At 36.1% G+C, this 72,089-nt stretch overlaps 4 protein-coding genes across 7 annotated transcripts; 1 reads left to right on the top strand and 3 right to left on the bottom strand.

Moving 5' to 3' along the window:
- Nucleotides 1–33,819: 33,819 nt before the first annotated feature.
- LOC104113856 (probable protein phosphatase 2C 55) lies at nt 33,820–34,833 on the top strand. Its single transcript, XM_009624168.3, has one exon. It carries the CDS (start codon nt 33,820–33,822, stop codon nt 34,831–34,833), a length of 1,014 nt encoding a protein of 337 aa, XP_009622463.1.
- Nucleotides 34,834–35,389: 556 nt separating this feature from the next.
- On the bottom strand, nt 35,390–39,313 carry LOC104113851 (nucleolar GTP-binding protein 1-like). Of its 2 annotated transcripts, none has more exons than XM_009624161.4 (3): nt 39,175–39,313; nt 36,039–38,100; nt 35,390–35,812 (listed from the first exon to the last, which is right to left on the bottom strand). In XM_009624161.4, the coding sequence occupies exon 2, from the start codon at nt 38,088–38,090 to the stop codon at nt 36,048–36,050; it is 2,043 nt and encodes a 680-aa protein (XP_009622456.1). In that variant the 5' UTR covers nt 38,091–38,100; nt 39,175–39,313; the 3' UTR covers nt 35,390–35,812; nt 36,039–36,047. The 2 variants fall into 2 exon arrangements, with proteins under 2 accessions (XP_009622456.1, XP_009622455.1); XM_009624160.4 differs by having other exon boundaries at nt 39,107–39,271.
- A 1,827-nt stretch (nt 39,314–41,140) lies between these two features.
- On the bottom strand, nt 41,141–45,886 carry LOC104113852 (pentatricopeptide repeat-containing protein ELI1, chloroplastic). Of its 2 annotated transcripts, none has more exons than XM_018776884.3 (2): nt 45,763–45,886; nt 41,141–43,326 (listed from the first exon to the last, which is right to left on the bottom strand). In XM_018776884.3, the coding sequence occupies exon 2, from the start codon at nt 43,206–43,208 to the stop codon at nt 41,322–41,324; it is 1,887 nt and encodes a 628-aa protein (XP_018632400.1). In that variant the 5' UTR covers nt 43,209–43,326; nt 45,763–45,886; the 3' UTR covers nt 41,141–41,321. The 2 variants fall into 2 exon arrangements, with proteins under 2 accessions (XP_018632400.1, XP_009622457.1); XM_009624162.4 differs by lacking the exon at nt 45,763–45,886 and adding an exon at nt 44,473–44,788.
- A 29-nt stretch (nt 45,887–45,915) lies between these two features.
- LOC104113854 (uncharacterized) lies at nt 45,916–57,367 on the bottom strand. Of its 2 annotated transcripts, none has more exons than XM_009624163.4 (10): nt 57,073–57,367; nt 55,555–55,942; nt 54,746–54,946; nt 54,350–54,592; nt 53,767–53,833; nt 53,472–53,666; nt 51,819–51,910; nt 47,536–47,718; nt 47,319–47,455; nt 45,916–46,438 (listed from the first exon to the last, which is right to left on the bottom strand). In XM_009624163.4, the coding sequence occupies exons 1-10, from the start codon at nt 57,207–57,209 to the stop codon at nt 46,219–46,221; spliced, it is 1,863 nt and encodes a 620-aa protein (XP_009622458.1). In that variant the 5' UTR covers nt 57,210–57,367; the 3' UTR covers nt 45,916–46,218. The 2 variants fall into 2 exon arrangements, with proteins under 2 accessions (XP_009622458.1, XP_009622459.1); XM_009624164.4 differs by having other exon boundaries at nt 53,472–53,624.
- Between the last annotated feature and the right edge of the window lie 14,722 nt (nt 57,368–72,089).

The following is a 72,089-nucleotide window of genomic DNA, read 5'->3' as shown; positions in this document are numbered from 1 at the left end:
AACAAAATTAAATACAAGGAAGAGAAGATTTTAGAGTTAAAGAGATAAATGTAAACGAAATATTTTTAAAAAGAAACAAGGTTAGACAAAAAGTGCAACCCGAGTCCATTACAAGAAGGGGGCTCATTGGGCGATGAAAAGGACTAATTTCATCAAATATAGAATTCACGCTTTACAGGATTTACTGAGTAGATAAATGAAATAAAAGAATTTTGAATACTGAAATAAATAAAAAAGAAAAATCTTCTCCAATTTTAGACCATAACCTAGAAATATTAATATGAAGACGAAGATTAAGAGACTCAATTTAAATTATATAAAGAAAAACTGTATATACTAGCAACTTTCTGAACGTTAATTTATTTTTCAGACTCTTGTGTGCATCTCACACAAAACTTACATTGTTGATCGAATCATAACTGAAGCTTAAACATTCTACTCAACAGTTATAACATCTTACACATTCTTCATGAATTTGTTCAAGACTTCTAAACATATTTGAGATTCTTAGTTATAAACTACTCCAGTATTACCTTGAAAACCTATAATTGAAACGTACTGTGTTTTTGAAAATTCAAGAGGAATAAATGCGTAAGGATTGAAAACAAGCTACTTAACAATATTTTTGGAAGTTCAAAATAAATTTTTAGTTATACTTTTATGATAATGAAAATAACGTCGTAAAATTTGACCGTCTTAACTATGCAATTGGGCCCGGGCGTAGCTCGGGCTAATCGTACTAGTAAGAATACAAGCATGAATAAAATATTGGATTACAAAAATAACCTTTTAATATTAAGCATAATAACTCACAATAAAAGAACATAATCGGAATTATAGACATTAGCCATGTAATCCTATTTGTTTTAGGACATAATACTACATGTTATGAATCCTACATGATTACCTGTAGGAATCTTATTAGTATAATCCTATTAGCCTTGTAATCCTATTACTTTTAGAATATACTTTTTAAAAAATTACTATTACTAATTTAATTTGAAACTGTGTTGTATTATCCAAATCCATATAGAAACAGGAGAGCCTATATTATTATAAAAGCACGAATATAATATTGATAGACCAAAATATCCCTAAAATATTAAACAGAAAAACTCGTAGGGAAATGACATAGATGTAATAACTTATTTTTTTCGACTACAATAACTTCTATGTTAATTTTTTTAATATTTAAGATTTTTAAATCAATACAATCTTGTCTATTTAATTCTTATTAAAAATATGTAGGAAGGTTTAATAAAGTCAATTTCATACGAATACCTCGTATTGGTAATAAATTACCACTTTATAATATTCAATACCAAAAACAAAAAAGTAATGCTAAACAGACTGCATAAAGCGTTGAAATTGAGAAAATAATTCACATAATAATATATTATTATATTATATTTGAACTGCTTTCCTACTCAAATAATTTTTTTTTAATTAATTTTTTGTGTAATATAGAAAAATATATCAAGTTATTAAAGAACAACTAAGAAATTTTTTAAGAATATAAATATGTGAGAAAAGAAAGAAAAATGTTAGTAAGAGCTAATACCACTAATGATTTTGCAAGCATAAAGATCTAAAAGTGGAATGTCATCGATCTTTTTACTCTTTGAAAATAAAATTTATGGTGAATAAAATTATAATCACGGTTATATATTCAAAAATGAGATGAACTAATATTAAGAATCTAAATCAACAGAAAATAAATTATATTTTATGTTAAGACTAAATAATTAAATCTTTCAATTAATTATTTAGCAAGAGAATCCAATTAAATTATTTTTTAAATTCATCATATGAGTAAAATTATTTTTCAAATTGAAAAAATATATAATAATAAGAAGGCAATACAAGTGTTACGAGTAAAATTATTTTTCAAATTAAAAAAAAAATATTAAGAAGGCCATACAAATGTTTGAGAAAACACAATCAAAGAAAAAAATATTATGGCTAAAGTGTTTAGCCACGCAAATTTTCATGTTTAGCGACGATGTACTTCGTAGCTGTATATGCATAATATTGTAGTGCATCAATAAGAATAATCTTTCAACACTATATTTAAAAAATCTATCCTCGTATAGCGAGATTATCCTTTATAGATGCCTCTAGCAGAATCGAAATAATATTCCTATGTCATGCATTACTTGCAAATGTCATATGATCAAGAGGCATGATATTGTTAGCAATAAGAACAAGTGGTGTACCAGCAACGATTTTGTTATGAGGTCGTACAACTCACTTTAGATTTGATATACCTTTTCAAATAAATGAAATAACCATCAGAAATATATCAAATCAGATCAATAGTACTAAATTTATAGGGAAAGCAAAAGTGATAATATGTGATGAAGTGTTTTTGGCTAAGCGTCAAACGATCGAAACAATCGCCCAAAGTTTTAGAGATATATTCGATATAGATGAACCGTTTGGTAGAAAAGTAGGAGTAATAGTTTGGAAGGTGATTTTTGTCAAGTACGATCAATAGTTCCAAAAATGACCAAAGCAAAAACTGTAAAAGCTAGCTTGCCAAAATTATACTTATGACCTCAAATGAAAAATATTCAAATGACAAGAAATATAAAAGTAAGAAAAGATCCAACATGCAGTGACTTCTTTCTTCGTGTCGGAAACGAAGAAGAGATTCCAATAAAAGATAATTTGGTTCTTCTATAACACTTGGTTATCAACCCCAATGGTAATAGTAGTGCATTTAATAAGGAAAATATTTTCATCATTAGATTAAAACACATTTTGTGCAAATTACATGATAGAAATTAAAGAGATATCTTAGCTAGCAGAAATGAATATGTTGATCAACTAAATAAAAGGTTGATTGCTAAGTTTTATGGTAAAACTAAAATATTTTTCAATTTTGACTCAACCGAAGATGATACCAACAATAACTACCAAGAAGAATACTTAAATACTTTAATACCAATTGGCTTTCTACCGTACATGTTTGTTGTCAAGTTCATTATTTCTTACGTATGTTAATGTCACCATATATATAATAGATTAAGTTAAAATTTATCTTCTATTGCACATAGGTTTATGCCCGTCATGTTACTAAAAACTTAGATTCGCTAAATACCTTTTGTAATAGTATACATATGGTATATAGAAGTTTTGAAAATAACCTCATACATGTATAACTTATGATACTGGTCAATATGCTTCTAAATATGTGTTTATCCCCGAATTCAACTTTCGTCTTCCAAACTAAAGAATATCCTTTTAAATTTGTATGAAAATAATTTTCAGTATGTTTATGTTTTGTAGTTATAATAAATAAAGTACAAGGACAAATATCCTAAATATTGAACTATATTTACCACAATAGTAACCAAAGCATTAGAAGGAAACATGTACAAAAAAATTATTATCTATAAAGAAGTGTTCGCTAAGATATCATCACCTTAGATATAATTAAACTACAATACTTAATTATCTACTTAACATGACTAAAATTGATCATTTATTTAATTAAATTTTATTATTTTTTCATATAAATAAATATTTAAACCATCATGTGTCATTATTAACTTGTAACGCACGTTTATAGATATTAGTTACTTAAAGTAGGCGTTTACATTTCGTTTTGGTTTTACAATTTTTTAGTGCATATGTGCTTTAACAGAAAATCAGTGAAAATTTTCCAATACCTCGAAAAATAGGGAGATTTAGATTTATAATTTACATATTATTTTAGTCATGATGTGAGTTTTTAAAAGATATCAATGAAAAATAACGTAGAAAATTTTATAGGAATATTGTTTTATTATGAAACCACAATGAGTGAGCTCCTTGTTTTTACCTTCTTCTTTATAAAACCTAATTAGAGGGATAATCATGTTCCTTATCTTGTTCTATATTAGCAAAAATTGAATATTTACAAGAATTTAGATAGGCCAAATAGGTGTACGACTCCTTAAACTTGGCTCCAGTTTCCATTTTGACACCTTAACTTAGCTCTTTTCCTATTGAACACTTTGACTGTACTTTGGACTATACCATTTAAACACAATGCATGACCAGACTGTAAAAACTTAAGTGCGTGTTTTTAAACGCTTCCCACGTGGAATAGCATACCAATAATAGTCTGACACGTGTTTATTTATCCAAGTCGGATAAAAAACTCCATTTTTACCTTATCCACATACCTCGCCTAACTTAATCGATCTTCCACCCAAAATTCCCTTTCTTTAGCCTAATAAACTACATTGAGACCGATTTCCGGTGGAATTTTCATGATTTTGAGTTAGATTCAACTGTCCGTCAACTATTACTAATATGGATAATCGTTTGCTTCTTTTGACCATGGTGGTAAGTGGAGTTGGTCGTGACTGAAGTTTTGAGGGTCTAGACATGTCTGCAGACGAATATATTCTTGTTGATTTTTACCATGGTGGACATATTGTCAAGGATCCTGTCCCAAGATATATAGGAGAGAGGGGTGAGGATGGTCACATGATAGACAAGGACCACTTTTCTCTTTTTGAGCTTCTGTCCTACACAAAGGATATGGGTTATGCTGAGGTAGATGGTTTTTTATTTAATTAATCCTAAATCTAATGACTTTGTCTTGATTGAAAATGATGAACAACTGTATAAAATAGTTTGTCACCTTAATCAACTTGATTATTTAGATTTATATATTAAGCATGTAGTTAATGAGCCTGTGTTGCTTGATGAGACTGTCACATGTGGCCTTTTATGTGGGCCAGAAGTTGTTGAACCAAGTGAAAATACATTAAATAAAGAGGCTAGGGCAACATCTACTATTCTAGAAGATATAAATGTCCAAGAAAGTGCTGCAAATAACACATCTGTGCCTGAGGAAAATCTTGCTCATGTTGGCGTTGCAGGTGAGAATTTACAAGGGGCTGAAGAAACAACAAACATAGATGCTAGTTTGGCATTAGATCTGTCAAGTAGTGAGTTTGAATTAGATAACATTCCTGATGAAGATGATAGTGATGTGAATGAAGAGCACACTTCACTAAGGCATGAAAGAAGAAAGAAGAAAAACCAGAAGAAAGAAAGAAAGAAACCTACTCCAACTAAAGAGATTATTCTAGGAGAAGCTGGAATAGATAAAAGCTTTGAGGATATTGGCAGACCATCTAAGGAGGACATGTTTGCTGGAAAATTAGGAGGGGATGAAGACTACTACACCAGTTCTGATATTGAAAGTGATGATAGCACAGATGAGTTAGATATTTTAGCTGAACGAGGTATTGACTTACCTCATAGAAGGAGATGTAAAAAGGTAAGGTTTGACCCTCACTGTTACCTTGCTATTTTTGAGCTTGGTATGGTATTTAAAAATACTGTAGAGTTTAGAAAAGCAGTAGCCTCATATGTTGTGGAGAACAAAGTGCAACTAATAATTAGGCCTATGCCACATTCATATTCCGGACCACCTGCTTCTGCTAGACTATCAGTGCCATTATCAGTGCCGGCTTCATCTACATATCCTCAGACTGTGCTGCGAGTCTCCCAAACATTGGCGAGTCTCAACAACTAGATGCATGCAGCTACTATAAAGCTGACTAATATATCCAGTGCTGTTGCAGCACAGTCCGCAGCCCCAGTAGAGCCACAGGTACCTCCGTCAGTGGAGGAAATATTGGAGAAGATTCAGGAGAACCAGAAGAACATTATTGATACTCTGGCGACGCACGGGAAGGTCATTGAGGATTTGGGCAAACATGTCAACAAGATGCGTAGATCCCACGCATCAAAGAAGTCAGTAAAGAAGCTGAGCAAAGAGGTTGCAAAGATTGCATCTGCCGGAGATCTTCCATTGGACTTGCTTATGGAGCAGACAGTCCCAGCACCAGAGGCAGCAGCCGGCCAGTCTGAGGAGTCGGTTGTGACTGCACACACTGCTGAGGAGATGATACAGATGCTCAGCAACCCAGTTGTCCCTCAGCCAGGAGATGATGACATACAATTAGAGGAGACAGAGGGTGTTGATGATCCCATGCAGACTGAGACCTCATAGGGAATTCTCTTGACTCTCTACCCCTTCCATGTTCCTATTTTTATTAAGCATTGGGGACCATGCTTATTTTTCATTTGGGGGTGTCTATTTTGATTAACTGACATTTGACATTTGGCATATAATAATTGTGATACTATTTTTCTTTCATTCTTATTTTTTCTTTGGTATGTATATATTCTCCCCATTTGATGTAGATATTCACTTCCCTTATGTATATATTCATTAGACTTCGGTTTGTATATTCATTTATCTCGCTTCCCGTAGTTTACTTCATAGCTTCTTTAGTTGCTTTTCCTTAGTAGTATAACTTCTTATTTACTTTAGTAGCTTCTTTTTAATTTGTTAGCTTCTTTTTACGTTTTGAGTGAACAATAAGCCTTTGATTTTCTTAATGCCACGGTTCTTTCCAAAGGTGAATTTTGTGTGAACCGGGTGGCTCTTCCCGACGATGGATGGCGTGACAACCTTCTTAAGGGATTGAGTCCGTTTTCTTTTATGTTTTGATAAAATATAGTAGTAATGAATAAAAGTGTCTCGAGCATGCTTCACTTGGTACCAACACATTTACCTCTGACCTTATGGTTAAAAACAGAAAAGGACAAGAATGAATGTCATGATCAAGAAAGAGCGATGTTACGTCTCTCTAGTTCTCCCGAGGAAGAAGAAAAAGACTCAAAGAGTCTAGAGAAAGTATGAGCCGAAAAGAGAAAATGGAGTGCTTAAGGAAAGATGAAACCATTCTATTCCAACAAATCCTATCTTGGTCTAAAATCCTTCATTACATCCCGCAAAAGCCCTACATGATTTCAAGTTGAGTGAGCTTATATTAGTGGTGATTTACATGAGGGGCCAGCTTATGGTACTTAGAACCAGACTGGTGGCATTCTTTTGAGAGAGATGAGCGAACTTTTCACAATCCTTGTATTGAGTGATATATTCTAAAGTGATATGTGCTAATGAAGAGTAGAGGAGGAGGAGTTTGGGATCTACAATGACCTACGCGAAAGAACGAGCATCCTTGATGAATAGAGTGAACTCTTGATGCTCTAGTGTCACATTATAAAATCATTACATTGTTGATAATTCATATATGTTGTGGGTAATTGTTGGTCCCAATAGATGTGTGATTGATTCACCTTAGGCCACATTTTCTAGTGGAAGTGGGAATTGTCATATTTGCTTGAGGACAAGTTGGTAAGTGGGGATTTTGACCAATTATTTGCTCTCTTTTACTTTCGATTAAGCTCAAAAATGCTTAAAGGCATTCCCGGAAACTAACAAAATGTGCTTACTTGCAGGAATATTGGGACACGAGCCAAAGAAGTAAAAATCAACTCATAAATGAGTCAAAACTGATCAAGAACCAAAACAGGGCAAAAAGGCAAGCAGTGCGGCCGCAGAGGGGAGATTCAGAGAATAGTTTTTGGGCCAGCTAAAGGCATGCGGACCGCACCGAAATTGTGCGTTCGCAGGAGGTCAAGTGCGACTGCATTCATTATTATGCGGTCCGCAAAGTTGAAGAATCAGAGAACTGTGTCAAGTCCAAAAAGCAAGGAGTGCGGACCACAACAGTTTTGTGCAGTTGCATAATCATAAGTGAGGCCGCACCCTTTTTTATGCGGACCGCAGAAGCCCCCAAGTTCCCAAGAATGCGAACCGCATGATAATTGTGCGGCCGCAGTAGCTCATTGTGTGGACACCTTCGTAGGGAAATTTTTGTCAGATATTTTCAGCTTAATATAAATAGAACTTTTTGTCATTTTTAGGTCAATTTGAGTTTTCAGAAGAGCACCTAAGTCATTTTATTTGCTATTTTAAGGATTTTTGAACTAGATTAACATTTGTACATTAGATTTTCTTTCCCTAATCAATTAATATGCATTCTATCTTAATTTCTTCTTTGATTTATGTACTTTTTATGAGTAGCTAAATCTTTAGCTAGGGTTGTGACCCAACCCTAGTGTGGGTATTTGATGGGTGTTTAATTTAGGGCTTGTTTTTTATTGGGTTAGTAATATTTAGCCTTGTTCATGATTGAACCCTAGAATCAATGGTTGCAAACATTGATTCATGCCTATTTGACTTAGCCTCTACTTGAGAAAGAGAGACTAAGTCTAGAAAACCTTGGCTAACAAGAAATTGGGGTGAACTCAAGAAATTGATAGCCCCAATTAAAGGGTTAAACCTAGAGATAGTAATACCCGACTTGAATTAATATCATTTGTATTGTGCAAATACCCAATTGGGCTTGAGAAAGCCAAATTTGGTAAAATCACTCAAACTACCGAGAGGTATAGAGTGAGTACCCGGATGTAATTGCTACATCACGACCTCAACTAATCAAATTTTCTTGGAGTATACAACCCATTAGATAACCACCTAGGTAGAAGTCTCGACCCTAGACACTTTTAATCATTTGAAAAACTAAAAACCAAAAATATTATCCTTAGTTTTATACTTGCAAACAATAGAGTAAAGTAGAAGTAGAACACCAATCAAGTTTGTGGAAGTGTAATTGGAGTCAAAACTTACAATTAACTTAGATATACACCTAATCTTATATTATAACTCCGTGTGAATTCGATCCCGACCTTCGTTGGGTTTATTATTGCATCGACCGCCTCACTACTAAATTGTGGTGTGGGTTTGGCCTAGATCACTTGTACTTATATTTTCGATTTTTCGTTCCTGGTCGACGTAATTATATTTCCAATTTTTTGTTCCCGATCGACGTGGCAGTCATTGTTGCCGTATCCTCATATCATTCCCCCATCCCCGTGTTCGAATGCGAATTAGAACACTGGAAGTCTTGTATCTTTGAAGATTCCTCTAATACAGTGCTAGATAATACTTGACTTGGTAACACACTTTACTTCCCCTTAGAAATTTATGCTATTGAGCGAACGAGCTATCTAACAACCCTCTAGTGGTTTGTGCTCGTGTATGATCAGATAGCCTTTGCTCAATAGCAAACTTAACTTCCCGGTGGGAATTTGCTATAGATCAAAAGATTATCTAACCATCCCAAGTGGATCTCTTCTTGTGTGCCTTGCTATTAAAGGTCTTATTGTTGTTGTCTTCGCCATATGCTTTCTATCGCTGCCTCGTTATAAACCTTGCCAGAAAAACTCAATTAGGACAAAACTGAACGAAGGGAAAAAGAGTGCAACACATACTTTCTGTTCGGATAATGTTCATCAGCAATAATATCTTTTGAGGTGTGCCACGTTCCAATTCCTGGGAAACTTCTCTCCATTTTGGTTTTCCAACTCGTATGAACCTTTTACGGTGATAGCTGAAACTCGGTAGGGAGCTTCCCACGTTGGACCTAGCTTCCCCGCGTTGAGCTTCCGGGTATTGTTAGTTACTTTCCTTAAGACCAAGTCACCTACATTGAAATAACGGAGGTTGGCTCTTCGATTATAATACCGCTCCGTTCTTTGCTTTTGAGCTACCATTCTTACATATGCCAATTCTCTGCGTTCATCGAGCAGTTCCAAGTTGACAAGCATTGCTTCGTTGTTCGATTCCTCTTTTGACTAGAAGTATCTAAAGGTCGGTTCCCCTACTTCCACAGGGATTAAAGCTTCTGCACCGTACACAAGGGAAAAAGTGGTTTCCCCTGTGCTCGACTTGGCCATAGTTCGGAATGCCCATAGAACTTCGGGCAATTCCTCAGGCCAATTTCCTTTAGCCGCTTCCAATCTTTTCTTGAGGCTTTGAATAACTACTTTATTCGTCGACTCCGCTTGACCGTTTGCGCTAGGATGATAAGGGAAAGATGTGATCCTCTTTATTTTAAAATCATGGAGGAACTTTATAACTTTTGCGCCGAAATATTGTGGCACATTGTCGCATGTTGTCTCTTTTGGTATTCCGAACCCGTAAATTATATTTTCCCAGAAGAAGTCCACCACTTCGCGTTCTCTTATTTTCTGATAAGGGCCTGCTTCCACCCACTTAGAAAAATAGTCAGTTAAAATTAAAAAAAATCTTACCTTTCCGGGAGCCGGTGGTAATGGTCCGACGATGTCCATTCCCCATTTCATGAACGGCCACTGAAATAAGACAGAATATAAGGGTCCTACCGGTTGATGCACTAGTGGCGCATAACGTTGACACTTATCACATTTTAGCATGAAGTCCTTGGCGTCTCGTTCCATACGGGCACAGTAAAATCCTGCCCTTATCAACCTCAACACCAAAGAATCTGCGCCCGAATGGTTACCGCATATCCCTTTGTGAACCTCTCTCATGACATAGTTAGTTTTGGATGCTCCTAAGCATGGGGCAGCGGGCCCTGAAAAGATTTTCTATACAATTTCCCTCCCTTGAAGCTATATCGCGTTGTTTTGGCGCACAGCGCCCGGGATATTTTTGGGGTCTTTAGGTAGCTTCCCATGTTCAAGATAATCGATAATTCCATTCCTCCCGTCCCATAATAGACTAGTTGAGTTAACCTCGTAGTGACCGTCTGTATCCATGACTGAGTTCATCAATTGTACTACCGACCCGAAATCTGATCCTTTTATTTCTGTTGATAATCCTAAGTTTGCCAATGCGTCTACTTCTACGTTTTCTTCCCTTGGGATATGAGTAATTGACCACTCTCGGAGTCACGCCAGCAAAGCTTGAACCTTTATCACGTATTATTGCATGCACTCCTCTTTGGTCTCGAAGACCCCGTAGACCTGATTTACCACCAGTTATGAGTGGCATTTGATTTTGATGACCTCAAAGTCAAGTCCTTGGGCCAACTCGAGTCCTGTAATCAAAGCTTCATACTCTGCTTCATTGTTAGTTAAGTGGACCGTCCTGGTGGCTTGCCTCACGGTTACCCCTGAAGGCGTGATTAAGACTATACCGAGCCCGGATCCTTTCATGTTGGATGCTTCATCTGTAAATAAGGTCTAAACCCCTGATGTAGATTCTGACATCATCATTGCTTCCTTGGTTGCCTGAGGCAATAATCCCGAACTAAAATCGGCCAAAAAGTCAGCTAAGACTTGCGATTTAATTGCAGTCCTCGGCTTATATTCTATGTCGAACTCACTCATTTGCACGCCCCATTTGGCCAATTTACCCGAGAGCTCGGGTTTATGGAGGATGTTCCGCAAAGGGGAAGTAGATACCACGGCTATCAGGTGGCATTGGAAATAAGGCCTTAGCTTTCGAGCGGCGACTACGAGAGTTAAGGCCAGTTTTTTCATATGTGGGTAACGAGTTTCTGTTCCCGTTAAAACTTTACTAACATAATAAATAGGAGATTGCGTACCTTCATCTTCTCAAACTAACACTGCACTTACCGCAACTTCTGAGACCCCGAGGTAAACCAATAACGCTTCCACTTCTTTTGGTTTTGAAAGCACTAGAGGGCTTGACAAGTACTTATTTAAATACCTCAAAGCCTGCTGGCACTCCGGGGGTCATTCGAAATTATTTTTCTTTTTCAGAAGTGCAAAGAAACGATGACACTTTTCTCACGATCGGGAAATGAATCTACTCAAAGCTACAAATCTCTCCATAAGCCTTTGGACTTCCTTCACGCTTGTCAGTTGGTCTAAGATATCCTCTATGGCCTTGATCTTATCGGGGTTTACTTCAATCCCCCTTTTGTAATACCAGAAATCCCAAAAACTTACCAGAGCTAACCCCGAACGTGCATTTCTCGGGGTTAAGCTTCATATTATGCTTCTTTAGAATGTCGAAAGCCTCTTGCAGATGTTTAAGATGATCACATGCATTTGAAGACTTAACGAGCATATCGTCTATATAAACTTCCACAGTTTTTCCTATATGATTTTCAAATATTTTGTTCACGAGCCATTATTAAGTGGCTCGGCATTTTCAACCTGAAGGGCATCACATTGTAACAATATATACCAAAACTCGTTATAAATGAAGTTTTTTCCTAATCTTTCGGGTTCATCTTAATTTGGTTGTACCCGGAATAAGCATCGAGGAAACTCATTAACTCGTGCCCGGTTGTGGCATCAATCATTTGATCGATGTTTGGAAGTGGGAACGAGTATTTCGGGCACGCCTTATTAAGATCTTTATAATCTATGCACATGCAAAACTTATTGTACTTTTTAGGAACTACCACTACATTAGCTAGCCGGTCTGGATATCTTACCTCCCGAATCGAACCTATATTAAGTAAGCGGGTTACCTCTTCTTTGACGAATTTATTCTTGGCTTCGGCGATCAAGCGCTTCTTTTGTCTTACCAGGGGTATGTTAGGATCCAAGTTTAACTTGTGTACGACTACCTTTGTCGGGATACCTGTCATATTCTCATGCAAGCATATGAATTTGCGTTAAATTTAAGTAATTTAAAGAAGTCAGACCTGAGTTTCGGGTGCAGTCCTCTCCCCAGGTGGAATTTCCTTTCTAGGAATTCCTCGAACTATGCTACTTGCTCCAGCTCTTCCATTGCGGACTTCATCGCATCGGTCTCTTTTGGAACTTGGAAATATCTCGGCACCTGATTATCTTCCTACGCCTGGCTAATTTCATCTAGTTCAGGAGTAGGTGTCGGGCCCTGTAATTGCTATGCCGCATGTTCCCTTTCTTTGCTACTGGAGACCGAAATTGCATTCATATCCCTTGTCGCTAATTAGTCACCCCGTATCTGCTTAATTCCCTCGGGTGTTGGAAACTTGAGCAATTGTTGGTATGTTGATGGTACATCTTTCATCTCGTGCAACCATGGTCTTCCCAGAATGATGTTGTATCCCATATCACCATATACCACTTCGATAAGAGTTGTTTTCATTACTCCTTCAGCGTTTGTGAGTAATAAAGTTTCTCCCTAAGTTGTCACATTTGAGAGGTTGAATCCGGCGACAAGCTTTGTGACCGAAATAATGTTTTCGATGAGTTTAGCTTGCTCCAATACTCTCCATTGTATGATATTAGCCGAACTCCCTGGATCCACTAAAACACGTTTAATCTTAAAATCTAGCACATTTAAAGAAATTACCAATGTGTCGTTATGTGGTAGCATAAATCCATCTGCGACCTCCTCCGTAAAAGTGATATCGTCTTCCCGAAGCCTTTTGCTATGCGTTATTGATACTTCCGTCTTCTGTACTACTGAAAAGGTGACCCCGTTAATCTCGTTCCCTCCGAAGATTATGTTGATTGTTTGACGCGGGGGATCTTCTCTCGCTTTCAAGGGCTCTGCATTGTCTCGGTTACGACCATAATTCTTCTTAGCTCGGTCACTCAAGAATTCTCTGAGGTGACCATTCTTTAGTAACGTTGCCACTTCCTCCCGGAGATGTCGACAGTCCCCTGTCCGGTGGACATTCGTCTCGTGGTATCATACCACAAGTTGGGATCCCTCTAATTAGAATCAGATCTCATCGGTATTGAGAATCGTGCATCTTTGATGTTTCTCATGGTCGATACCAATTCCACTATAGTGACGTTGAAGTTATATTCTGATAATTTGGGGTAGGAAGGATCCTGTGATCCTGCCACTTTTTTATCCTGTAGTGATTGATTATTCCGACTGCGATCGATCCTCATGTCGATCGCGAACCTGTCCGCTTTTTGAAAACCTCTACTATGACTTTTAATTCGTTCGTAAGTCAAGAACCGGCCCCTCGAATACCGCATGTACGCATCATAATCATCCTTTGATTTTTCCTTATTCTTTTCACGTCCTTTGGTCGTTGATGGAAAACCAACCTGATCATCTCCGATCCTTATTTTTTATTCATACCGGTTGTGGATGTCCGCCCAGGTCATTGCTTGAAACTCGAGTAGGCTCTCTTATAATTTCCGGGAAGTGTCTGAACTCCTCGGATTCAATCCTTTGGTGAACACCTCAGCCGCCCATTCATCTGGGACATCCTGGAGCATCATTCTCTCCTTTTGGAATCGGGTAATGAACTCGCGTAGCAGCGCGGACTCTCCTTGTGCTATCATGAATATGTCGGCCTTTCAGGCCTGTACTTTTCTTACCCCGGCATGAGCCTTGATGAAAGAATCCGCAAATATTTCGAAGGAATCTATGGAATGTTCAGGTAACAACGAATACCACGTCCCCTCGTGAGAGTTTTTCCAAATTTCTTCAGCAGCACATATTCAATTTCGTGAGGAGCTAAATCATTCCCTTTTATCAATGTTGTATAGGTGGCAATATGCTACTTGACGTCTGAAGTTCCATCATACTTTTACATTTCAGGCATTTTGAACCGCTTCGGGATTAACTCTAGTGCCGCACTTGGCTTGTATGGCAATTGAGTATACTTTTTCATGTCTGGGCCTTTCAGCACTGGTGGTGCTCTCGGGATCTGGTCCATGCAGACGTTTACTTCTCTCATGAACCGTAAAAGTTCATTCTTGAAAGAATCATTCACGTTATTGTTGAGACCGAATTTGTTCTCCCTGCCCCATCCGAGCCAATTTCACCCCTAGGAGTGTTGTTGTCGATCCTTCACGTTGTTTGATTCGTGGGAATCCCGGGAGGGATCGGATCTCGTCTGTTTGCATTATTTGAAGCTCCCGACAATGCTTGCTTCAACTCTGTCATAACTTTATCTTGTCGCGTTATAGTTGAATTTATACGTAGTTTTTAGATAAGTGAATTAATTTGATCCTGAAATAAATAAATAATTGAAGAGTTACGCAATACTTAGCCATAAGATATAGACGAAACAACTGAAGCAAAAAAAATCCGGGAGTAAGGTTTTCGGGCACAACAACAAAAGAATCGAGAAATCAAAAGATAAAATTGGAATGAGCTTTGTATAAAATATAGTATAAGTTTGCGAGAAAATTTCTTTTTTTACAATGACAACTGAGCTCACTATTTATAGCTATGAAGAAAGTCCTAGGGTCGTGTATTTCTTTAATGTCAATTATGAGGTGCATTTATGAAGATGTAACGGTGAACATAAATGTCAAATTCCTTGTAACGGATAACTGCTCTTAATGCTATGAATATTCTCTATTGAATGCTATCGGAAAAAGAGCATTTATCACATCTTTATGAGCATTATTCTTCCCGGTAACAAACGAAACAGTTGTCTTCAGTTTTCAGTCGTCTCCCTGTTTTGGGCTCCACGTATCCCTTTCTCAGACGGCCACATGTCATAACATATTTTAACATATACAGTATATCTTACTTATATGACTAGGAACTTTTGGAAACTTTAATTTGCAAAGTTATTAAAAGATTAAACATTCGTCTATTATTCTAAGTTAAGCCAAAATCTTTCTAACGACTTAGGTTGGCGACAATGAACGGAGGTGGAGGGGAATTTTGTTCATATTCAACTACTCTACCTGTTAAGAAAAACACTTATTTTCTAGACTATAGAACTAAGCAGAGAAAGTATATATTTTTAATTTCGAGTTTATGTCTTGTGTTTATAAATAGCTTTAGGTCAATGGTTAGAAAAATTGCAAGACAGAAACAGTATTTTTTTTATTTACACTGAGAGGAGAACATGAATAGATGGATTCATCAATGAGCTATTAAGTTATAAAACCAACTTTAGCAATTACAATTGAACTTTCGTTTTTTGATTTCATCTATATAATTTTATTCTACAACGAAAGAGTAAAACTTTTATCTGTTTTTTTAAATACTTAATAGATGGCAAAAGAGATTTTTTTTTTGTTTTTAAAAAAAAAAAACTAGCTAACTTTGGTCCCCTATTTCCCTTTACGATGAGAGAAGCAATCTTGCTCCTTTATGGAGGATTGACATTCAAGCCATACTTTTGTTTCGCACTCTTTTTTAAACGCACCTTTTTCTTTTCTAGGGTTTCCCAATAATTTTCTCTTTTTTTCTTGTTTTTTTAGTCCTTAGCAAGTGTTTGGGATAGTTTTTTATACAGTAGACTAATATAGAGGTTAAATTAAATAAAAATACTTACGAGTCGCTTGTATCTGAAATATTAATAATCATGTAAAAGACGACCTCGACCAACATATAATTATAGCCAACAATATTGTATAATGCAACATATGCACCACTGCCAGGCTGAGAAAGAATATATTTTAGCAAATCGGATTGACGACCACGAAGGTCATCTTCCGCCAACAAAGATTATGATGGAAAGATTGTATGGATAAAAAATTATTTCTAATATGATTAAACTATGTTAGTATTAATGAGGCATTCACAGACGGTCATGTGTCATCAATACTATTTCAAAAGAGATCTGCCCTCACCAATACTATTTCAAAAGAGATCTGCCCAAGGTCGAAGTGGTTCCAGAAATGATGAAGGTCTCGGTCGACGAATCAGCAAGGATCAAGGTAGAAAAGTCGTCGTAGATCAAGGTCGAAGTCGAACATCCTAGATAGAGTTATAACGGCTAGTTTCAAGATAGGACACTAAAGAAAATATTTTAGTGGATATTATCTTCACTAATACTATTAGAATTTCTAGGAATATGTTCCCTATAAACAGAAAGAGACACAATAATAGGGGACATGGGATATTCATTTGTAAGAAAACACGTTGACTTTATAGAGAGAATCTGATCATATTACAAGCATACAAAAATAATTTTTTTTTACTAAGATTCTTATCTAACTTTTTCACTTGATCCAAGAACAACCTAAGTATTCTAAAGCTCATAAATCATTCTTCATTGTCACAAAGAATATTTACGGATCTTACCCCTTTTCGGGCGACTCACACATTTTTATTTACTTAAATATCATTTATTGTCATTCATTACTATTTAATGCTATCTTCCATTTGTTTGAATCATTGAATATTGTTATTAGTGCTCACATTCACTACCATTCGGTCAATATACATATTATCTGTCATAAAACCGGTAACCTTATCTTTTTGATATTATTATTAGTCAAGATTGACTCTTCTTTACTTAAATCTAATTAGTTGAACCCAAATCTATATTTTGGGTCAAATAGAAATAAGTATTTTTATATTATTAACCAAACGTATTAGTTTGGAGCCTTGGATATGAAATAATTTTTGTTACATACGTTTTATCCAAATATAAAACTTTTCGACGTGAATATAAATTAATCGTAACTCGATACAAATATGAACACTACGGTAGAAACAACAACAAGAAGGAAAAAAATAAAATAAAGGCCACCGCGCTGGAATTGGATAGGAGGTAAAGCTGCGACTGTGTCTAATAAAATTCAGCACAATAAAGAGAAGGAAAACCCCCACAAATTTTGGGCATCAAACCCTAAGGAAAGACTTTAGTTTTACAAGTACCAGAATTTGTAATTTGTTTAATAGTAATAGTACTGGTTGAAAAAAATAATACTCCAAGTAGTACTGGTTACACAAATTGACAAACAGAAAGAAAGAATTCAACCAAACTCAGAATTGGCAGTGCACTCAGAATTGGGCTAAATCTTCTAAGGAAAATCTAATCATCTTTCAGAAGATCTTTGCCAGTCTTTTCCTGGTAATTAGTATAGTATCTTTCTTGTCTGCGTCATATTTCACTATCACCTCTCTTTCTATCTTTCCACTTTTTCCCAAGTACAACGCTCTATATTTTAATTTACATGTCACTTCTATTGTTTCTTCATTTCGATAAGTTTCAACATATATTTTCAATCTTTACTGTAAGTACAATATATTCTATTTAACTTCTAAAGTTTAATTGCTTAAGTCTTTTTATTTAGTAGCTTTTAAGGTTTTGACATGATAATCATTTAAAACATTAACCCTGCCAAAACTAAACTACTTCAACCTATTGTTAAATAAGTAAATTATTAATGATATGATTTCTTGAAATAGTAAGGGTGAAATTGAGAAAAAAAATTCTTTCTTAATTTTTTAAAGTGACTTGTACCAAATTTGTTTAGATAAAGGAACATATAAAAAGGTTGGAATGAATAATATTTTTAAATTTGCACCTAAGTAAAACATAGAGAAGTACTTCTCTATCAAAAACCGGTATCTCCGATCCTCATTAGTTCGTTTTAATGTAGTCAAACTAACAGAAATTCTTAGAAAATATAACATTGTCTGAGATTTTTTTTAATAATTGTTAGGTTGACAAGAATTAGGTGGTAGCAAGAACACATTATGAATTGAGAGCAATACTTCCAGGGAGAGATGGGTTAATAAATTGATATCACAACTCAAATCCATGACACGGATTGTCCGCTTTAAAATTAGGCACATACGAATTTATATTTTTTTGGAAGATTGACAGCCTAGAAGCATGTCCGTCCTGCTTGACCTGCCCTTATCGATCTGCCCTCCGTTATGGGCGTCATATTCACCCCTCCTTTAATTTGGGATTCGGCGTCCAAGTTGAGTTTGCCCCGCGATCGTACTGATGGAGTCAGGCTCTAATATTATGTTTATCACGATCCAAGCCCATGATACGTATTATTCGTTGTTACTCAACAGATCTCATGAATTTATTCCTTGAGCTATACCATCCTCGAACCCAAAAACGCGTGTACCATGTGAACTTGTATTGTATGTTATAAATCTCTTTACTTTCAAGTCATATTTTGATTGAAAAGGATTCACCTAAGGTGACAGGCACTCCTCTTTCAGAAGCTTCCCAACCTAGAAATGTGTCGGTCGTACTTGACCCACTCTCATCGGCCCGCCCTCCCTCACGAACGTCACAATTTATTATCCCATTGAAAGCCTTGCACACTTTCTTTGTTTAGATTAAGATCTAACATTAATTTTCTTGTTACCATAATCAAAGGGTCATCTTACTTCTTCGTTCTTTCTTAGGGTTGACCAAGGATATTAAGAAAAATTCATTTTACTACCTTTTTAATTCCTAAATTTGAAGAAGGAAGAACATACTCACTTTTTATCCCCTTTTTTTATACCAAAAATGATGTTAAATAACTTACCATGGCATACTGAAATTAATAACTAATATGAGGAGAATGATTATATATCAGTTTTGTTGATTGATTAATCCCGTTATTATTTAATTAAAACTCAAAATTTGTTGTAACTATATGAGTGTCTACTTTATTTCTTTAAGAAAGTTTAATCCATAGAAAATTTCAAAGTCACCACAGTCCTTTTCATCCTCCCAAGTAAGTGCTCCAATTAATGGGGTCCTAATGACTTAATGCAAATTTGTCGTCTTGCAGAATTAATTTAATTAAAAAACGTTTGTGAATAAATTAATTAAACAACTTTTCTTGGTTATCTCAACCAACCAATCAGAGTCCGTCTACGGACGCAAAAAAAGCTATTAATCTTCCCTAATCTTTACTTAAATCCGAGGTCCCCACCATGTTTTGTACCTAAACATTATTGTAATCTTTAAAGAACTGTCTAATACAAATTGGTTCCACCAAACTTTTTTATGCTGATTTCAAGCAAGTCCAAGGTTTTCTTTTCTTTTTGCAATTTGCAATATGATGACAATTCATGAACCAGCTGGCAGTGGACCTTGAGTTTATCATTATTAAAAGATTGCAAATTATTAAAGTTTACTAATACGGATTAGACTTCCAAACAATTACGTACAATTTATTAAAATATAGTAATATACGGATTAGAGTTCCACTTACTATCTTGTCCATCCAATAAATGTCAAATATATAAAGAAGCAAAGTTATTATGGTACAACAAAGTCACACATATTATAAAATAAAAGCAATTTAGTAAACACATGAACAAAAAACAGATATAGAGAAAAGAAAGAAATTTTATTCTCCAATTATGTGTATTTTCTAATCTATTACAAGACATTTATATATGCATGAAAAATAAAGAAAAATATGTCATTGAATATGTCATTAAGCATTTGAGATGAAGATCATGAATGAAGAGTAGACATCCACCATAATTTGATCATGGAGGAAGAATAGACATCCACCATAATTTAATTTTTTTTATAACACTCCACCTTGGATGTCCATAGATAATGTGCCTTGTTAAAACCTTATTAGGAAAAAACCGTCTAAAAAAGATCACAGTGAAGGAAAAAGAGTACACATGTTTATAAATACGTATTTTGGTTGCCTCGTTTAAAACCTTCAAGAAAACCCCAATGGGACAAAACTTTGTAAGGAAAACAGAGTACAATGAGTATTAACTCCTCCTAATGAGAGCATCAATTCACATCCTTGAGTCTTCGCATCCCAATCTTGTACACTAGTTTTTTGAAGCTTGACGTCGGTAGAGATTTGGTGAACAAATCAGCCATCTTAATCTAAACAAGTGAGGCTTGCTTAGTTGGTAAAAGCACCTTCACCCATGACCGTTAGGTCCTGGGTTCGAGTCACACTGGAGGGAAAGTGTGGAAACACTATAGATCCTCCTATTTTGGGAGGGGTTTAAAAAAAATCAGTCATATTATCACTTGAACGAATCTGTTGCACATTGATATCACCATTCTTTTGAAAATCATGTGTGAAAAATAACTTTGGTGAAATGTGTTTTGTCCTATCTCCTTTTATGAATCTTCCCATCAATTGGGCTATGCATGCTGCATTATTTGCATACAAAATTGTGGGTAGTTTGTCACATTTCAAATAACATTTGTCTCTAATAAGATGTATTATATACCTCAACCATACACATTCTCGACTTGCTTCATGAATAACAATGATCTCAGCATGATTAGATGAAGTAGTCACGATTAATTGGTTAGTCGATCGCTAATATATGGCAGTGCCTCCACATGTAAAAACATAGCCCGTTTGATATCGAGCCTTGTGTGGGTCAGATAAATACCCAACATCGGCATAACCAACAAGATCGGGACTACAATCATTGCCATAAAATAATCCTATATCGGTAGTTCCTTTTAGATACTGCAATATGTGTTTGATTCAATTTCAATGTCTCCTTGTAGAAGCAGAGTTATATCTTCCTAAGACATTAACTGAAAAAGTTATGTAAGGCCTTGTAGTGATAGCAAGATACATTAGTGCACCAATTGCACTAAGATATGGTACTTCAGGACCAAGAATCTCTTCATACTTTTCATGAGGTCGAAATGGGTCCTTATTCACATTAAGTAATCGAACAATCATCGGAGTACTTAATGGATGTGCTCCATCCATGTAAAATCGTCTCAATACATTTTCTATGTAGGCAGATTGATGAACAAAAGTTTCGTTAGCCAAATGTTCAATTTGCAAACCAAGACATAATTTTGTCTTTCCGAGATCTTTCATCTCGAGTTCCTTCTTTAAATAATCAATTTCCTTGTGGAGTTCTATAGGAGTTCCAAAAAGGTTTATGTCATCAGCATATATAGCAAGTACAACAAACTCTGATAACTTTTTTTATAAAAACACATAGACAAATTAAATCATTTATATAACCTTCCTTTAATAAATACTCATTAACGCGGTTATACCACATTCTTCATGATTGCTTTAGACCATACAAAGATCTTTTCAATTTGATTGGAAATATTTTTCGGGACTTTGAATTATGTGCGTCACGCATTTTAAATCCCTCAAAAAATTTCATGTATATCTCATTATCTAGTGAGCCGTAAAGGTAGGCTGTAACCACATTCATTAATGCATGTCAAGCTTTTCATGGACAACAAAACTAATGAGATAACGAAATATTATAATATCCATAACGGGAGAATACGTCTCTTCATAATCGATAACAGGCCTTTGTGAAAATCTTTGTATAACAAGGCGTGCCTTATATCTTTGTACCTCATTTTCTCATTCCTTTTACGTACAAAGACCTATTTATAGCCAACAGGCGTAACACCATTAGGTTCTTGGACTAAAGACCCTAAAACTTCACGTTTCGCAAGTGAAATTAATTCTGCCTAGATATCGTCTTTCCATTTTGGTCAATCATTTATCTGTCTGCATTCATCGACAGATTTTGATTCAAGATCCACATCTTGTTTTATTATTTCAACAACGACATTATAAGCAAAAACGTTATCAATAATAATATTATTTCGGTTTCATCTTTTTCCCGTTGAGACATAACTTATTGAGATCTCTCCATTCTCATTATTTTCAGGTACCTGAACCTCCCTTGAGGTCTTATCATTTGTTATGTCTCTATACTCTTCTTGAGCCATTACCTCCGTATTATGATCACTTTGATCATTTGCTCCTTTTCTTTTTCGAGGATTTTTATCCTTAGAACTAATTGGTCTACCACGTTTCAAGCGTGGTTTAAACTCATTTGCTTTAATTGATTGTCCTACCGGGATATCAACTTGAATTGGAGCATTAGCAGCTAGAATATGAGACTTAGTCTCCCTTGATAGGCTAGCGAATGCATCTGGTAGTTGATTTGTAATATTTCGCAATTAATTATCTTTTGAACCTCTTGTTCACATTGATTTGTTCGAGAATCTAAATGATATAGAGATAATACATTCCAATCTATCTCCTTTTTAAGTTGCTTATTTTCTCCCCCTAATGTAGGGTATACTGATTCATTAAAATGATAATTAGAAAATCTTGCCGTAAATAAATCTCTAGTCCTAAGCTCCAGATATTTTATAATAGAAAGAGATTAATACCCAACATATATCCCCAACCTTCTTTGGAGACTCATCTTTCTGCGTTGTGGTGGAGCAATTGGAACATATACCGCACAATCAAAGTTTCTAAGATGGAAAATATTTGGCTCATATCCAAAAGCCTATTGCAATGGGGAGACTTTATGATAATTTGTGGGTCTTATCCGCACAAGTGTTGCTGCATGCAAAATAGCTTGACCCCACACTGAAATGAGGAGTATTGTTCTCATAAGCATTGGTCTAGCAATTAATTGGAGGCGTTTGATCAATAATTCCGCTAGGCCATTTTGTGTATGAACACGAGCAACCAGATGCTTAATTGTTATCCAGTTGATATACAATAATCAGTAAAGACCTGAGATGTAAACTCACCAGCATTATCAAGACGAATTGTCTTAATTGTATAATCTGAAAATTGTACTCTTAGTTTATTATTTAAGCCAATAATCTCGCAAATGCATATTGCGAGTTGATAATAAGCACACATGTGACTATGTTGTATATGCATCTACCAAAACTATATAATATCTAAATGGTCCACATGTAGGGTGAATGGGTCCACATATATCACTATGTATACGTTCCAGAAATGTAGGAGATTCCATCATAACTTTAATAGTTGATGGTATAATAATTAATTTTCCTATTGAAAAATATTTTGGTTCTTCATTGAATGTCCATGTGAATTATCAATTATTTTATGCATCATAATAGAACCAGGATGACCAAACCGGTCATGCCAAATAATAAAATTATTTTGATTAGTAAACTTCTCATTTACTAGGGCATGCGTTTCCATCCTGTTAATACTTGTGTAATATAAGCCGGAGGAAAGAGCGGGTAACATTTCAAGTATATATTTCTTACCCGACTTTATTGTAGTAATATAAAGATATTCAATCTTTTTATTATTTGTAGTCTCAATATGATGTCCATTTTGGCGAATATCTTTGAAACTTAGTAAGTTTCTTTGAGACTTACTATAATATAATGCTTCATTAATAGCCAAATTTGTTCCTCCGGGTAGTAATAAATTTACTCTTCCTAAGCCTTCAATTAATTTTGTACTGCCAGATATTTTATTAACATTGGCTTCTTTCATCACCAAGTAAGAGAAATATCTCGTATCTCTTAAAATAGTATGTGTTGTAGCACTATCCAAAAGACATATATCATCTTTATTGATCTTGGATATAACTGAAGATTGGGGAATTTCCATATTCTTTATAAATAAACAAAAAGTACATCATAAGAAATACGAAAGACTATAAATAAAAGAAACATTAGAAATTATACGAGGAATGTAGAAAGTAGCATATATGATGCTTTAGGAAAGTACACTAAGAAGAACAAACTTCATAAAGACATAATATAAAAATAATAACTTTTCTTAAAGTTTTATTGCCTAGTAAGATAATCACTTCATCAGTCAATATCCTCAAAGAAGTCTCCAGCTTCTAAATGAGTAATATTTGTAAGCCTCCAAAACCATCATCTTTATATGCAAGATTTGCCTCAGCATCATCATATTTGTTTGAGGGATCTGCTTTATCCTCATTATTTTAAAAAGTCAAGTGTGCATCCACATTGTTATCTTTTATTTTTTTGAATGCTTGATAAAGTTTGACAAAATGGTCAGGTGTACGACTAACACGTGCCCAATGACCTTTCATGCCACACGTGTGGTCAAATATTAACTCTGTTTTTTAAAGGATTATTTTGAGGATCCTTATTGTTCTCTTGTTTATTTTCACTATGATGATGATAATTATTTCTTCCCCTTCCATGTCCATGTCTATGTCCACGACTATGGCCATGACAACGACGACGATAATGATTTTGTCTTCTTTGAGACTTTTGAGTAGCTGCTACCATATTCACTTCGGAAAATGGTGCAGATCCAGTGGGACATGCTTCATGATTTTTCATTAAAAGGGTATTATGTTGCTCAGCCACCAGGAGGCATGAGATTAATTCAGAATATTTATTTAAACCCTTTTCATGGTATTGTTGCTGCAATACCACATTTGAGGCATGGAAAGTAGAAGGAGTCTTTTCCAGTAAATTTTCATCATTCATAATTTTTCCACATAATTTAAGTTGGGAAGTTATCCTGAATACAACAGAATTATATTCACTTACAGTTTTAAAATATTGTAACTGTAAGTGAATCCATTCATATCGAGCTCTTGGCAATATCGTTGCCTTAAGATGGTTATATCGTTCCTTCAAACTACTCCATAATTCAAATGGATATTTTTTGTTAAGTATTTAATATTTAACCCTTCATCAAGACGACGACGAAGGATAATCATAGCCTTTGCTTTATCTTGGACTAATATTTCATTTTCTTGTATAATAGTATTTTCAAGAGCTTTTGCAGCAAGGTGAATCTCAGTATCAAGCACCCATGATAAATAATTCTTTTCGGAGATGTCAAGTGCCATAAATTCAAGTTTTGATAAAATCGAAATAATGAAAACTATCATTAACAAAAAAGATATATTAGAAGCAATTTGGGTAATTATGAAACAAGAATAATAATAATAATAATAATAATAATAATAATAAGTCATGTAATATGGTATTCATATTTATATAAACAAAATTCAACGAATTTTTGAATCAATAAAATTAACCAAAAATTTCTGTGGTAAATTCTTAATTGAATTCAACGAAAAATAAACAGAAAGAGAGGTAAAGCTAGCAAAGTCTTGTTACAGAATGATTTAATATACGTATTCTATATTTTCTTATAATATCTTAATAACAATTTTATAATGATCTTACAATCTAAATATGATATCTGTATATATTTTTAAATTTTGAATAAAATGCCAATGTATAATTATGTTAATACTTGTTGGGAGTATACTCACATAAATAACTGCATAGTGTCTTAAACCACAAATTATATGGATGCATCACTTTTATGTGGTTACGAGAATAATTAAGTCCATGTAATGGAGCTTACATAAGCATAGAATTGATTGGTTGAAAATGTTTAAAGAATGGTAACATCTAAATTAACTAGTATATGTGCAGATTAGCAATTAACCTTGGAAAAAAAAAATTCTCGAGACGTAATAACAATGCTATGACAACTTTAAAAGAAACATACTAGAAAATATAGTGGTGGTAGCAAGTGTGTGCCGGATCGAACTTGAGTAAAAGTTAATTCGTGTTGATAATGTGTTATAAAATAAAAGTAATTTAGTAAAATATGAACAAGAAATAGAGATAGAGAAAGGGAAGTGATTTTATTCTTCAATTGTGTGTATTTTTCTATCTATTACAAGGCCTTTATATATGCATAAAAAGTGAAGAAAAATATGTCATTGAATATGTCATTACGCATTTGAAATGAAGATCATGAAGGAAGAGTAGACATCCACCATAATTTGATCATGGAGGAAAAGTAGACATCCACCATAATTTAATTTTTTTTATAACAATATCAACATATTAGATAAATAATTCCGGTTTCGATTGGTTTAAATTTAATTAACAAAAATATTCACGCCACCAAAGAGGTTTTGCACCAGTTCATTACTTATGTTATTTTTACACCTTTTAAAATTTTAAATTGTTTATAATTATTTAACCATTCAAATTTCAGATGTTAATATGATACTTTATAAAATTAATTTAAAATATTAAAAGCTTAGCTAGTATTTATATTTATACAATACTAAGGAGAAAATAATCTAATAATATCCCGTGAAAAAAACTAAAGCAGAACAAAGGAGGTTTACTTATTAAAGAAACAAATACACACCTAAAAACAATTAAGTACATTAAGTTTAAATATTGCAACTAATATTGATGTTTATTAATATTGTTTTGATTGAGAAGAATCGATATGATTGAACTGCCTAGGTTTTGGCATGATTGTTCCAACAATCATTTGTTGATGAGCTATTATTAAACCTTTGATTAACCAGAATATGTTGTTAAGATCATTTTAAATTGTTAACTCTACGACAAAAGTGCATTTATTTATTTATGTATGTATTTATTTTGATATCTTAGTTGCTATTGGTAATAGAGCTGTTTACATATAGTATGCCGCACCCAAAGCTGTGATTAAAATATGATGCCCCTGCGCGAAGGGGAAAAAAAAGAAGTTTTTTTGTTTGTTTGAATAATCGATAAATCTTCTCTCTCTGCATGTTAAATATTACTGTTTACCATATAAATATATTTTCTAAGTAGAATAAGATTGAGAGGTATGTGTTTCTTAATTTATGTTATAGAGAAAAAATATTTGTTCGAAGCCAAAGATAAGACACTATGAAATATTACTTCTCGTATCAAGCACGAGAATTACCGTTTCTAATCCTTTTATTTTATTTAAGTGGAAAACATAAGCCATTATATAGCCCATCATCGATAAATTTTACTGCTTCACAAAAAGTTGAAGTACTAGACCATTATATTTGATGGCAAGTTATAGCCAAAAACTTATTGCATTAGCTACAACAAAACATTCGCTAACCCACCTTATCTTTTTTATTTATTCTTTCTTTTTGCTACACCCAGCTCCACCATCCAAACAATTATCATAACCCATCATAAATATCAGTTTTACTTTCTCAATTTGATAGTTCATGTAGTAAGATTGATATTACATGCAATTAATAGATTTTATTTTTAGTCAAGATATGATTACACGGAAAGAAAGAAAAATCGATATACATGGCGGGATGTTTTACTGTACATTACTCCATTGATAATGAAAAATTTTAGTTGGCAAAAAAAAAAAAAAATTTAATTTTCTGTTTTTGCTTTTTTGCATCTTTCCTTTTAAGAATTGTGGAGTATACTCCTTTTTTTTTTTTTTTTGAGAAACTAAAAATTTTATTTATATAATACTACGTAAGTTCAAACATAGGATCTGTGGAGTATACTCCATTTGTTACAATTTCTAAATATACAAACAGACAATAAATAATTAAAAATCACAATAAGATGTATCACATCAATTATGTAATGACTGATTTTACAAATATGTAGTCATTCAATATACAAAAAAGATTGTTGCTATACAAAATAATATATAAATAGACTGCCACTATACAAAAAATATACAAAATAGATGTCACTATACAAAATATATACAAAAAAGACTGTCACCATACAAAAACATATACAAAATAGATATCACTGTACAATTTATATACAATAGACTGACACTATACAAGAAATATACTAAATAGATTGTCATTATATAAAATATATACAAAATAGACTGTCACTACACAAAAAATATACAAAATAAACTGTCACTATACAAAATAGATATTTCGCGCTATTAAATGTAATATGTTTGGGCCGGAGGGACAATCCGGGTTAATGGAGAAAAACATGAGTTATTAAAATTTTGAGGTAATTAAATCAGACGTATAAAGATGACCTGTTACTTTAGGAGTAAGATGTCCCAGCCCAACCTTTCTTATTGGGCTGCGGTTTGGGCTTTCATTATTTTGTGCAACAGTGTGTTCCAGCCCAATTATTATAGTGGTCTTTTTCAAGGGGAATTTTGATAGGAAATTTTACCTCTTACAACAAAGGTTTACACCCTATTTATTATAAATCAAAATCCGTTTAAAATATTATTTTTTATATCTATCTTTTATTTTTATAGCAAAATAGGTATTTATGGTATACACTACCATTAAGGCATTAAATACGCTATATACTATTTCTCTCTCTCATTCTTTCAGTTATTCACTCCCAAAATCACAGCAAAATATTTTTTGTTTCTCTCCACGATCTCTCTCTCACAGCAAGATTGTATTCGCGATTTTTGAAGTACGATTCTCTCTCTCACTTTCAACGTTTTTGCTCCAAAAATTCGTGGTAAGTGTTAAAGTTTTTTGGGTTTTGGGATTTTTGGTCGGTTCAAGCTTCTTCTTTTTCTCTTCACTTTTTTTTTAAAAATCTTCACCGTTGTTAGGTTTTCAGCAGAAAACTTCAAATTTACTCTTCAATGTCTAATTCAACAACTTTGAAACCAGAGGTCCACTGCGGCTTTCTTCTACGCCGGATATTGCAATGAATTCCTCTACACGGATACTGGAATATTTTTTACACCGGAAAAGATTCGAGGGCCGGGTTTTTTGTTTGTCACTATTTTTAGTTTTAATATAATATATACAATATTTTGCTTGGCCGGAAAACGCCATCTCCGACGAACTTTCTTCTCTTATTTGCTATTTAGTCACATACAATGATACAAATACATTATATTCTATATAAATTCACTCAAATACATTTTATTTTTGCATAAATATTTTTTTTGCTTGTATTTATGTATTTCGAAGGTTTGTATTTTTTCAATATAGCTTAATACATTTGTATTCATGCATGAATACATGATATAAACATTGAAATAAACTGAATACAAATATTAAAATAGAACAAAATATAAATATTGAATACATTTAATTTTAAAATACAGTGAAATACAGTAAAATATACTGAATATAAATAGAAATACAGTGAATACAACTAATGAAATATACTGAATACAACAATAATAACATGTATTAGGAATAACTAAAATACTATTAATACAAATACATTTGAATACAATGTATATAAAATAGCGAATACAGTAAATACAAACATTGAATCTAATGAATGCAATAGTAAAAAAAAAATACTAAATACAAAAGTTATATACAACTGAAAAATTATTCTAATTAATTGGGTTGATAACGAGGCATGTTAGAATTGATTTTGTTGAGTTATATTAGGAGTGTATCACGGTAATTGATATTATTTCAGTTATTAAATAGCTGGACATACCTATTTTTATGGTGATTGTCGTTCCTGTATTCATGAATACATGACGCGAATACATATGAATACATGCGCGTATAGCTGGACTACCCTGATTTTAAGCCATTTTTGTTGTTGTATTCATGAATATAGTAGAGCGAATACATGTGAATACATACGCGTACAGCTGGATTGCCTTGATTTTAGGCGCGTTTTGCTGATGTATTCATGAATACAGCAGCGTGAATACACTATCGTAACAACTTAATAGTAGCTATAGGAAGTAATTATGTATATGATAACTATAGGAAGTTAATAGCCACTAAACAATAGTGATTTCTGAAAATTCCTCATTTTCATAACTACAAGCCTTAATAGATCAATTAACATTAACTACAACCAATTTCATCATTACATTTAGTACAACAAATACGAAAAAGGAACTTACTCCTCTCTACATGCGAAAATCAAGGAGTTGACATAAAATTAAAATTGAATCTCTAAATTTAAGCTTACCAATTAATTACATCTTCTTAGATACCGTAATAACTTCCTTACAAGACAGAAATGAAGCTAAGAAAATATCTCACCATCGGATCTAAAAAGCATAGGCATTTGTTTCAATAATATGAAGAATATTTTACTCAATAAAAAATTCATTAAGAAATATCATCTCCATTCTACCTTTTTTAGGTGAAATTAAAGTAGATATTATAATGACAACCAATAACAATCCTTTGAAAAATATTATCTAAAACTTATATTTGTTATAGCCTTTTTAATAATGGTATGTTAATGGTATATGTTTGATATAGTATACTTTATATATATAATTAGTTATCGTTTTAGCTAATTCAAGATCTTCCCATTCCAGTAGGTCTTCATCAAGTAATTATATTATTTTACACAAAAAACATACGCATCTTCTAAACCTAGATTGGCATCAAACTTTTTTATGCAATGCATTTCATATCTTATATACTTCATAACACTATAATTATTATGAAAAAGTAAACTTTAAATATGTGTAATATATTGTATACTGCTACTGTATACATTAGTTATCATATGGTCAGAATACACATTCGTACTTGTACAATTTACCTATATGAACTATATATTATATAATTATATAAATATACAATAATATATTATATACTTTATATAATATAATATACGAATATATAATAAATATATATATCATATAAATATATAATAAATATATATCATATATTATAAATAATATAATTGTACAGTATAAAGACATTGATTAACACTTTACAAAAATCCAGCATAGAACACTTTTACTATAATCGACCTTTATAATATACTGTATACGCATATAAGACACAATGCATAAAACTAGAAAGAAAGAAAAACATTAATGAATATATTATACACAGTATAATATATACAAAATAATGTATATTTTGTGTCAATTACAACAAACAAACAAAAAATATATAGTGTATATTCCACTATTTTGCACGTTGGGTTTTCTCGCAGCAATAGGAATGGATTTTCTATCCATTTTTGTATCAGATGGAGTTATCAACCCAAATTAAAAAAAAAACTAAAATTTATTGGAATCAAAGTATGGAGAAGTGTTGGGATGATAAAGGGAGATTAGAAATAATAGATTAGTGGAGACTAAAAAATAAGTTCCTAATTAGGCAATTTTGGCAAAGAAAAAGGTTTAGTGGAAACAAAAAACAATGCTATGCCTATGATCTTGTGAAAGATAATGATAAAAATGATTTCTCCACGTAAGTATGGCAAAATAGCGTATATTGGAGAGAGAGAGAGAGAGTATTGATAAGTTTGAAATAGGTTGAATACTCAAAATGATTTGAGTTTCCTATTTAAATGGCCTTAATGAAGATATTTAAGGGATATGAAAAGTTGTATATGATTTAATTAAAAAGTTAAAAAGTTGTATTAAATTGTATCTTATGTTATTTTCTGAAAGCAATTGTAATTATTTAAATTAGTTTTACAGCTTGTTTGGATGATTGTTACTCATTGTATCGTATTGTATTGCTATCCCAAAATAATGTTTGTTTTGATTATTTCATTAAAATTGGATGTATTGTATTGTTAAATCCATTGTTCCAGAACAATAAAAGTCTCATTTTTTGAAATAACCGATTTGATGTGTTGGGATTGTTTTCTATTTTTCTTTCCAATTATGCCCTAACTTATTACTCCATAATTCTATTTTATCGTTTACTTTTTTTTTTTTAAATCTTAAATCCAAATCTTCCACGTATAACCTACTTTGTCTTCGTCCCTTTTTTTTTCAGAACTTCTGTTGTTTCCAACTCCAACGTAAAATTGCTAATTTTATTAGAATTTGCATGAATTTAATTGTTTGATCTATTTATAAGACATATTTGGTGATAAATTAGCAAAAGAGATTTTATTAAATTATTCTTATGCGTAATTATTGATAAATTTAATATTTAAATAATTGAGAGTATTTTAGTAAACTTATCAGTTACAGTACGATACAATCAAACCAAACATCAAAATGTTATTTAACAACTGCAAACAATACAATCTATCCAAACATTGTATTTATAAAACGATACAATACAATACAATACATTATAAAACGATGGGTAACAACCATCTAAACAAGGTGTTAAGAATATTGTATTATATGTAAATTCCTCCTTTTTCAACAGTAATAACCACATGTTTCAGTAAAAAAGGTGCAACAAACTGATATAAACATTCAAAAATAATTTAAATAAAGCAACCTAAAGCTGATAAACGCTAATGAGGGGATGAAGTTGTTGACAGAAAAATCCATGGGATTAAAAAGAGAAACTCTAGGGATTAAGTCTCTATGCTTAATCCGAAGTCCCTAACATTGTTTTTTCACCTTTAACATTATTCTAATCTTAACTTAATTTTCAAAAGAATTAGCTAATGCATATTGGTTTCACCAAACTTTTTTATGTTAATTGAAGAAAGTCCCATGTTTTTCTCCCTTTCTATTTGATGGCAGTTGATAAGTCAGCTGACCGGGGACCTCGAGTCCGGGGGAAGGGATTTGGGCGGGAGGATAAAAAAGCCCAATCAAATTGGTTGAACTCACTTATGGGTTTGACTATGAGCCTAGATACTAAAATGGGCTAGATGCTCATTTCATAGGAGAAGCCCAGATGCTTCGCTAAGGAGGTGTGAGCGGCAGGTTTTGGAGGGCACGGGAAGAGGTAGATGGTGGCCTAAGAAGTATTGTGGAGAGGTGATCAGGCAGGACATGGCGAGGCTTCAAATTTCCGAGAACATGGCCCTTGATAGGAAGTTGTGGAGGTCGAGTATTAGGGTTGTAGGTTATGAGGTAGTTGAGTCTTTCCTTACTTCGTACTTTTGTGAGGCTAGTCTGATAGGATTTTTGTTTGAGACAGCTAGTGGCAATGTTGTGTCTTACTACTCTTTCGTTTTTCATAGTGTCGGGTCTATTTATTGGCTATCGTTTTTGCTTTGCATCTATTTTCTGATTTTCATGATGTTGTTATTTTTCCTATGGTATCTGTTGGTGGTACTGATATTGTCTTTTTTCGTCTTCTTGAGCCGAGGGTCTTTCGGAAACAACCTCTCTACTCCCTTGGGGTAGGGGTAAGGTTTGCGTACACACTATCCTTCTCATACCCCACTAGTAAAATTTTACTGGGTCGTTGTTGTTGATAAAAAAGTCCAATCAAATTGGTTGAACTCACTTATGGGTTTGACTATGAGCCTAGATACCGAAAATGGGCTAAAACTAATAAATACTTTGGTATGCTCTATGTTGTTAATAAACCAAAACCAAGCTACAACCTATTATATTCATGTTTCCATTACCAGAGGAAGGTAAGACTAAAGGCAAAACCTGTTTAAGAAGATGCCATCAAGAAGATTCAATATGACACATGCTTCTAACATTTATTGGAAGGAGCATATCTTATGGTGGAAATGACATCAGGTGGCCACTTCTAAGTATGTTATTTAAATTATATCCACAATTTACAATGTATTTAAAGATTAGTCAATTCGCTCATACTTCAGGACACAACGTCCTAAAGTGTAAACCTTAAAGTTCAAACTTCAGGACATCGTGTCCTAAAGTTCGAAAATTTTATCAAGAAATTCGAATCTTGTATCCTGAATTTTAAATTAGTAGTTCAAAAATTCAGGACATTTAGTCCTAAATTTCAAATTAGCAGCTCAAAAATTTAGGACACTAAGTCCTGACTTCCAAATTAGTAGCTCAAAAATTCAGAATACTTAGTCCTGAAATTTGGATAAATTGGCTAATTTTTAAATACATTATAAATTATGAATATATTTTAAACATTTTTTTTTTTGGGTTGAACTAAAATGAAATAGGTTTCCAAATTTTGATACAAATCGGAAAAAAAAGGAGGGGATGCTAGACACGGCTTGAAGTCAAAGTAACACACTCCGTTTCCTACATGAATTGGGATTTAAGGCTTATATATAGTACGGAGTATCTTCCTTCGCCTTGTGATTTTCTATACTCTCCCTCCCTTAAATGGCTACAGAAATAGTACATAACAAGAAGCGACACATTGATGAATCTGAGTCTGCAGATGATACAGAAATCCTTACTCAGAAGCAGCGACTCATTGAAAAATCAGAGCTTGACTTTATCCAATTCTTGCTCTGCCCGCAGGATTTGACAACATCGTTCGACGTTATTACTGATGATCCCATTCCCAACATTGTTCCGATATTTAACTTTTGTTCCCAAGAACAAGACACGACCAACTGTAGTGGAAGTACGAGTATGGTTGTGGGTTCGTTTTACATACCAAAGACTAACGAAGAAAAGCCACTAGGAGAAGACGCACACTTTATTTGTGCAGAGGAGCAGATTATAGGTGTTGCTGATGGTGTTGGTGGTTGGGCTAAAAAGGGTATTGATTCAGGAAAATACTCGAGGGAATTAATGGAAAACGCTGAATCATCTATTCAAAAACAGAAACAACAAGATAAAAGTAGTACTGCTGATATTGATTTAATGAAAGTACTTAATGAAGCTTTCTTGAATACAAAGGCTATGGGTTCTTCTACTGCTTGTATGTTGTCACTCGCTAATGACACTTTGCATGCTGTTAACGTTGGAGATAGCGGGTTCGTGGTGATCAGAGATGGGGTAATTGTGTACAAATCAGAAATTCAGCAGTCGAGGTTTAACTGTCCTTTTCAGTTGGGGAATAGTAAAAATTCTAATGATCCAAGTGTTGCAGAGAAGATTAGTTTTCCGGTGAAACCAGGAGATATAATCGTGATGGGAACAGATGGATTGTTCGATAATGTTCATGATTTTGAGTTAGAACTTGTTGTAAACAATGGAGTGGACTCGTGGGAATCGGATGCACCTCATACATTGGCGTGGAGGATAGCGCAATATGCACTGGAGAATTCTAAGAACACAGAGCTTTACACGCCTTTTGCTAGGGAATGTTCCAAAGCTGGATTTGAGCAGAGAGGTGGAAAGTATGATGATATAACAGTCATAGTAGCCCATATTTGGCCTTTGTAGTGCTCTATTTATGTCTAATCTAACTCTCTTTTTTTCTGTGGAGAAATTAGAGTTAACAATTCTTGGTAGTCGTAAAAATTGATTAGAGATACAAGCAAGAAACCTGTATGTAATCTGATTCTTTATAGTATTTTATGTTTAGTCCCCATATATAATTGATTCACTGTAATCAAGTTTCTTATCTTCTCTTGCAAAATTCTATGGTTCACTTCTATTAAATTTTACCACTTTAAGCGGCGTCCAATTTGCTCTGTTTTTATTAAATTTTGCGCGCTACATACTAGATACAGAATTTTAAACCATTAAAAAAAACATATGAATATAATTGCACCCAATTGTTTACATATCACATTCCTGAAAGTCCCAGCGGAAAACTTATCTCACATCTTCACCAGTGCTTTTTCATTCCTTCAGTCTGCTCTCAACTCACAGCATTTCCCAAAAACACCATCCTAAGGAGATAGGCAGATGAATACATTTTCTGAATATGCTTTTTAGGGCGTGTAAACAGAAAGTTGATGCAAAAAACAGTGAGGAAAGTCTACTAAAAAAAATCAAAAAATCTGAGACACAATTTAACATCGGGATAAACACAATCTTACAACAGGTATCTAAGTTCCAAAAATGCATAATGGAGGCAGCAAGTTCAGCTGCATCTTAATCACAAACTTATATGCTTAATCTGTAGTCTTGGTCTTGCCATTTCAATAGGTTGAATTCTTGTAATGTTCCTCACATCTTTGTTCTTTTAAAATAAAATAAAAACGAACATTCTTCCACAATTTAAAGTTAAAAAACAATATGAAAAATAGCTTAAATAAACAGCAAGGTAAGTTCAAAATAACAGAGACAGAAATTCAACTGGGAAGCTGTCCAAAATAAGCTGAATTTTCTTTTAGCCTTTCTGTCCGCCACCCAAGATATTGCAACACAAGCTTCTTGATAGGCACCATCAGTAAATTCCGAGATAAAATGCCATCTGGAAAACAAAAGGTAATAATTGAAATATTGCACGCATCAATTACTGATTTTCCAAGTATTTAAAAGGTACCAAGTTACACATCATCCAAAGTTCTGAAAACTCAAAGTACACAAGTAGCTATTAAGACAAGAAAATAACTATTGAGAAGGCAAGAGCAGATGGAGAAAACATATTCTGGAGCCTGTAAAATGTCAAAGGAGCAACAAATGGTAGCAAGATATACCATGGTTTACTAGCGCCGGTCAGTTTTCCCAGTTGATCGCTTTCCTGAGAAGAGATGTTTTGGTTTCAGAGTAGGAATAACTCTATCAGCCTCTCCCCGCCGAGCATCCTTGTTCCTCTTCTTAGTAGAACCCTTAGCCATCTTTATAGCCATCTTCTTCTGGGCTTTGTCCTTTAAGCCCTCCCCTGGAACAAATTCATCTGGAGGTCGTGATCTTGACCTTGATCTTGCCGTAATGGAAAGTGACCTCAATCTTTGCTTCTTGTTGGGAGTAATCTCGTCGACATCCATTGCATCCTTACCAATGTCATCTCCACGTTCAACTGATCTCTCTCGCTTACGACCCCTTGATTTACTACGAGCTCGATTGATTGCTAGAGTTGGATCCAACCCCAAAGCAGATAACTGCCTTCCCATTCTTTTTGAAGTGAACTCCTTGTCTTTGTCAAACTTTCTTGGTACAGTGGGTCGGCTCTCTGCAGTGCTTTTCTTAATTCTATGCTGTTGAATGAGCAAACTCTTCTGTTTCCGGATTTCAGCTAATGCTGCTTGTTCTTCAGGGGTCAGCTCAACGCCGTCCATTTCAAAATCATCATCTCCTTCTTCATCCTGACGAAGACCTTCTTCTCTCTCCAATTCTTCAAGCCTTTGTAAGATATCAGGGTCAATAAAGTCATAGACATTGTGCCCATCTAAAATTTCTGGCATAACATCTTCCTTCCACTCTTCATTTGCTAATAGATAGTGCTTCCTCAAGCTGGCAGAGTAAACACCTGCACCTCCGTTCTCATTCTCCAGATCTCTCTCAAGTTTCCTTTTCTGTTTCTCAGCATCCGCCTCAGCTTCCTTAGCTCTGGCTTCCAACACCGCCTGAGGTATGCATGCTGGCCTCTCTTTCTGGTCACGTGGTTTTGGCATAGCAACATGGAAGCGGTTCAAGCAGTCATTCAACTTTTTCGACTTCATTTTCAATTCGACCCTCTGATTCAGTAACCTCTCACAAGCTGCATTCTTCACCGAAATCACGCCATCTTCGGTCAACGTGCTCATAGTTAACAACACCCCTGCTTCATCTGTTGCCTCGCCACCTTGACCCATCACTGTCTTCATGGCTTCATCTTTCATCTCTGCTACTAACTTCTTGTCTTCCTCAGAAATCCCTTCTAACGGCTGCAAGTCCGTTTTGTTGCACACGATCATCAAGGGTTTGTTCATAAAGAGTGATTTAATGCTGTGGAAAAGAGCAGCCTGCTGTGCAATGCTATAGCCACAAGACCCAGAAATATCAAGGAAAAACAACACAGCAGCCCTCAGATGTGCTAGAGCTGTAATACTGCACATCTCAATGATATTACGATCCTCAAATGGCCTATCCAGAATACCAGGAGTGTCGATCACTTGATACCTAAGATATTTGTAGTCAGTATGACCGACAAACAAGGACTTTGTAGTGAAAGCATAAGGCTGCACATCCACATCTGCTCTTGTAATTTTGTTGATGAACGAGCTCTTTCCAACATTTGGATACCCACAAATCAAGATTGTCCGAGTATTGGGATCAATTGAGGGAAGTCTTGCCATGTGCTGCCTAATCTGTTCTAAATAAGCTAAACTTGGGCCAATGCGCTTTATAAGAGTGCACATACGCCCAAGAGCAGCAACCTTAAGGGACTTACAGCGATAGAGTGAGTCGCCATACTTCAACAATTTCACATAATCTTTAGCAATTTTTGAAATCAAATTTCTAGCAGTATTAATTTGGCCAAGGGCAAGCTTGTAGTGGTCTTTGTTGTAGAGCACATGAAGAAGGTCCCCATAGAAAGGATGGATATCATCAAGCCTGGGGAACTCATCAATAATGGTGGAGAGTTTGTCATAGAAATTCTGCTGTGTATACTTCACTTTGCGCATGTAAAATTGACGTATACGAGAGATAGCATATCCTTTGTGGACAACAGTAGGTGTTTGACGCTGTGTGCGAGACAGAATGATATCGACAAAGTCCTTCCCATTGGGAACCACCGTAATCTTCTTGAAGTTGTACTGCACCATTTTTTATAATCTGGATCAAGTAAAACGAAAAACAGTATGAGCAGATGCACACAAAAACCCATCAACCAACTGATCTCTATCAAACCAATCAATCAGCAACACAAATTGCAATAGTATTTTCCATTGAAAAGCTTATCAATTGGTCCTTCAAAACTATGAAAATACACACACAATTAAGGGAGAGAAATTCTTTGGACTCAAGTTCAAAAATTACCACTAGACTATTCCATTGGGTTTTTTCAGTCTATGCCTTCAATATGCTAGTATGTGATGCAGTACAGATGAAAATAGAAACCTTTTACAGCATGTAGAGACTATCTTAAAATCCGTCCAGATAGACGCACCAGTCATCCCATCCGATTTTAGACAAATTCATTGCAAATTACGATCATGTAACTATAGTTAAGAGATGCTTCATACATCGAATCAACCTAAAGAGGAAAAAGAAATCTTGAAATATACCGGATTTTAGCATTCATATCCATGACATTGAAATGAAACCCAACACATCTCAAGTTCAAAGTTATACGATTAAATAATTGAAATCCCACAAAGAAACAAGTAAAAGCTGATCTGGTTCATACCCAATAACGAAGCAAATGAAGCTTAACAAGGTTTTCCCAATGCAATAAGATAATTTTTGGAATTCGAAAATGAAAATAAAATAAGATTTCAATCAAAAGGGAAAACAATATGCTGCACAAGAATCAATCTAAATGTTTGAAGCATAAAGATTGTAACTTTTATTTTCACTTTCAGTTCCGCAAAAGTAAAGAGCAAATCAATCAACTCAAGTTATACCTTAAGCACAAGTTTCATCTAAATTCATGTGCTGAAAAAGAAAAGTGACAAACATACCCACTTACAGATGCCCAAATAAACCACTCGCCGAATACCCAAATAAACCACTCGCCGAAATTTTCAACGAAATTTCAGAATATGCATATAACTAAGTATAAACTCAACTCTTCAGCATCAGCAAAAGCAAATGAATAAGAAAACAAACAAAACCTTACCCTAATTGAATAGATGAAACAGCACAATAATACAACTCAAAATTTGAGATGCAGAGTGAAGAAATTACGAGAATAGAAGGCGGCGAAGAGGGACACTATGGAGGAAGAAGTCTGAATATTGCTGGCCTTTCAAGGGTTTTTGGTATAAACCCTAGGCTTGGAAAGAGTTAACGAGGAGTCGCAGTGTATTATATATATGGACTTGGACAAGATGCAAACTGTTGGCCCACTATAAAACCAGATTATGGCCCAACTCCTTCAAGTAGTGTATAATTTGAAGGGAAACTACTAGTTATATCCATTTATAAGTAGTTTATTACGAAAATTGGTCAATTTATTAAATATTATTAATACTAATTAAACATTATCAATGTTAGCCAACTAGCTAATGTAGCCAAAAAAGGATCAAAATTTTACTTTCTTTTGAGTGGGTGTTATTAGAATAGATTTGGTACATCTTAAGGAGTTTGAATCTCAATTTGGGGTGATTTGGGGGAGTTTTGATGTTATTTGAATTGAAAATTCGAAGTAGAAAATAAACATGAAAAAAATAATATGTGTATCACATTGTATATCATTTGTGTATCACATATGTATATTTGTATCAAATGTGTAGAACATATATATCCATGTATACATGTGTGTGTGATACATACATGATACATGTTTGATACACAGAAAAAAAATTAGAACTCGATTTTAACTACGAATTTTGATACCAAATCAGTCCAAATCACCTCTAATCTCCCTCAAATTTTGTATATTGACTCATCTATACCCATCGAAAAAGGTCCGTTTATGCTTAGATGAATCTTGTATATAATTTTTTTTCCATCAACTTGTTTGCTACCTCATCCATGAAACAAATTAGCGAAAAGAACCTTATTTATTTGATTTTTAAATTTTTATATGTGTTTGACTAGTTTTGATAATCTGTCATTAATAACTACAGATTGGTAAGTCATGACTTATTTAAGACATATGTGTAAGATTTTCAATTTTTATTGATAAAAGATGTTCTTACGCATCAGTAGGACTTGACTAGTGGTGACAGTAGAAAACTTTGTCAAAAATTTAAATGTTGTTGGTTTGATTCACTTGCTATACTTGTTTTTAAAGTTTGACTTGGTAATTAAATAAATTTTAAAGGTAAACGAATAAATTATTTTGATTTGGTTGAGTTTAGTTATGAATAGGGGTGTTCAAGAAAAAACTAAAAAAACAAACTGAAGCAAGAAAATCGAAACAAATTAGCTAAAGAAATCGACATGTATTTGGTTTGATATTGAACAAGAAAAAATCAGACTAAACTATATAGTTTATCTTTTATAAATATTTTAATTTTTTTATGTAACTTTTACAACTTATTTAGATGGTTGTTACCTATTGTATTATATCGTATTGTTACTTTAAATACAATGTTTGTTTTGATTGTTACATTAATTTTATTATATCGTATCGTTAAATATGTAACGACGAAAAGTGCAGTTTTATGTAACAACGGATTTGATGTGGTGATGTCGTTACCTTGTTTTTGCTTTTCATCTTGCCCTTCCATACTATTAAATAATCATATTTTATCCTTTATTCTACTTTTTAATATAATAATTCTACTATATATCATATTTTTTCTTAGTAATATTACAAGTTTATTCTTTATGTTGGTGGTTCGTGACATCATCAAACAACGACAAACAATACGATACAACCATGTAACAATCATCCAAACAAGCTGTTAGATGCTTGCATCTTGGCCCCCGCTCTGCCTGCTAAACCTGTTTAGATGTTACAGCGACACACACCTTTGTAAAATACCATGAGATGTAGCTCACTGGTCAACAACATCAATCTGAAAGACCTTACTCCCTTATCATCTCTTTGACACATACAAGAAACTATAGGTCATCATTGCAACTTCAGCCAGTTGAACCGTTTTCAAACTAAAATCAGTTAGAATTAACTAGCGAGAAAGTATGGAAGAATTCCCTATCATAAAGATTGAAATACATGAAATGCCAAAAAAATGATTTCAGCTTCTCCCTATAAATATGCTCCTTCTGTTCCCACTTCTTCTAAAAATGTTAGTACAATACAAACAGAAGCCAATAACTTCCAGAAATTGAAAAGTGAAATTTCTGTCCAAAACGGCCAAAAAATGTACAAGAAAAAAGCTATATATGGAAGCCAGCCTGTTTGTTAGCATTAGCTAATAGTTCTACCAGAAATCACCACAAGAACATGAACCCTCTGCAAAATGATGAAAGCGATTCCGGTCCCTCACTATGATTTTGCGTCCTGTGATTTTTGAAATAAGCTTGGTGACAGAATGACAATCTGGACAAACACGGAGATTCTTGGCAATCTTGATTGTAGTTCCTGGCTGAGTACTAATTAGCCCATAAGCAATGGCTAGCCTTTCACTATGAACAGCAAGCGATTTCTGCTTCTCAACTTCCCCAAGATTATGCAAGACTACATCAGTCTGCGGCATGTAACCATGAGCCTCAAACCACTTATTCATCTCCTCCAGCATTGCGTAAATTTCTTTGCTTTTAGGATGCTTCATGTCACCGGCAAGAAACTCATGTATTTTGTTATTGACCTCAATGGAGCTACAACCAGGTTCCTTGTCAACCCCGCTACTCTTCATCAACGCCCTCACCTTTGCCACCGCATCCCAATCACCAACAGCAGCATATATATTGGATAGCAGAACATAAGTTCCTGAAGTAGCACGATCCTGTTCAACTAGGAACTCCATAATTTTCTCTGCGAGCCTTATGTCCCCATGAATCCTACAAGCAGTCAGTAGTGTTCCCCATAAAATAGGATCAGATTCAATCTTCATACTTTTGACAAATTCATAAGCTTCTTCTAATTGTCCAGCTCGTCCAAGAAGATTCACCATGCAACCACAGTGCTCAATTTTTGGCTCAATCCGGTATTTCTCCATTAAGCGAAAATAATCCCACCCTTCAGCGACCAATCCAGCATTAGCACAAGCACTTAAAATGCCAATAAATGTTATATCGGTAGGGTGGAGACCCAACTTACACATCTCATTGAGCAGCTGTAAAGCTTCAAGGCTAAGTCCGTGCATTGCATATCCTACAATCATTGAATTCCACGTTATGACATCCTTATATTTCATCTGATCAAACACCATTCTCGCATCCTCTAAACTCCCGGACTTGCTATACATGTCAATCAAAGCAGTACCTACATGTTTATTTACTTGAATTCTGTTACTTTCCACATAAGCATGAATCCACCGACCTGATTCCAGTACTCCCACTTGCGCACAAGCAGAAAGAGCTGCCACCACAGTTACTTCATTAGGTTTTACTTTTGACAGTAACATCTGCCTAAAAAGAACCAAAGCTTCATTAGGCCCGCCATGTTGGATATACCCATCAATCATGGCATTCCAACAAACAACATCCCTCTCCTCCATCCCGTCGAACAACACTCTTGCCTCTTGCACATGCCCATTCTTTGCATATCCAGTAATCATTGTTGTCAAAGACACCAAAGACCTTTCGGCCATTGTGTCAAAGAGATTGCGAGCTGAGACAATGTCATTTCCTCGTGCATAGACATCCACAAGGGCAGTTCTAACATAAGTGTCACATTCACACCCAAGTTTTAGGGCTTGACAATGAAGGGCTTTTCCTGATTCAAGTGGGCAAGCTTTTAGGATGGAAGAAAATGTAAATGCATTAGGCTCAATATTTTGAGTTAGCATTTGGATATATAAGACAAAGGCTTTTTCATAGAGATCACTGATCACATGACTATGGATAATGGCACTATACGAGAACACAGTTGGACTTTGAGTGTGCTTAAAGACGGAAACAGAATGTTTGAGGTGTCCAAGAGAAGAGTATGATTTTTGGAGCTTAAAGTTCAAGATCGGGTCACTCTCCAGGCCGTAGCGAATAAGAAATGCATGAATCTGTAAAATCTGTCTGATGCTTTTGGATTTGTCTATCAAAAATTTAATTTTGTCAGGTGATGGCCTATGGCTGTACTTGGTGGCAGTACTAATAGTGTATAGGGGTTGGTTGGAGAAAAGGGAAATTCCAGACATGATTTCAGCCATTGCATGGCCAAAGCTTTGGTTGGGAACTCTTTCAAGACTGTGATTTGTCCAAGATCCAGGGAGCACTCAATATGCAACTGAGAGGACGACAGGACGCAAAAGACATTTGATCAAGCACCTGCCCGTCACAAATTATAAGAGCATAATTATAAGGAAGATTTTTAACAGCTGCTAGAAAATGGAAATAATGATTAAAAAAAAGGGAGTTATTTTGTCATAGTATTCCAAACACAATCAGTCCCGCTCCCCCCCTCCCCCCCCAAATAAAATTTAAAAAGGAAAAGCTAGACTCCTCTCAGCACTGAACCAGCAAGAATGAAATACGGCCAGTAGCCCAGTAGTTCTTACCAGTCCAATCCCACGAAAAAGTAGGGAAAAGGTAGCCTCAAACTAAGCAAACAAAAAAGGTGGCTACTTTTGACAATTTTTACAGCTAAGCTTGTTCAATCAAAGAGAAAAGATTTTGCAAACTTAAGTTAGTACCAATCCTTAAAACAAAGTACCTACTAGTAGTATGTTTCTTTATCCTTTAGCACGTCTTACTTGAAGCAAAAGGTTTCATCAGATAAAGACATAGAATAAACACCCCAAATGCAACAGCAACAACAACAACATAAACCCAGTAAATTCCCACAAGTGGGGTGTGAGGAGGGTAGAGTATATGCACTGGGGCGGATGCATGCTTAACGAAGTGGTGTCACGTGACACCACTTCGTCGAAATTTTTCGCTAAATATATGTATTAATACTGTAAGGAAAGGGATAAGTAGAAAAAAATGACATCACTTGACATAAATTATCTCTTGGTGCGGCAGTTATGTGCTTAATTTTGCTCTAAGACATCAGAGGTTCGAACCTCAACTAAGCACATTTTTTTTGCAAATATTTGAGAGAACCTATGTGATTAAAGTTGTGATGATGTAGAATTGAACTCAACGCCTTTTCAAACTTAAGACTCAACAAAACCAATAGGCTAAGACTCTTTCTTGTGTAGAAGAATGATAATTAAAGTTATTATTTTCGTTATTCTGTAAATTTTGACACTGTTTACAAAAATTCCTGCATACGCTCTTGTGTAAGCAGGCCTTACCCCTAGTTTAGAAAGCCCGAGAGGTTGTTCTGTTATACCATCAGCTAAAGAGAAATACTAAACACCTCACATAATAAACAATATATATATATATATATATATATATGAAGTTATCTAAACCAAAATCGCTTTACTAGTGTTATCCCCCAAGAACTAAAGAACAGGAGTGTCTAACCTTTGTAGTTCACTCTAAGGTCTCCAGATTAGACATGAGGAACCCATTTAGAAAGAATTTAACACCACAAAATATTAGAATTCTTTCAGCAGTGTGGACTCTCTTGCTTCTCTTTCGCTACTTGAAAGAGTAATTGCAGTTCCACAGCCACTGCACCGAAGGAAAGCAAGGGAGAGAGAGTGTCAACTGACAACTGCTAATCCTAACGATTAACAGGGAGTACTATTTGTGTTTCCGTTGGTGCTAATTTCCCCCTTCGAAATATCTAATTCAGAATACTCCACTCCCCAAATCCTTTTGGATTTTGAACCTTTTTTTTTGTTGAAATACTCTATTTTTCTTCTATTTTGTTTTAAATTTGGAGTATAGCCGTGAATAGTGCTATTGTTTTTGAAAGATTTATTATTTACTGCTCCTTTTAAAACATTTCTAGAAATTAACCTCTACCTCTAGTCTGGAAACTAGGAGCAGGAGGGCAGGATGAGAATATAATAGCTTGTTTGGCCTAGCTCGTAAAATCAGCTTATTTTAATACTCCCCTGTTTTAATTTATGTGAAGCTATTTCCTTTTTAATTCGTGCCAAAAAGAATGATCTCTTTCAATATTTGAAAATAATTTATCTTTATGCAATAATTTATAGCCACACAAAATATATGTGCTTTATTTTACACCACAAGTTCAAAAGTCTTCTCTCTTTTCTTAAACTCCGTGCCCAGTCAAATGGGTTCATATAAATTGAAACGGAGTAAGTATTTATTCTCAAAAGTATTTTTATCGGTAAAAAGTATTTTTGAATAGCAATTAGTGTTTGGTCAAATTTTTAAAAATTATTTCTAAGATTATTTTTTTCAAAAGTGTTTGTGAAGAAACTACTTTTTTCTGCTTCTCCTCAAAGACACTTTTTTTTTTCTTCCAAAAGTTTGGCCAAACATTTCAACTTTGAAAAAAAAATACTATTTTGAAGGGATAAAAAATATTTTTAGGTTTGGAGAAGCTTGGCCAAGATTACAGAGGTAGAGGTTAATTTCTAAAAAGCACAGTAATAATTTTAGAGTAAGTGATTATTGGGTGTATTTTTGTTTTTAGAAAAGCCTTGTTTTTTAATGTTTCGTACCGTAAGCTCATACAGATTCTAATATTTTCAGAAACTCCACTTACATCAAGATCAAGATCAAACCTAAACGAGATGTTACAACTTTTTTGGTTGAAAAAGAAAAGGGGAAAACAAAATCCACAGTAATTGCTTAGGAAAGAAAGATTATAGTAGTACAATTTTCTCTTTTCTTTACCTTCCGTTTTCTCCTTCACAAACAAAGCATAGATCTGAAACCAAGGATGAAACTGCTAAACAATTAACCAACACTCTCCCAGCTGGCTTCTGAAGCAAGTCCAAGAAGAGATAAATCGTTAATTACATGATTTTCTCATTAACAGATGAAACATAGAAAGAAAAGCCACTAGTTTGATGTACAAAATAGAGTTTAACCAATACACAGTGTGGCGCAAGTTGCTTGCACTTAAAAACATTTAAGGAATGAATTGAACTGAAAACGTTGGAGGGGCATTGTTCAGACTTCAGAAGCATCAGATATGACTAACAGGACAAATATATCAACCTACAGAACCCAAAATCACATTAACAGCCAAACATGAAATAAAAAGAAAAGAGTACAAAATAAAGAAGCCGCCTCATATTCAAATCAAATTTACAGAGCTACCAGAATTGACAAAATCAGTAACCAACTTCAGTTCTCCTGGCTTCTGTTATCGGAAAGCACCATCTCTTTTGAAAAATTGAACTTGCTAGTTGCACCAAAGATATCAGCAAGTTGCAACACATTCCTTTGACAGGCAGCACTTGTTGGCAGGACAGCATCTGGAAGGCAAGGGATGCATTCGGGGAGAAATTCTATCTTGTTGAAGGTTGGAGCGTAGAGTGCCAGCGCCGCCCGACAGAATATGAATCTGCAGTATTCAGAGTGTTTTTTCCGTTCAATGTTTTCGCTATGGACTCTAAGTTATGTTTCCATAAGAAACAGAAAAGCATATAGGGTATAGCTCCTTTGAGAGATATAAATTAGAATACTAGCCTGCCAGGTTTACTCAACCCCCATATGTACCTAGCAAGACTGCGAATTATATGCAGGGAATATGACTACCTCTGTATTTTGGGTCTGCTATATGCTTTTTACCTTTTTACTATCTACACACAAATGCCTATCTGCAAACAGTTTTGTTTCCTTCCTTCTACTGCAAACTTCAGCTTTCTATGCAACTAACCTTCCTGCCCAGAAAATATCTGGTGTTATTTCTGACAATAACACCAGATTTTTTTACATTCCCACACGGACTCTTCAAGTGACCATGTCCTTGTCCACGCTTTTGAGACACATCAGTAAACACTTAATCAAAATAAAAAAGAGTTCACATCAAACTCCCATGCCCACCACCTAACCCCCAAAAAGCCGAAAGAAATACAATTTCAGATCAACTTAACTGATGTTCTGAACCAACACCATTTTGGAACAGAACATTTGATGTATGAGTGATTCATCAGTTTCTCTAAGTGGAGTATTAGATTTTGCCCTTATACATGTTTCAATGTTAAATCAACCACTGCCAACAAGCAGCCTATGGATACACACAAGGCACTTTAACGTATTGCTCTTACATTAAAATCAAGATTTGAAATTGATTTGGAACCTTTATTGGACTGTGATAGCCATCTATGGATTTCTAATCTGAAAACAGATTAAGCTCCCATATCCGAGCAGTTGAGGGTTACTTCAAACTTGATTAATAACATGAGTACTGAAGAAAATGTTGGGGAAGAGTAGCAACCGACCTTAAAATGAGCCGCCGTAAAAATGGATCTCCAAGAGTTTGAGACCAAACAGGATTAAGATTGTCTGATGCTGCCAGTAACAAACCCCACTCATTTAATGATGAAGAAAGAAGTTTCTCAGCCTTCCCATACATATCCTGAAAGCAATCCATACTTGAGCAAACCAAGCACATATAAAAGAACAGATAATATAAAGTTGAGGTTTAAGCTAACACACCATGTCAATGTCAGAAACTGTGAAACCAAGCATCAAAATGAAAGCTTGTAAAGGAACTGTAAGAAAACTGGTGAATGAGCTTCCACTTGGCTGACGAGAAGAATCCATAGCAGATATAGGCAGTGAAATTGTGGGAGAGAGTAGCATGGCAACTGGTTCTCCCTTCTCTGATCCACTTAAGGCCTGTTCACATTCATGCACAAATAATATTATTCATGCGACTGCAATAAATTAAAAGCAAAAAGGTTCATCCCTAAATAATTTAACCAATGATCAACAACAAACTAAAAACCAGGATACTTAGACATTTACGTTAACTTCCCAGGATATCTCACATATGTTTTCTGATAACTTCAGACTTATCTACTTGAAAGCATACAAGAATATCAAGAAACAACGAGATAGCTCCCACTAAGAAAACAGAGTGCGCTGATGAAGTATGTTTTGTAAAAGAAAGCAGGCTGGAAAAAAGAAAAGTGCAACCTAAATATTGTCCTAGCTTGAAATGACAGGAGAAACCTTAATACACCATCAGAGTTTTTGACTGATACTAAATACCATCATCAAAGTTTGTAGACTATATTTCACACATAGATAGGGCGTCTAAAACACCATTCAGCTGACGATTTTGGTTGACTGAAATGTATTAACAACAAAACAATTGACCCCTGGAAAATTAAGTATAAAATACGATAACTACGAAGATTAAGGTATCATAGTTTAAACTCCATGACATTGAGGGACATAATGATAATCGCATAAATCAAGAAACTAAAACTGCAGAAACTTATCCAGTAGCAAATGCAGAATAATACATCATAGTCACTCCTGGATTATATCATATTTCGAAAAGCTTAAGCAGCCCAGTTATCTAAATACAAGTTGTGAGAAGGCACGGGAGAAAAATATATTATTGATGATCTATATGTGTTTTTACAATAGCCCTACTTATAACTATATACAATACATATTCTACTCCTATTCCATGTGGAACTAGGGTACTTTACATAACTATCTAACACTCCCCCTCAAGTCGGTGCATAAAATCATATGTACCGAGCTTGTTACATATATAACTAATACGAGGACCAGTGAGGGACTTGGTGAAAATATCTGCAAGCTGATCATTCGACTTCACAAACTTTGTAGCAATATCTCCTGAGTATCTATCTTTTCTCTGACGAAGTGACAGTCAATCTCAATGTGTTTAGTTCTCTCATGGAACACTGGATTTGATTCAATATGAAAGGCAGCTTGATTATCACATACAAGTTCCATCTTGCTGATCTCACCAAATTTCAACTCCTTGACCAAATGTTTGATCCAAACTAGCTCACATGTTGCCACAACCATTGCTCGATATTCTGCTTCTGCACTAGACCGAGCAACCACATTCTGTTTCTTCCTCTTCCAAAACACCAAATTACCTCCTACTAAAACACAATATCCAGACGTAGAACGTCCATCAGAGGGTGATCCTGCCCAGTCAGCATCTGAGTATCCAACAATTTGCTCATGACCTCGATCTTCAGACAATAATCCTTTGCCTGGAGCTGATTTTATATATCGAAGAATCCGGACAACTGCATCCCAATGACTACCACAGGGAGAATCCATAAATTGACTCAGTACACTCACAGGAAAGGAAATGTCGGGTCTAGTCACTGTGAGTTAATTTAATTTACCAACCAGCCGCCTATATCTTGCAGGATCGCTAAGCGGCTCCCCCTGTCCTGACAGAAGTTTAGAATTTGGATCCATAGGTTTCAACAGGCCTGTAGGCCTGTCATTCCTGTCTCCTCAAGAATTTCTAAGACATACTTCCATTGCGAGATCACAATACCTGAGCTAGACTGAGTAACCTCAATACCCAGAAAATACTTTAATATGCCCAGATCCATTGTCTAAAAGTGATGAAAGAGATGTTGCTTCAACTTAGTAATACCATCATGATCGTTACCGGTAATAACAATATCATCAACATAAACCACCAGATAAATACAGAGATTTGAAGCAGAATGCCAATAAAACACAGAGTGATCAACTTCACTACGAATCATGCCAAACTCTTGAATAACTGTGCTGAACTTACCAAACCAGGCTCGAGGACTCTGCTCGATTATCAAAACGCCGAAGGAAATGGGAGCGAGTATGCTTACCGAACTGACATGACTCACACTCTAGGGTAGATAATTGAGATAAACTAGATACCATTTTCTGAAGTTTTAACAAACTGGATGTCCCAACCGATTATGTAATAAATCTGGTGAATCAGGACGAGTTGTTGAAGGAAGATAAGATCTGAGTCCATGTGACTTTGCAAGGATAAGGTAATAAAGTCCATTTGATTCACGCTCAGTACTAATGATCTGCCCCTACTGCGTTCCTGTATAAAGACAAGGTCATCAAGAAATAAAATCGAGCATTTAAGTGATTTGGCTAAGCGACTAACGACTATGAGATTAAAAGGACTACCGGAAAAATAAAGAACTGAATCTAAAGGTAAGGAAGGAAGTAGACTTGCTTGACCTATTCCAGTTGTCATGGTTTGAGACCTGTTGGCCATAGTGACTGTTGGAAGAGATTAAGAACATGAAATAGTAGTGAAAAGCGCTTTGTTACCAGAAATGTGATCAGATGCACCTAAATCAATGACCCAAGCCTCGGAAGATGAAGATTGGGAGACACAAGTCACGTTATTACCTGTTTGAACAACGGAAGCTATCTCTGAAGATGTATGTGTACAAGCTTTGTACTGAAAGAACTCAATATAATCCGGTAGAGAAACCATCCAACTATTCATAGTATTGGATCCCATTTTGGTACAACCATTTTTTCAAATTCTTGACTAAAAGTTGTATGGTTAACCTTGGAAAACCAAATCATAACACTTAATTTTTTTTTTGGAAAACATTGTTCACTGCGGAATCATTGTTCACTGCCAAAAAATATTGTTCACTGCAAGGAAAATTCAGAAAATTATATGGGTAGACTTGGAAAAAGAAGGCGACCACCACAGAAGAAAACCCAAATTTGGAATATGCCGGAAAATATGCTCACGCCGGCGCGTGAACAAAACTCGACGGAAATTCTGGAGACCTTCCCGGCGCATGTGGGCGCGTGGAACAACTGGGGTGTGGTTGCCGGACTATGGTGGATCTCGTGGTAGTGTTGGTTATCGCACAACACTGCTAGATATGAAGGTTGACGCGGACAACCACTTAAGTCACCGGAAAATTGCACGGCGATTGAGTTCTTTCTTCCCGGATGTCGCTGGAATGACACACAACGATCTTTTCTCACCGATGCTCTGATACCATGTGAGAAGGCGCGGGAGAAAAATATATTATTGATGATCTATATATGTTTTTACAATAGCCCTATTTATAACTGTATATAATACATATTCTACTCCTATTCCATGTGGGACTAGGGTAATTTACATAACTATCTAACACAAGCTACAGTAGTTAACGCATAATGATTCCATTGCAACCAAAGAAAGCTTTCAAAATCTTCTCTCATCAGTCTGCTTATGTCTGTCAAACCATTACTAATAATCCACCTAATACTTTCTTTTAGTGACCGAAATCTGATGTTTCAACTTCGAACGTCAGGGATAATGGACCCTTCCCTCTACTCTTCTCCACTTAACAATCTTGTTGCAACAACCAGGTTTTGAAATCGTGAAGTGCACCGACCATACATCGTACACTATACTAACTTTGCCATTGAACCAAATCCCTGGGAACTCTATGTAGCACATTTAACAACTGTCGATCATTTCTGTCACAAGCTCCGTCTTTGAAGTATGCACCCAAATGGAGCCCCTCCTCTCTTTTATGCAAGAGAGCTGCATATCTGAAAACCAAACACCACCTAACTACCCCAAGGGATCGTAAGGTTTGCTTCTTAAATGAACCAAAATAATGCATTAAGTTTTATTGTAACCCCAAACAAGCTAATGTGATGACATGCAAACTAGTTATTTTGTTAGTTGATGCTGGAAAATCATTGAACTAGGTTAGAGAGTTTTGCCTCTCTCTAGAAATTCTCTTGCAACATGCACAAAACATCAAGAAGAGGCCATCTCAGACCCTAAAAGAGTTCATAAGCTTTAAATATGAAGTTAGATCTGACATTTCAGCAGTTTTAAATACCAAAAAATTTAAGTCCAACCAAACCCTTGTACGTTATTTGTATTTGTGATAGTTTAAAATCTACAACACAAGTATCTTACTGTGTCAGTCCCTATATTATCATGCAATCATCGGGATGCATACCGTGAATGCTTTACTGTTGTCACTGTCCATGACCAGAAAAAGCGGTCTTCTAGTGAATGGCAACAAGTCACATGGATAAATCCCATTCACACCTAAAAAGGAAAATAATATTTCAGGATTAATTTTGTACAGCCAAAAGATGACATATTAATTTCAATTCGGAAAAAGAAATGGTTAAAATAACTTGTGTGATTTGCAGTAGAGATATTGATCGGCATGTGTAGTGCTAAGGGTAAAAACAAAATCCAGCCAGGTGACAGATATGGAGTGTAACAAATTTGCTTCAACTAGTTAGATGAGAAGAATCGATGCTTCCATCAACCTTTGAGTCCACATGTCGTGAAAAAATATCAATAAAGAACTCCAATATTTTAGTATGGTACACTCGACCCCACAAACTTCCCTTCCCAAGAGCCCAACAGTGCCTTTACCCAGTTTGCTCCCTTGGTACTCAAAACCCCAAAAATTATGGTTGGAGGTGGCAGGTCTAACACCAGCTGACCAATGTTATTAAAAGCTATCACCTGATTGCTTAAAGTGAAGAACCAATGCAAAGTGAACCCACGCGCTTTCAGTGGCGAACCCAGGATTTTGTGCAAGCGGGTTCAATCTTAGAAGTATATAAATTTAGTGGTAAAATAGTAGTTGTCAAGTGGGTTCAAATAAAATATTTATGCAAAATTTACACAGCTTTAATCCTAATTTATACATATACATAGTATTATTTTTTTGTGAAGCGGGTTCAGTTGAACCCGCTAGCCACCACTTGGGTCCGCAACTGCGCGCTTTAGAGAAGTGAGAGTTTCATACTATAACGCGCAAAATGGTCCCAAAGAGAAGTAGTTGGTTCTTTGGATCTCAAGTTTGAGGAATCGACTAATATCAACACTATTGTGTATTGGATACTGAAATTAGTTTTATTCCATAACCAGATATTGGAATTATTATTGTTTTGATAATGTATTATTGACATACTAAAATTAATTATTTTAACTGCAATTTGATATTTATAGAGCTAAATTCATTATGTTTGGTGTCCTTTTTTAATTTAACATAAACTGAGCGCTTCAATTTGATGTAGCCTGCATTTCACTTCACGCTTTTCGCTTCAAGTCCCAGTGACCTTGCCACCTTTTTGAGCTTTCTCTTTTAAAGGCACAGCTACTAACATTAACTTCATCGTGAAATCAAGTTGATATTTGACTTGCAATCCTTATTGATGAAAAACCCTCTTATGTTGAAGGTATAGGTGAAGTCAATCCCCTAACGTTATCTCTCATAGTGTTATCCCAAATCTTTGCATCACTTATTCTGGCCTCCAATTATCTTTACATGCAATCTTATTTATTTTAGTCCTTAGTTTCTTTTTAGTTGGTTTTTAGTCAAAATAACCTTATTCAATATCTCCAACAACATATAATATAATCACCTTATTTGCTAATCCTCACCGAACAACTCTACTCACTACTTTATAACTTGAAACGATAAGCTCTGTAGTGTTAGTCACATCACTTTCCTCTGAAAATATTAAGACCTATATATTATTCTACCAGCTGATACATCAACAAGAGAATGAATACAGAATTGTTTTGCGCATCAAAGCTGTTTGTGTTTGGATAATTGAATTTACACAATGGAGAAAGTGTTGAATACCTCCAGTTCCACGAGAACCAATGTATACGCAACTACTCTGCTCACTTAAGCAATCCTCCCTGGTAGAAGTGGTATTTGCAATTTCAATATCAGAGTTCAGCGAAGACGTAGAGGTGGCTTCTAAGTCAACAGCACGAGACATAAAGCTCCTCCCTGCACCATGGGATGGAGAAGAAAAAAAGTTCTGAGAGCTTCCTGTCACGAAATTTAAATTGTTAATAGGATCAGTTTAAGTTGAAAATTCCAGTTTTGAAAGAATAACCCATTCAACATATAAGAGCTTTACACCTACTACCTGCAGCAGATAAATATAGTAAAAGAACTCCATCATGAGATAGCTCCTCGCAGATTGCCGCCAAAACCTGCCAACAAATGGCAAAGTTAATTTAAGGGAGAATAGGTAAAGAGAATGCAATGACGAGGAAAATACAGATATTCCAGGAGCTTCCAAGGGAGGCCATCTTTATAAAAGACACTAAAAGGATATTCAATAACTTCCATCTAACGCAAATAATTTTAGTTGCAATAAAGCTATGAGTGATATTAACAGAGCATATGCTACCAGGAAAGTAAAGCTAATTACCCAAAAAAATAAGCAGCTACTTTTCCCATCTCACATTTGTGCCAAAACAAGTTTCAGGCTTTCATGTTACAACAGCAACTATGTCTCGAGTTCAAGCTTTCACATCCACCATGTTAATACAGATTGTACTAATAAGATATTGAAAATGTAATAAATGATAAATTTTAGTTTCAATGAAACTCAGTGAAGTCATAAGTGTATATTGATCAATGCCAGATGAGAACACAGAATCTACAATTTGCTTTTTCGACAAACATAAATGCTGAACAAATACTAGGAAAATGCAACTACTCACTGCTAAAAAATTTGTAACAGACGGGCGATATAGGATGGTCTTGCGAGGGTTAGGAGGCAGAGTAGGATCAGATATATCTTGTGAATAATTAACACGACTGGGTCCGGGTGCCCCATTCTGGCCAATACCAGTTCCAGCCCCACTTGGAGGAATCCCACCCGTCTGATAAAATGACCCACTAGGTTCCCACTCCAGACATTGTAGCATTCGGAAAGTGTCAAGAGTCAGTTCTGAATATTTAACCTGATCACCGCATTGAAAGAGAAGACGAGCAAACATTAATACAGTTGATCAAAATGAAAATAGGATAATCAAGTTCATGAGTAAGCTGCACAATAAACCCAATCACTTCCAATTGGAATAGAAGGTAGACATGCCGAGGGAAGAAAGACTCACCTCATTGGGATGGTAGCTGCACAATAGTGTATCTCGTAATCTTAGCTTTCTCTTTGCTTCAACAACTTGTGGCAGGCAATCTGGATGAAGATCCAATACGACACTATATCTCAATGGCCTGGTATTCATAAAAGCCGAGTCAGCTTTTAGAAACTTAACTATTTCCTGAACCACCAGCTTCCATTCTTTAAAATCAGTTTCCTGGAAATAAGACCATGTAAACGTCATTCATCTTTGTATAGACCATTTGTTGAATTCTTTCTTAGCCTATCACATCATCAATGAGCAACGAACAAATCAAGTGAGTAGAAGCAGGTCATACCATACAAAGGGCATTCATATTGTACAGCTAACCAAATGAAAATTCCATTAATCGATTGAACATTTGGGAAATTGCCAATTTCATGTTTGATGCAAAAATTTCACTGAATGTGCATTCTACAAGTTATTTGTTCATCAATATGTCCAAGAAATACATCATAAGCTAAAAGTTTGTAGTGATCAATCATCCAATCCCATAAAAGCAGCCACTTACTAAAGCGGGAAACAAATCCTAAATTTTAGACCCTGAACATGCCACATATTTTTGTTACTGGCACAAATTAAGGAATAGAAAAAATGATTTCTATACATGTGTGAGCAGAGGTCTAAATTATAAAAGATAAAATATATATCTGACTCGACATACTACATATGGTGCCTTCTTCCAGTGCTGCTGGCGAATCAAAATATTACATATATTGGAAATATATGCATGTATTACAGGACAAGCATGTGGACATAAAAATTTAAGAATTAGGGTCACTGACCTGGAATGCCCTCTTGCATTCATCAAGCAACATCTTGAGCTGATTAACTAATTGATAAACCATGTCTCGCCGATTCAAAACCAAACAAACTGTCATAAACCGAGCAAGAAATCGAAGTTGCTTGCTAGCAAGACTAACATCCTGAAACATTCCATCTTTAAAATACTCCCTAGTCAACACTGCCTCATAGAAGATATAAGACTCAGACAAATAGTTGGCCTCGCTTGTCCTCATGTACTGTCCAAAATAAAGCTGGCCAATCCGAGATGCAATATCCCCAATCTCCCATCTCTTGAGACCAGCTTCCACCAACTTCTGCCGATTCTCTTGTTGAAACTTCCACAACTGTGTGTATACCTTGAAAACCTTGTAGAAGTATGTATCATATCTAATATTACACAACCAAACCCAAATTAAAGACTGTCAAAAGCCAAAACACTCTTTAAATGAATCAAAGTAGAAGCGCTAAAACTGCACAGCATAAAAAAGGAAAAATCATCTCCACCTAGACCTTGTTGCTATAATGTAAAATGTTTCCCATGTGAAATTATTTTCTGGTGCTTGGTTGCATGCTATTGAAAATGGTTTTCTTTCTTTTATAGATAAGTCATAGAACTATTGAAAACCTTTTCTTAAGAACAATTTTTGTATAACAAATAGTGGAAAACAACTTAAATTGTAAGTAATTTTGCACTGCACTTATGCTCCATATATTTGCTCCAATCAACATGTAAACATTATTTCCTCTTTGCTACTTATAATTATCACTAAAAGCTACCAGCTTCTATTCCACATGTTTATGTCCAAACAAACATGGAAATGGAAAAATGATCAAGTAATACATCGTTCCTTATCAGTGTTGTCAAAAGCGAAAAGCTCTAAAAAGCACTCCAGGTCGATTGGGGCTTTAAGCGCAAAGCACAAAGCGCAACTAAAGTGCAGGCTTTAGAAAAAAAAGGCGCAACTAAGGATTAAAAATAAAAAATGCAATGTAATTGAAGAAAAAAGAAACAAACTCATTCCCAATGTCTTCGTCAACAACTAATAGTCTAATACAACTATTTGCCGATAATATTTGTCGTTTAGCACCAATTGATTCAAGATAGAACTCATAGGCAATGAGGCGCACACCTTAGTGCCTTGCCTACATTGAATCGCATCTTAAGCGAGGCGAGAGCCCTCCCTAAGGCCTAAGCTTTTCTGAGCTTTAGGACTTAAGCGTGCCATCAATGAGCCTTTGGCAACACTGCTCCAAGGAAAAATCATTTTTAAGTCATTCGACATAAGGCCCTAATTATCTTGATGCCAATGCACTAACCTGTCAATAATAACTCCCAAGTTCTCCATTTAGTGTCATTATCTAATATACACAAGGTTCGTTACTAAAACGGGTTATTCCCTCTTTTTTCCTTTCCTTTTTTTTTTGGTTAAATCATTCAATTGAATTATCATCAGAAATATATCAAATAATCATTTAAATCGTGGGAACTTTTGAGAGCAATTGAAAAAGAGTTAGACCTGTTACGTTGGTAGTAGGGCAAATCTCGAATTTTGGAGAACTTCTTATCGGCTTTAGCAACGAGGGTCCAATAAACTTCGCTCACTGGTATGTTAATGTTATTGCTACTGTTGCTGTTTTGCTGATGCTGAGACATTCTTCCAATTTTGTAAATACTTCCCCTTTAGATGATAGTCAATTGAATTAATGAGGAAAACATCGAATATTTGCTGCCATTGATTCTTCCTTCATTATTTCTCTTTACTTTCCCTTTTGGGTGTAAATTAAGCTTCAAATTGATGCTGTTTATTTTCTTTTCCGTTTTACTTTTTACTATTCACTTTAGTACAGGGATTTGCGAATATGATTTTGTTGTTTAACGGGATTGGGCCGCTGATAATAAGGCCGATTCTTGGGGGGCTGAAGTGCATAAATAGCCACTTTAACGCCACACTACAATTCATATAGCTGTTTAATAACTATTTAAAACACAGCCATTTTCTTAATAGGTAGTAGTAAATAATTTTTGGATAATCATATCCCTCTACACAATAACACTGCTGCTGCTGCTTCTTAAACAATACAAGAAAATCGTAGAGGCGATTTTAGGAAAGTTGAGCCTGCAATTTTATTTTTAATCTTTTGGTCCCTCTTTTGCAATTTTCATTCGATAATAATAATAACAGCATATAAGTCTAGATCCAAAAAAAATAAAAAAAAGTCTAGATCCAATATTTGATCTTCTTCATCTTGCCTCTAGCCCTGCAAGGCCTATGTGTCACTGGGATCTAAAATTTTGTTTATTTATATACCCATCGTCTCGTTTTGTTTATTTGGATTTGATTAAGGTGTTATATACACCTCTACTTAAGAATTTAAATCATCATTGAGATTTGTCCCACATCGTCACAAAGACGAGGAATTTACCAAAACTCAGTTAAGGTTTGCCTTACCATCTATTATAATGATGTGAGATTTGCCTAAATTCAATAGAAGGTTTGCTCACTGTCGCCCAAGCTTGCACATGGAGTGAATTCCATATGCACAACTCAATCTACTAGGAAATTGTCCACTTTCGATTCATATGTTGCTTCAGTACATACTGATCAACAATATCAACTTTGACTTTATTCTTTTGGGAGATTAATATGTCTGTACTTCAATCAAAAATCACAAAATGATTAGAAGGATGTTGTTGTTGTTATTATTATTATTATTATTATTATTATTATTATTATTAGCTAAAATATTTTGAACAGTGTTTACCCGAAAAATCGAATATAGTTGAATTTATAAGTAGTTCTAAGAATATGTGATATAGCTATACATAAATCGTACATAGAAGTGAAAATGTTTAGATTCTTGGCTATAGAAATGGGATATAAATTATTGAACTAGAAGAGTGAGTATGTTGAGTAAAACAAGCTTAAGAGATTTATTCTTCAATAAATAGAAGTAGTCTTTTCTTACAATGTGTCAACCTACTTGTGCTTACAAGGATTCCCCCTTTATTGTAGAGAGATCTTACTTTATTTATAATAAAAAATATATAGTGGAGAACCCATGATGAATTGTCTCTTTCTCGATTCCTGTCAAGATTCTCTCCCCTAGTGCGGTTGCAACGACTCCTGTTTGCGAGCTCGGTATTGGGTCGAGCCCTCGGTCTTGAGTTCGAGTTCGACATTCGGGGTGAGTGTCAATCGGTCAGTGCATCTCTGACAACCTTCTCGTTACCTTGCGGTTCGATTTGGTCATGGGCTTGATAATGATACCGAGCTGATTCCTCGATCGGTCTTGGAGCTCGAGGCTTGTTTGTACTATTCTCGGAACTCGTCTCGAGCTCTTACTTCGATCGCTTACTATTCAAACTCGATCAAACGTACGAAAGCCGAAATCTATTTCGACCATATACAGATAGTCCCCTCGTTTCTCAGGAAGAATATGGTGAGAAGCGATATGATTTTCAACGGCTCAATCGGATTATAAGCTGACGTTTTCACTGGGCTCGATCGTGACGTATGTGATAGTTGTCCCGTCGATTTAGTCTTTCAAGGTATTTAATGCACGTCAGACGGTGGTCGGACACCACTGATACTGAACCGTCACGGTATAAACCTATAAATAGCCCTTCCATTTATCATTTACCACTTTTACATCTTCAATCTCCCAAAATTTCTTACTCTTTCTGCCTCTATTTTGCCGCTTGTAGATCCACCTTCATCAGCTTTGGCACTATCAACCTTTTATCTTCCTTTGCTTTTCTTTCTCTCACATCAATGGAAAAAACTTCAAAAACCGTACCTCAGAAGGAGAAAGCTTCCTCTTCACGGTCGTCCGGCGACAAGGCGCCGGTGGAACCGCCTCCCCATGAGTATGTTCCTGGCCCGTGTACTCTGAAGATCGATTTTAAGGTTGAAAATCCTTCGTCGGTTCCGGGTCAATGTGAGCATGTGTCGATGTACATGTGCTCGATAACAGAGGGCCATCTCGAGGCTGTGAGGAAAGACTGCAACGGGGGTCCCGAGGTTGTGTTGCAAATTCTCTCTCCCGAAGAGAGCATCATCACTCATGTGGAGGAGTTTTTAAGTGTTTATACTTACCCCCTCACGTTGGGTCCCGTCGACCCAGTGATCATTGATTTTTGCAAAAGATATCAGGTCACCCTCGGTCAAATTCATCCTTCTCTATGCGCTCATAGTAACCTTACTTCGCTTCTTCTCCAACAAGACCGGGGGGGCTGGATTTTACCCTAAATCACCTCATATGATTGTATCAGCCTCAAATCTTTTGAGGGCTAATCAGGCTTTATCGTCGGGCATCGAAAGCTTTAATGTCGAACATCGACGAATACAAGGATCGGGGTTGGATGGGCTGTTATATTCGGGTGAGGACCCGTGATCTCATTCCGGAAGAGAAGATGTCGTTCCCCGAGGAATGGAATTTCGACCGTAAGTGATTTTCATAAGGCGTTGCTTTTCGTATCTTTCTCTGATTCTATCTGATATCTTTCTCCGATATACAACTGCCCCTTGGATGCCACAAGCGGTACCCGACCTCGAGGATTGGGTTCGAAAGTTAGCCTCGACTTCCTCTTATGCCAAACGCGCTTGGCGTGATTTGGCAAAAGGTAGATGGGAGGCCAAGAATCACGGTAAGGGTCACTTCTCGTGTTCTTCGAAATGTTTTTTATGCTCCATTCGTTACCGATTTCCTTTCATGCAGGTGTAACCAAGGATGTCGTTTTGAGGCCTTCGAGTGGTGAGGAAGGAACCAAGTCCCCGGTCCCTAAACCGAGGAAAGATAAGAAGCGAAGAGTTGTCTCTCGGTTAGAGGACCCCAAGCCCAAAACTCGAAGGGTGAGGAGGAAGACAATCGCTCTTTTGACGGACTCGGTCCAACGACTGAGGGAAGAAGAAGAAGAAGAAGATGCCTCAGCTTTGGTGATCCGATCTGCGAAAGCTATCGAGGTCGCCAGACCTTCTGAGCCGATGACGGCTATACCGGTCGGGGTCAATTCCGATACCCCGAGTCTCGATCAGAGCATCCCGAGCGATTCGCTTGGGACTATGATAGTGGGTCATTTGCCTTCTCTTTCGACCTTTTCTGAGGAGGCGTTAAAGGAAGCTCGAGAGTTGAACGACAGTCCCCGAGTTGATCTTATATTCCTCGATCGACGACCCCAAATTTGCGAGTGCGTCGGCCTCACAATTTTGTTCTCGAGGCACATGTTGTAGGGTCCATTCTTTGAAACGGTGTAGAGTTATCTGTAATTTGTCCAAATACCTTTGCATCCTATCTTCTCGAACCTCGAAAGTTTTGTTTACTTGGTTCAGCACTAGTAAAGAGTCACATTTGGCTTCAATAACTTCTGATCCCAGGCTTTTAGCTAGCTCGAGACCTACAATCATGGCCTCGTACTCGGCCTCATTGTTAGTTAATCTAGTGGTTTTGATGGATTTTCTAATAATTCCACTTGTGGGAGGTTTCAGTATGATGCCAAGCCCGGACTTCTTCACATTTGAAGCACCATCCTGTCTAGAGGGTCCAAACCCCCGACGACGTACCCGATTTTAACAAGAGTTCCTTTTCAACTTCGGGTACGAGGGTTGGCATGAAATCGACTACGAAGTCCGCTAAAATTTGGGACTTGATGGTCGTACAAGGTTGATATTCGATATCGTACCCACTGCGTTTGGCGGCCTATTTGGCCAATCGACCCGATAGTTTGGGCTTGTGCAAAATATTGCGAAGTGGGTAAGTGGTCAAAAAGCATATGAGGTGACATTGAAAGTATGGTCTTAACTTTCTAGAAGCGCTTATTAGTGCAAGTGTTAATTTCTCTAAGTGAGGGTATCTAGCCTCTGCTTCCCCTAAGGTCCGACTTACTTAATAAATATGAAACTGTGTACCTTGTTCTTCTCGAATTAGGACGCCACTTAGCGCGATTTTCGATACCGCCAAGTATAAGTACAATTTCTCATATGTCCTCGGAGTGTGAAGTAGTGGTGGGGTCGATAGGCACCGCTTTAATTGTTCTAGTGCATGTTGGTATTCCAGGGTCCAGGCAAAATTGTTCTTCCTTTTGAGTAGAGAGAAGACTTTGTGGCTTCGATCTGATGATCTCGAAATGAATCGGCCTAAGGAAGCTTTCCGTCCGGTCAGCCTTTGTATTGATTTCACGCTATCCACGACGGTGATGTCTTCGATGGCCTTAATTTTGTTGGGGTTGATCTCGATTCCCCAATTCGATACCATGAAACCAAGAAACTTGCCCGATCCAACCCCGAAAGCACATTTCTCGGGGTTGAGCTTCATGTTGTATTTCCTTAAGATCTTGAACGTTTCCTGCAAATGAGTCAAATGGTCCTCTGCGCACAGGGACTTAACTAATTGTTCTTCGAACATTTTATTCACTACGCGTTGGTAAGTAGCTCTTGCGTTTTTTAGCCCAAATGGCATTACATTATAGCAATAGGTTTCATACTTGGTGATAAATGAAGTCTTTTCTTGGTCCTCCGGGTTCATTAGAATTTGATTGTACCCCGAATAGGCATCGAGAAAAGTAAGAATCTCGTGGCCGGCTGTGGCATCGATCATGTGATCGATACTAGGTAGTGGAAAAGAATCTTTGGGGCATGCTTTGTTTAGATCTTTATAATCTACGCACATTCTAAGTTTGTTCCCCTTTTTAGGGACTACAACTACGTTGGCTAACCACTCTGGATATTTTACTTCCCGAATTGACTCTATTTTGAGAAGTTTAGTTACCTCATCCTTTACAAATGTGTGTTTTACCTCGGACTGAGGTTTTTTTTTTGTTTCATCGGTTTGAACCTAGGGTCCAAGCTCAGCTGGTGCGTTGTTATCGACGGTGGGATCCCTGCCATGTCTAAATGGGACCAAGCAAAACAATCTATATATCGATAAAAAATTGAATGAGTTTTTCCCTAAGTTCGGGGGTCAATCCCGTTCCCAGGTATACCTTTCTCTCGGGCAGATATTCGATTAATATAACCTGCTCCAGTTCTTCGATCATAGATTTTGTGGCGTCAGAGTCGTCGGGGATGATGAAAGCTCGAGGTGTCAGAAACTCTTCCTCGTCATCCTCTATTTCCTGTTCCACCGGTTTGGTCGAGACTAGTGGCTGTAATTGCTATTTGGTTTCTCGTCTATCTTTAGTACTCGATCTTTCCAAGACCGATAGTGTTGGTATCGGTGTTACCTCATCAACCGCAAATATTTCCTTCACAGTATGTTGCTCCCCGTATACTGTTTTCACGCCGTCCGACGTAGGAAATTTCATTACTTGGTGGTGGGTCGAAGGCACTGCCTTCATATTGTGGATCCAAGGTTTTCCAAGTAGGGCATTGTACCTCATATCCCCTTCGATTACGTGAAATTTGGTATTTTGGATGGTTCTAGCTACATTCATTCGTAGAGTAATCTCCCCTTTAGTCGTTTCACTGGCCATATTGAAACCGTTCAAGATCCGAGCTGCGGGCACGATTTGATTCTGCAAACCGAGCTGCTCCACTACCCAAGATCTGATGATATTCGCAAAGCTACCTGGATCCACTAAAACACGCTTAACTTGAGCTTTATTTAATAGGATAAAAATTACCAGAGCGTCGTTGTGAGGTTGAGAGATGCCCTCGGCTTCTTCAATTCCGAATGATAAAGTGCCTTCGGGTACATAACCTCAAGTTCGTTTTTCCCCTGTGGCTGGTATATTGCCGTACTTGAGCACGGGTCCCTGTGGAGTATCGACCCCACCGATGATCATATGAATGATATGCAGAGGTTCCTCTTGTTTATCTTTTTTGCTGGCGTCACTTTCTCTGAAGTGATTCTTGGCTCGGTCACTGAGGAACTCTCGAAGGTGGCCCTCATCGAATAGGCGTGCTACCTTTTCTCTTAATTGTCTGCTATCCTCGGTCCTGTGGCCATGCGTGCCATGATACTTGCACATCGAATTCGGATTTCTTTGGGAAGGGTCGGTTTGCATGGGTCTGGGCCACCTAATATCTTTGATTCTTCCGATCGTCGATACAATGCCCGATGCTTCGACGCTGAAATTGTACTCCGATAGCCGAGGTGCCTCTATAGGATCGCCATATTTATCGAAGCCATTCTTGCTCATAAGCCCCCGAGAATTTTGTCCTTGATCACTCCTTCGATTGTTCCGAGCGAAATTGCACGCTGAGCCGTTGTTCATTTAATCTGCGATGTACGGTTGATATTGGTCTCTGTTCGACCTTCGTTCTCTATCGATATCCCTCTGGTTTTTAATAGCTGTCCTGTTCTGGTGCATGGATCCGGAAGGAGCTCCCAACTGGTCGTCTTTGACCCTGATTTTTAACTGATATCGGTTGTGTACATCCGCCCAAGTTATTGTTGGATACTCGATCAAATTTTGCTTCAGCCGACATGATGCTATTGAACTTTGCTCGTTCAACCCTTGGGTGAAAGCTTGGACGGCCCAGTTGTATGTGACTGGTGGCAATTCCATGTGTTCCATTTGAAATCGGGACACGAACTCCCTCAGTATTTCATTACCCCCTTGCTTTACTTTGAATAGGTCCGATTTCCTCGTTGTAACCTTTATGGCACCAGCATGTGCCTTTACAAACGAATCCGCTAATATGGCAAAAGAATCGATGGAATTTGGGGGGAAATTATGATACCAAATCATCACTCCCTTCGAGAGGGTCTCTCCGAATTTTTTCAATAACACGGATTCGATCTCGTCGTCTTCCAAATCGTTACCCTTGATGGCACACGTGTAAGAGGTGACGTGTTTATTGGGATTGGTCGTACCGTTATATTTGGGAATTTCGGGCATACGAATTTTTTTGGGGATTGGTTTTGGGGCTGCACTAGAGGGAAAAGGCTTTTGGATGAATTTCTTCGAATCCAGCCCTTTTATCATTGGTGGAGCTCCCGGGATCTTATCAACCCTGGAATTATATATTTTTACTTTTTTATCGTTGGCTTCGACTCGTTTTGTGAGTTCCTCGAGCAATTTAGTAATTTCGAGAGTAGTCCCCGATTCTTACTCGTTTGACTTCACTATGGCTGGCTCCGTTTTGTGGGTAATTTTTCGAAGCGGATCGGACTCCGACCTACTTTGTACCTGAGTTTGGCTCTGCAATAGAGCTATCACTATTTGCTCGGCTTGTAACATCTCGAAGATCATCCGTAAGCTGACTCCGATCTCCTCCATGTTATGGGCGTCTCGAGCTACGAATCGAGTACCGCCCTAAATATTTTTTTCCGGTTCGGAACGTTGGTTCGCCTCAAGGGCCACTTGTGAATTGACATCTAGTGGTACTTCGACTCGGATTTCAGGTACTTCGACTCGAGCTTCAGTGACATCGTTAAGTGGCCTTCCGACCCTGGGTAACAAATTATTGGTTTCATCCTGGAGGTCGGTTTCGTGGTCGATAGGTAAAGCCATGAATCGAGGGTTTGCCATTGCTGATTCGGAGTTGTAAACTAGTGTGTATTGCGAATTTGTATCAAACAACCACTGTTATCCTTAGCCCCACGGTAGGCGCCAAACTGTTTACCCGAAAAATCTGATATAATTAAATTTATAAGTAGTTCTAAAGATATGTGATATAGCTTGACATAAATCGTACGTAGAAGTGAAAATGTTTAGATTCTTGGCTATAGAAATGGGATATAAATTATTGAACTAGAAGAGTGAGTATGCTGAGTAAAACAAGCTTAAGAGATTTATTATTCAATAAATAGAAGTAGTCTTTTTGCTTGTGCTTACAAGGATTCCCCCTTTATAGTAGATGGATCTTACTTTATTTATAATATAAAATATATAGTGGAGAACCCATAATGAATTGTCTCTTTCTCGATTCCTGCCAAGATTCTCTCCCCTAGTGCGGTTGCAACGGCTCCTGTCTGTGAGCTCGATACTGACTCGAGCTCGGTATTGGGTCGAGCCCCGGCCTTTAGTTTGAGTTTGACATTCGAGGTGAGTGTCAATCGGTCTGTGCATCTCCGACAACCTTCTCGTTGCCTTGCGGTTCAATTTGGTCATGGGCTTGATAATGATACCGAGTCGATTCCTCGATCGGTCTTGGAGCTCGAGGCTTGTTTGTACTATCCTCGGAACTCGTCTCGAGCTCTTACTTCGACCGCTTACCATTCAAACTCGATCAAACGTACGGAGGCCGAAATCTATTTCGACCGTATACAAACACATAAATTTCGAGGTGCGAAAATAAGTCCAGGTTAGTAAATGGCTTATGGAAAGGAGGGTGGATTCATTTATCTCGACGAAAGACTTTTTCTTATTGAAAAAATTGAAAAGGAAGTAAATGAAATAGTAGTTTAGATTTATGCCTCAAATGAGTCTCACACGTTGCTGCTCCCTGGTCCATCAATAATGAAGTTTTAAAGTTAATATTTGATCTTATACCAATCATATTATATTTATTGGTGGTGTTTGTTGAGGTTTTTATTTTTAAGATGAAATAGTCTTAAAATGAGGGTGAATGGGAAATGGAGGAAAAATAAAATTTTTGAGTAAAATTTTAAGTTTTTCCCTCTTGACAATGAGACATTGTCCCATATTGGAAGAGGAAGAGATTTTTGGTGGGTATATATATAATTGCTCTTCTTGTAGCTCTTAAAGAGTTAAGAAGAAAGCAAGCCTCGCGCCGTCGTCGTCGTCGCTCGCTCGGCTCGGCTCGGCTTCGGCTACGGCTTCGGCTTCGGCTTCGGCTTCGGATTCGGATTCGGATTCGGATTTGGTCAAATGATTGATTGATTAATTTTTTGGATCAAATTTATTTGTTAATAGTAAATATTAACGTAAGATTATCCGCATTTATAACGGATATTTTCCAATCCGTGTATTGACCACAAGGCAGCCGCCTAATACTCTTCCCACCATGATTGTGCTTGCTCCACCATAGAGGGTGGACGATTGGTCTTCTTCAACACTAGCTGCTATATATATGTGCAGCAGCTGTTGAAAAAAGACACTCAACACACAACACACAAGAAACAAACTGAAAATCGCTTAACAGATTTGGCTATACATTGTACTCCTTCCTCTCAGCATTTCCATACGATTTTCTGAGTTTCTACTCCCTCGTTCTGCATTGTTTTTAACTTCAAACAAAGCAACTGTAAGTGTGATTTGCTACCGAACTTTGTGTTCGCTGAAATACTGGGGTTTGAAGTACCGCTACACCAGTGTGTGATTCATTCTATCCTGGGAGGAAATAATCCATTACCTTGGGTACTAGGAGGGGATTAAATTCCTTAAGGAAACACTGTGTATTCAGTGGGCTCGAATTAATTACTATTTCATTACGTTTACTTATATTTTACAGAATTATTATTTACAAATACAGCAATATTGGCGGAAATAACAAGCTTAAGGAATTTAATATTTATTTATGTATTTGTATTATTCTTATTATTCTGCAAACTAAAACCTTTGTGGTTTTGTGTATTCCCATTTTGGAGAGTAAAGCATTCGTGGCGTTTTGTTGGAAGATTAAGATCTACGTGATTTTTACTCCAGTTTGAAAACGTTTATTAAACGTTTGTTTGTGTCATTCTTTTAACAGAAAAAATGACGACTGAAAGCGAAAACCAAACTGTTCTGATGGTGACTGCCAACGCATCGACAAGCCGAACACCGGCATTGGCACAGGCAGAAAAATCCAAAAATTTTTCCGGGATTGATTTCAAGCGCTGGCAGCAGAAGATGTTCTTCTACTTAACTACGTTATGTCTACAGAAGTTCATCAAGGAAGATGTTCCTGATCTGCCAGATAAAACTCCAGAGAATAAACGCTTTCTCGTAATTGAAGCGTGGAAGCATTCTGATTTTTTGTGCAAGAATTATATTCTTAGCAGACTGGATGATAATCTTTATAATGTATACAGTGGCGTGGAAACGTCAAAAGAATTGTGGAATGCACTTGAAAAGAAATATAAAACTGAAGATGCCGGGATGAAGAAATTCGTTGCCGCAAAATTTTTGGACTACAAAATGGTAGATAGCAAGTCTGTTATTACCCAAGTCCAAGAATTGCAAGTGATTATTCATGATCTACTTGCTGAAGGTCTTGTCATCAACGAAGCATTCCAAGTAGCAGCAATGATTGAGAAGTTGCCTCCGTTGTGGAAAGACTTCAAAAATTATTTGAAACACAAACGAAAGGAAATATCCCTTGAAGATCTCAACGTTCGGTTGAGAATCGAAGAGGACAATAAAGCTGCTGAAAGGAGAGGCCGTGTAAATTCAACAATAATGGGAGCAAATATTGTTGAAGATAACAAAAAGAGGAAGAAGGCTTCTGGTCCGAAATACAACCCAAGCAAGAAGCGGTTCAGTGGAAACTGCTACAACTATGGGAAAACCGGACACAAATCTAGGGAGTGTCATGCTCCGAAGAAAGACAAGAAAAGGGGTCAAGCAAACATAGTAGTAAACCATGATGATGTTGATAACTTGTGTGTCTTTTCAATCTGAATGTAATGGTTGTGGAAAACAATAATAATATTTCAGCTTCTTCTTACTTACTTGAGTCAAATGATTTATGGCATGTACGTTTGGGTCATGTCAATTATAAAACCTTGCGGAAAATGATTAACTTGGAAGTACTGCCCAAGTTTGAATGCGAAAATCAAAATGTCAAACATGTGTGGAATCTAAGTATGTTAAACATCCTTATAAGTCAGTTGAAAGGAATTCAAATCCTTTAGACTTAATTCACACAGATATTTGTGACATGAAGTCAATACCATCTCGCGGTGGAAAGAAGTATTTCATAACTTTTATTGACGATGGTACTCGATATTGCTATGTTTACTTACTGAATAGTAAAGATGAAGCAATAGACGCATTCAGGCAATACAAAAATGAAGTTGAAACACAACTTAACAAGAAAGTAAAAATGATAAGAAGTGATAGGGGTGGTGAATATGAATCTCCTTTTGAAGAAATATGTTTAGAATATGGAATTATTTATCAAACAATAACCCTTTACACGCCCCAATCTAATGGGATTGCGGAAAGAAAGAATCGCACATTAAAGGAGATGATGAATGCGTTGTTGATAAGTTCTGGTTTGCCACAGAACTTGTGGGGGAAAGCCATTCTTACGGCTAATCGAATATTAAATCGAGTGCCTCATAGCAAAACAGAATCCATTCCATATGAAAAATGGAAATGAAGGAAGCCCAACTTGAATTAATAGGACCGAAAACCGTTGATTGTGTTTTCATAGGATATGCAACAAATAGTAAAGCATATCGATTTCTGGTTCATAAATCAGAAAATCCCGACATTCATAATAATACGGTTATAGAATCAGATAATGCTGAGTTCTTTGAAAATATATATCCGTATAAAAAGGAATGTGAGTCGTTTGGTGAAGGATCTAAACGACCTCGGGAAGAAACAAAAGAAAGTACATGTAATCAGGAGGATCCAAGACGTAGTAAACGTCAAAGAACGTCTACTTCATTTGGACCAGATTTTGTGACTTTCTTATTGGAGAATGAGCCTCAAACATTTAAAGAAGCTATGACTTCTTCGGAATTATTGTTTTGGAAAGAGGCAGTCAATATTGAAATAGAATCCATATTGAACAACCATACATGGGAATTGGTTGATCTTCCTCCTGGAAATAAACCTTTGGGTTCTAAATGGATTTTTAAGAGAAAAATCAAAGATGATGGCACTATTGATAAATTCAAGGCAAGGCTCGTAGTCAAAGGGTATAGACAACGAGAAGGTCTAGACTACTTTGATACATACTCTCCAGTTACAAGAATTACGTCCATACGAATATTAGTAGCATTAGCTGCAGTGTATGGTCTTGAAATTCATCAAATGGATGTTAAGACGGCCTTCTTAAATGGAGAGTTGGAGGAAAAAATTTACATGGAACAACCTGAAGGGTTTGTGGTTCCAGGTAAAGAAAAGAAGGTATGTAGACTTGTTAAGTCTCTTTACGGACTAAAACAAGCACCCAAACAATGGCATGCGAAATTTGACCAAACAATGTTGTCAAATGGTTTTAAGATAAATGAATGTGATAAATGTGTGTACATTAAAAATGTTCCAAATCACATAGTCATTGTTTGCCTATATGTGGATGATATGCTGATAATGAGTAATGACATTGCCAACATAAATGCTACTAAGCGTATGCTCAATAGCAAGTTTGATATGAAAGACTTGGGAGTTGCTGATTTAATTCTGGGAATTAAAATCCATAAGACTCCTCAAGGTCTGGCATTGTCACAATCTCATTATATTAAGACAGTACTTGAAAAATTCAAGCACTTGGGCTTTAAAGTTGCAAAGACTCCAATTGACGTGAATCTTGCATTAGCAAAGAACAAAGGCCAAAGCATATCACAATTGGATTATGCTCGTGTGTTGGGATGCTTAATGTATATCATGAATTGTACACGACCAGATATAGCTTGTGCTATAAGTAAACTGAGTCGATATACGAGCAATCCAGGCCAATCTCATTGGATGGCAATGAAACGAGTTTTGGGATATTTAGAACATACCCAGAACTTTGAATTGCACTACAGTAATTTTCCTGCGGTGATTGAGGGATACTGTGATGCAAATTGGATCACCGGTTCAACTGATTCTAAGTCCACGAGTGGATATGTATTCACTATTAGTGGAGGAGCGGTATCTTGGAAGTCATCCAAACAAACATGTATTGCCCGCTCTACAATGGAGGCTGAATTCATAGCCTTAGATAAAGCCGGTGAAGAAGCTGAATGGCTCCGGAATTTCTTGGAAGACATTCCATTTTGGCCCAAACCGTTGGCATCAATATGCATACATTGTGATAGTCAAGCGGCAATTGGAAGGGCTGGGAGCGTTATGTATAACGGTAAATCTCGTCATATACGACGAAGACATAAAACCATTAGGCAATTACTCTCTAGAGGAATTATCACGATTGACTATGTAAAGTCAAGTGATAATGTGTCGGATCCACTTACAAAAGGCCTAACTAGAGAGGTAGTTGAGAAATCATCAAGGGAAATGGGGCTATGGCCGAGAACAAGTCATTGTGGCGGTAACTCTACCTAGAAGACTGGAGATCCCAAGATCTAGGTTCAAGGAGATCAAACAAAGTTATTAATGACGGTTCAACATTGTCAAATAAAATTTAAGTCCGTTCTCGTGATGAGACAATGTTCAGTACCAAGGATAAAGCATTAAGGCTTTTTAATAATTTCTAAATTTGATACGGGGTATATCAAATAGTGTATCTACAGGATGACATGTTTAGAAATTACCTATGTAAGTGTGAAGTGTTAGCCGCTTCAAGGAGAACTTTGTAAGGCCAGTTCTCTACGCACTTATGAAATCAGGCGGTGTTCATGGCTGAAACGAACACAACAATGAGAACCAAAGACGGTTAAGGGTTGATTGTGTGACTTATGGTTGTCTAGGTATACACCAAAGATCGACGGTTCAAAGATATCAAATCTACCGATTGACCGAGTATATCCGACATAAGTTTACTACGGAAAGTTCAAAGGGAAACCTACTTATCCAGATGCGATTAATCCTTGCTTGTAAATCACACAGTTTTTCCATGCATACTTCCGTGATATAGCCATTCCCCATTCATATGGAGGATTGTTGAGGTTTTTGTTTTTAAGATGAAATAGTCTTAAAATGAGGGTGAATGGGAAATGGAGGAAAAATGAAATTTTTGAGTAAAATTTTAAGTTTCCCCTCTTGACAATGAGACATTGTCCCATATTGGAAGAGGAAGAGATTTTTGGTGGGTATATATATAATTGCTCTTCTTGTAGCTCTTAAAGAGTTAAGAAGAAAGCAAGCCTCGCGCCGTCGTCGTCGCTCGCTCGCTCGGCTCGGCTCGGATTCGGATTCGGATTCGGATTCGGATTCGGATTCGGTCAAATGATCGATTGATTGATTAATTTTTTGGACCAAATTTATTTGTTAATAGTAAATATTAACGTAAGATTATCCGCATTTATAACGGATATTTTCCAATCCGTGTATTGACCACAAGGCAGCCGCCTAATGCTCTTCCCACCATGATTGTGCTTGCTCCACAAACAAGCTAATGCTTGCTCCACCATAGAGGGTGGACGATTGGTCTTCTTCAACACTGGCTGCTATATATATGTGCAACAGCTGTTGAAGAAAGACACTCAACACACAACACACAAGAAACAAACTGAAAATCGCTCAACAGATTTGGCTATACATTGCACTCCTTCCTCTCAGCATTTCCATACGATTTTCTGAGTTTCTACTCCCTCGTTCTGCATTATTTTTAACTTCAAACAAAGCAACTGTAAGTGTGATTTGCTACCGAACTTTGTGTTCGCTGAAACACTGGGGTTTGAAGTATCGCTACACCAGTGTGTGATTCGTTCTATCCTGGGAGAAAATAATCCATTACCTTGGGTACTAGGAGGGGATTAAATTCCTTAAGGAAACACTGTGAATTCAGTGGGCTCGAATTAATTACTGCTT

Source organism: Nicotiana tomentosiformis, chromosome 1 (assembly GCF_000390325.3).
Source record: "Nicotiana tomentosiformis chromosome 1, ASM39032v3, whole genome shotgun sequence".
Taxonomy (NCBI): Eukaryota; Viridiplantae; Streptophyta; class Magnoliopsida; order Solanales; family Solanaceae; genus Nicotiana; species Nicotiana tomentosiformis.
The sequence above is the reverse complement of the archived record's forward strand: the minus strand, read 5'-3'. Positions and strand labels throughout refer to the sequence as shown.

Coding starts and splice junctions, on each gene's coding strand:
- LOC104113856 (XM_009624168.3), top strand. CDS start 33,820: ATGGCTACAGAAATAGTACATAACAAGAAGCGACACATTGATGAATCT.
- LOC104113852 (XM_018776884.3), bottom strand. CDS start 43,208: ATGGCTGAAATCATGTCTGGAATTTCCCTTTTCTCCAACCAACCCCTA.
- LOC104113851 (XM_009624161.4), bottom strand. CDS start 38,090: ATGGTGCAGTACAACTTCAAGAAGATTACGGTGGTTCCCAATGGGAAG.
- LOC104113854 (XM_009624163.4), bottom strand. CDS start 57,209: ATGTCTCAGCATCAGCAAAACAGCAACAGTAGCAATAACATTAACATA. Junction 53,667..53,766: donor ACTATATTTATCTGCTGCAG/GTAGTAGGTGTA, acceptor ATTTCGTGACAG/GAAGCTCTCAGAACTTTTTT. Junction 47,719..51,818: donor ACAACAGTAAAGCATTCACG/GTATGCATCCCG, acceptor GAATGTGAACAG/GCCTTAAGTGGATCAGAGAA.